Here is a 72,089-nt window from a genome sequence, read left to right on the forward strand (position 1 = left end):
ATCATGAGCCTATGGGATTCCTAATATGGGCGACTTTGGGTTTTAAACATTTGAAGAGCTCTGCTTTACAAACCAGCCGTGAGTGTATATTGGTATCTGTTAATTTGGGATATGGATGGACCATTCTGAGCCCCCATGTTGACAGCAGTACTTATAACAGAACATAGTCCTGTATAGTACAGAATAACCTTCTGTGACAGAGAGAGCTGGCTTGTGGACGAGATGTACAACATGCTGTTGTATTGCAACATTGCACCTGGGAAAGTGCTGCTGTACGCATAAGCCGTACTACAGTACACACTTTGAGGCCTAAAAATATATTTTTTTAACAGATCCCTTGGAGATTTAAGGCCTTCAGCCTTGGGGTTTAATGGTATAAATTGGCATTGAATATCTATTTAACAATCACATATAAGAGCTAAAACAAGGGTTTTGTTTAAAATCAGAATAACAACGAATGCTACTGATACTCATGTCTTACTCACTACATACACAGATCGGGATATAAGGAAATGGGAGGGAGATTGACTCAGTACGCATAGACTTAAACACCATTATATCACAATGTGTTTATACATAAACAATATACAGAAGTAGAGAACATGTGCATGTAACGCAAAAAAAAAGTTAATTAAGTAGCTATAGTTTCAGAACAGCAGACAGGCCTGAGACGGTTTGTGTTAAAAGTTACATTTTGTCCAGAAGTTAAATAGTGGCAGTTCACCATCTGTAGTGGTTTAGCTGAGAAGGGATGAAGGAATGTCCATGGCAACAGTAGTGTCATTTGACTCCTCGGTGAGATGTCCCAAAAAAAATAAAAAATAAAAGTCTCCACTTTCTGTCTTGAGTCATGGAATTAAAACGATTCCTCGTCTTGAGCTCTGCATCAGTCTTTCAGAGATGGAACAACGGTGTTCATAGACATTGACACATATGCAGTTGTGTGCACACATTGTTCATCTATAGCTCCATCTCCACAGAGTCCAGTTCAATCTTCTGTGTGTGTGTGTGTGTGTGTGTGTGTGTGTGCATGCAAGACAAGTCAATTCATCACCGGTGTATATTTTTTTTAATATTAACTCAAACCAGGTAAACCATAGATAAAAAGGACAATATTTTCCAACGTGTGTGTAACATATATTCATATATAATATATATTTAAAAAAATCCAAAAATCAAATAAAACCGCAAACCCAGAATAAAACCATTTTGAAAACAAAAAAAAGGTGTGTGGTGGTAAAACCAGTTGTCCAGTTCTACACAGAGGTCTCCGACTGTAGCCGCAGGACAAACTTGTGCGACTTGGGGTCGATGAACTCCTCTGAAAGCTGGATGTAGGGGATCCTTTTGACCGTCACCACCAGGCTGAAGTCTATGCACTTGAGGAGGAAGATGGCGCCCTCCTTGAGGCCGCTGGTGACCGACGCCTCGCTGACCAGAGTCCACTGTCGGGCCAGCCAGCGCTCGCGGCCGTACTGCAGGGTGGGCCCGGGGGTCAGGTAACTCTCCAGGAAGGCCTATGAGGAGAGGAGTTAGCACTTTCCCGATAACAGAATTATTTGTTACTACTATACAAGTAAGGTGCCACTCAAAGGAGTTGGTCAAAACCAGTGGGTGATGTCACCTTAAGTTGGTGGAAGGGCTCATTGTAATGGCTGGAATGGAACACCAAACTATTCCATTCCAGCCAACACAATCCGCTCATCCTCCGATCTCTCCTCCCACCAGCCTCCACTGATCAGAACACTTGGTCACCTTGGGCGTCATGTTGTTGGTGATGCAGAAGGCCAGGTGCTGCTGGATGCTCTCCATGCTGTGGCAGTGCTGCTGCCTGGTGGTGCGGAGGTACTTCTGCAGGGAGCGGGCCATGGAGGGGAAGATGGCCTGGGCGGCCTCGCGCGGGTCCATCACGTCCCCGGGGGCTTTCTTCTGCTCCTCTTCCTGCATGCGCTTGATGTGTGTGAAGGCCTCCTCTACTGCCACCACCAGTCTAGGAGGGCACAATGTGGTTGTTCGGCACAATGTGGTTGTTCAGCACAATGTGGTTGTTCAGCACATATGATGGAGTGTATACTTCTACTACAGCGGCTTTGGAAACATCTAAAAAGGCTTTACATGGCATAGGAGTAATAAATAAAAAAATAATATAGAAATAAAACAAATACCTGGACTTGTCTTTTCCTACCAGCACTGAATTAGCTGATAACTATAGTACCGGTCAAAAGTTTGGACACACCTACTCATTGAAGGGTTTTTCTTAATTTTTACTATTTTCCACATTGTAGAATAATAGTGAAGACATCAAAACTATGAAATGACACACATGGAATAATGTAGTAATCAAAAAAGTGTTAAACAAATCAAAATATATTTTAGATTCTTCAAAGTAGCAACCCTTTGCCTTGATGACAGCTTTGCACACTCTTGGCATTCTCTCAACCAGCTTCATGAGGTAGTCACCTGGAATGCATTTCAATTAACAGGTGTGCCTTGTTAAAAGTTCCATTGTGGAATTTCTTTCCTTCTTAATGTGTTTGATCCAATCAGTTGTGTTGTGACAAGGTAGGGGTGATGTACAGAAGATAGCCCTATTTGGAAAAAGACAAGTCCATATTATGGCAAGAACAGCTCAAATAAACAAAGAGAAATGACAGTCCATCATTACTTTAAAACATGAAGGTCAGTCAATCCGGAAAATGTCAAGAACTTTGGAAGTTTCTTCAAGTGCAGTCGCAAAAACCATCAAGCGCTACAATAAAACTGGCTATCATGAGGACTGCCACAGGAAAGGAAGACCCAGAGTTACCTCTGCTGCAGAGGATAAGTTCATTAGATTTACCAGCCTCAGAAATTGCAGCCCAAATAAATGCTTCAGAGTTCAAGTAACAGATGCTTCTCAACATCAACTGTTCAGAGGAGACTGCGTGGATTAGGCCTTCGTGGTCAAATTGCTGCAAAGAGACCACTACTAAAGGACACCGATAAGAAGAAGAGACTTGCTTGGGCCAAGAAACACGAGCAATGGACATTAGACCGGTGGAAATCTGTCCTTTGGTCTGATGAGTCCAAATTTGAGATTTTTGGTTCAAACCGCTGTGTCTTTGTGAAACGCAGTATAGGTGAACTCCGCATGTGTGGTTCCGACCGTAAAGCATGGAGGTGGTGTTGTGATGATACTTTGCTGGTGACGCTGTCTGTGATTTATTTAGAATTCAAGGCACACTTAACCAGCATGGCTACCACAGCATTTTGCAGTGATATGCAATCCCATCTGGTTAGCGCTTAGTGTGACTATAATTTGTTTTCAACAGGACAATGATCCAACACACCTCCAGGCTGTGTAAGGCCTATTTGACCAATAAGGAGAGTGATGGAGTGCTGCATCAGATGACCTGGACTCCACAATCACCTGACCTCAACCTAATTGCGATGGTTTGGGATGAGTTGGACTGCCGAGTGCAGGAAAATCAGCCAACAAGTGCTCAGCATATGTGGGAACTCCTTCAAGACTGTTCGAAAAGCATTCCAGGTGAAGCTAGTTGAGAGAATGCCAAGAGCGCGCAAAGCTGTCATCAAGGCATAGGTTTCTACTTCGAAGAATATAGCATAAATGTTGATTTGTTTAACACTTCTTTGGTTACTACATTATTCCATATGTGTTATTTCATAGTTTAGATGTCTTCACTATTATTCTACAATGTAGAAAATAGTAAAAAAAAAAAAAAAATTGAATGAGTAGGTGTCCAAACTTTTTACTGACACTTTATTTAGGGAAAACGTTCTTACTACAACTGTCTCTCACCTAGCTATCTTAAGATTAATGCACTAATTACAAGTTGCTTTGGATAAGAGCGTCTGCTTAGTGATTCAAATGTAAATGTTATGTAATATCAAACCAAAGATATGAGAGATGAGACATACTTTAGTATCTGTTGGCTTGGTAAGTCCAAAAGGCTCCTTTACCACAAATACGTGCAAAAACAATCCCCATATGTCCTTTCATTCACTTATCAAACAGCCAAAAACCCCCCAAACCTGTCTCTCACCGGGCCTTGCGTTTGCGGACGCGCCTCTCGTGCTCCGCCTCCTCGTAGTACAGCTCGTTGTGATTGGTATCTCGGCGGCGGGCAGCAGCGGCAATCATAGCCCGAGACTGGGAGTGGGCCAATCCAGTCGCTGCGTTGTTCCCAGGGCCTAGGAAGGCAGACAACAGAGGGATGTTAGGTTAATATAGGTGTTCATTATATCCATTGATACAGAATCTTGCAACGTCAGAGTGTCAAGATATCTCCACACTAACAAACATGCTCTATACTCAGCGTAAGACAGACATATAGACACTTCTAAAAAAAATATATATATATATATATATATATATATATATATATATATATATATATATATATATAAAATTTTAAAAAAAAACACTTCTTCGCATCTTTGAATAGTAGTAAAATCTAAATCATAAAGGACGGAACACTGTAGTCCTCAACAAAAATCTGTATAGTTGAAAATGCATGTTCCAAGTTCAAACCACCACACCCACGCATCCACTGTTTAACATTCAGTTATTCCGGGTTCTCTGCTACTCTGTGTCTTTGGGCGGTGCCGAGTGTCCGTCTTAATAAACTTCCCAGGCCAACTTCAAAAGTTGAATGTCAGGCGCATGTCATTATGAGAGTGTTAATATGCAAGAGAGCGATGGCTCATGTTAATAGGGGCTAAGAGAGGGCTGGAGCTGCTGCAGTATTAATGTAGGGTAGGGTGGGGGTTCGGGACAGGAGAATTCCATTATATATCCATGCCCTATTTCTCCAGTCTGAGAAACGGCAGCCATGTTTGCACTGCCAGTCAGGTCATGAACCCGTCAACTTACCAACCCAAAAGATAGATTTTCTGTTGGGGGGTTAATACCACGAAGAAGAATTACCTGGTGAGCAAAACAACACAGCTTGCTTGATGGAAAGGCGAGAGCCCTGTGGGCCTGTACATGTGCATTTCAGTATAAAATATTGTACTGAAAAGCTAAACATTGGGAATTAAGGGTGGCTGTCTATGAGTATCATGATTCATTTCAGCAAAGCCATGTCTCCTGCCAACTCATCTGAAGTGTGTGTTCTAACAGCCTCTACCATGCTTAGTGGTTAGGTGACAGACCTTGGTCATGGATAATGGAGGGAGGATAGTCTCTCTCCCAGACTTCCCCATGTTACTGTCCCTGCTGCAGTTACTGTGATGACACTCCCCAGAGACCAGCTCCTCAATGAGGAGAACGAGGGGAGAGCGACAGAGTGGGCAGTATAGCTATTGATTTAACACTGCTGGCTGTCTCATCTCTGAGCGCTACTGGAGGGTGGAGGGAGGGATGGAGAGGAGGGAGGCAGAAGTAGAATAGAGGGAGGAAGAGAGCAAGAGCCACAGGGAGGAAGAGAGCAAGAGCCAGAGAGAGAGAGAGAGAGAGAGGCAATGAGCGAGAGAAGCAGAGCGAGAACGAGGGGGGATGGAGGTGGAGGTGCGGTACACTTATGGGGAACACAGAGAAGAAGGAGATTGCTTGTGAGTACTCATGAAGTAGTCATGATCCATCTTCACTTCAAAACTTAAACATGTTCAAACAAATGCATTTATTTAATTTCCCTCTCTCCAGATATCCTATTAGATTTCGCTCTTGCCCAGAGCTGATTTTACAAATTCAACCAATTATTATTCCATATCAGAAACAGTCAAAGCAAATGTTCAGCTAAAAGTGAAAATGTGTAACACTAGTAAATAGAAGCAGCGATAAATAGTCACTAGGTCAACGTCGATAGTGACATCACATGCTTTGGGTGTGGCCTACACAAATGAGTTAAATCATTTCACAGCTGTGTCTCTAAACCAATGAGGCATGCCGATTACAGTGGAGTGCAAGGGGATTGGTTTGGTGTGCAGCTCCAGTGAGAGAGAGAGGCGGGTTAGTCAGTGAGTCCAGACAGTGCTCAGAGATGCAGGGTTTTAGTGAGAGAGTTATTCTATAGAACTACTGAACTTACTGTCCAAAAGGTAAGCTTTCATTTTAGCTTTAAAGACATCTGGGTGTTAGAGAGCAGCCGAGGAGAGGAGAGAGTCAAACATCAAGCCCAAAGGACAGACAAGAGAAACAGATATAGAGGAAACGTATAGATAAACTCTCCATGCACTCACCAGTTGTGGGGGTTGCCGGGAACTCACCATCCACATTATAGACCTTGAGGCCGGCCAGGTGCTTGGCGGCCCGGGACTTAGAGGCGGTGAGCAGGGCCGGGTTGTGGACAGAGAAGTCCCTGTAGTAGTTCTCCATGATGGCCAATGCTGCCCGCTGAATACTGTGCACATAAAACAGACGAAGAATAAGGAGAAACTGAGATTTACTTGGAACCTGGGACAGATATTTTTTAATTAAGCTAAAAATCAGCTAATAAAATAAACAACTATAAAATTTTTTTATCAATAACTTAAATTAATAATGCATGTCTCAGAGAAATAAACAGTGGAAAAAAATAGATATACACAATAGATAAAAACAGGAAAACCAGACACTGAAAGGTGTCAAAAAAAGAAACGTCCTCTCACTGTCAACTGCGTTTATTTTCAGCAAACTTAACATGTGTAAATATTTGTATGAACATAAGATTCAACAACTGAGACAAACTGAACAAGTTCCACACACGTGACTAACATAAATGGAATAATGTGTCCCTGAACAAAGGGGGGGGGGGTTCAAAATTTAAAGTAACAGTCAGTATCTGCTGTGGCCACCAGCTGCATTAAGTACTGCAGTGCATCTCCTCCTCATGGACTGCACCAGATTTGGCAGTTCTTTCTGTGAGATGTTACTCCACTCTTCCACCAAGGCACCTGCAAGTTCCCGGACATTTCTGGGTGGAATGGCCCTAGCCCTCACCCTCCGATACAACAAGTCCCAGACGTGCTCAATGGGATTGAGATCCGGTCTCTTCGCTGGCCATGGCAGAACACTTATATTCATGTCTTGCAGGAAATCACGCACAGAACGAGCAGTATGGCTGGTGGCATTGTCATGTTGGAGGGTCATGTCAGGATGAGCCTGCAGGAAGGGTACCACATGAGGGAGGAGGATGTCTTCCCTGTAACGCACAGCGTTGAGATTGCCTGCAATGACAACAAGCTCAGTCCAATGATGCTGTGACACACCGCCCCAGACCATGACAGACCCTCCACCTCCAAATCGATCCCGCTCCAGAGTACAGGCCTCGGTGTAACGCTCATTCCTTCGACGATAAACGCGAATCCGACCATCACCCCTGGTGAGACAAAACTGCAACTCGTCAGTGAAGAGCACTTTTTGCCAGTCCTGTCTGGTCCAGCGATGGTGGGTTTGTGCCCATAGGCGACGTTGTGGCTGGTGATGTCTGGTGAAGACTTGCCTTCCAACAGGCCTACAAGCCCTCAGTCCAGCCTCTCTCAGCCTATTGTGGACAGTCTGAGCACTGATGGAGGGATTGTGTGTTCCTGGTGTAACTCGGGCAGTTGTTGTTGCCATCCTGTACCTGTCCAGCAGGTGTGATGTTCGGCTGTACTGATCCTGTGCAGGTGTTGTTACACGTGGTCTGCGACTGCGAGGACGATCAGCTGTCCGTCCTGTCTCCCTGTAGCACCGTCTTAGTCGTCTCACAGTACGGACATTGCAATTTATTGCCTTGGCCACATCCGCAGTCCTCATGCCTCCTTGCAGCATGCCTAAGGCACGTTCACGCAGATGAGCAGGGACCCTGGGCATCTTTCTTTTGGTTAGCGCCCCGCTCTTCTTAACAAATGACACGAGCCCCGGGGAGGAGGAGAGGGGAAGGGAGAGGAGGGGAAGGGAGGGGAGAAAGATGTAAAGGGAGAGAGAGAGCCCTTTGAATTGAATAGCATTGAGACAGGATTCAGTGTCAAATAAGAGGGGGGGAATAGTTTTTTCTAGAGCGAGGGAACTGTAGACTAGTCAGTTGAGCCTTGAGGAATGACCCTGTACTGCTGTACGCCTGTGAAAAGCTGCTAGCATCTGCTGCTGCTCTCAGTGGGCCGAATGCAGTTACAAGGCATAGGAACTGGGGTATGACTGTCTCAGCAGCGTACTAACAGGGCTAGATTGGATCAGTAGGCTACAATAAGCTACAGCACAAAATCATCCCTGGCATTTCTAGATCAAAACCACAACGGTCAACCTGGACCTGTGTAAAGGCACGTAAACAAAATGGATACACATGCTTAATGAATTGGTATTGTGTAGCTGGCTAATCAGCACTGTTGCAGACAGAGTCAAGGAGGGAGGAAGTACCACGTGCTTCCTATTTCCCCCCGGGGCAGCCAGGAAGCACACTGAGGCTACTGTCCCCCTCTGTAGGCAGACACAGTCCTCTCTACAAACCTCTCCTACTCCTTATTCCCCTATTGATACTACACCATGAGAAAGGTTTACTGCTGTGTACCGTTCCACATGTAAGAGTAAGTAGGAGAGAGAGAGAGAGAGTGAGGAGACGGAGAGAGAAATAGTCATCACATGGGACGTCCTAACAGCAGTGACACGGAGGGGGAGGTGAGAGAGGTATGCAACTTTACACACCTAGTGCTGACGCAGGGGAAATGTCACGCTAAGTGACAGGACATTATGGATATATACTCTCCCTCATCGCAGTGCAGTATAATATATATATATATATATATGGTGGCAAAACCCGTGGATGGGTATTCCAGCATGACAATGACCCAAAACACATGGCCAAGGCAACAAAGGAGTAGCTCAAGAAGAAGCACATTAAGGTCCTGGAGTGGCCTAGCCAGTCTGCAGACCTTAATCCCATAGAAAATCTGTGGAGGGAGCTAAAGGTTCGAGTTGCCAAACGTCAGCCTCGAAACCTTAATGACTTGGAGAAGATCTGCAAAGAGGAGTCGGACAAAATCCCTCCTGAGATGTGTGCAAACCTGGTGGCCAACTACAAGAAACGTCTGACCTCTGTGATTGACAAGGGTTTTGCCACCAAGTAGTAAGTCATGTTTTGCAGAGGGGTCAAATACTTATTTCCCTCAATAAAATGCTAATCATTTTATAACATTTTTGAAATGCGTTTTTCTGGTTTTTTGTTGTTGTTATTCTGTCTCTCACTCTCTCAATAAACCTACCATTAAAATTAGACTGATCATTTCTTTGTCAGTGGGCAAACGTACAAAATCAGCAGGGGATCAAAATACGCGTGCGCGCACACACACACACACACACACACACACACACACACACACACAGTGCATTCAGAAAGTGTTCACATGCCTTGACATTTTCCACTTTTATTTTGGTTACAATTGTGATAGTCTTTTTTTTGTCTATACAAAATACTCATGTCAAAGTGGATTAAAAATGTACACTTTTTTTTAAAGATGAATGAAAAATCAAACATTAACTTGATTATGTAAGTATTCACCTCCCTGAGTCAATACCTTTGGCAGTGATTACAGCTGTGAGTCTCTAAGAGCTTTCCACACCTGGATTGTACAATATTTTATCATGTTTCTTATTTTTGAAACTCTTCAAGCTCTGTCAAGTTGGTTGATGATCATTGCTAGACAGCCATTTTCAAGTCTTGCCATAGATTTTCAAGTAGATTTAAGTCAACTCAGGAACATTCAATGCAACTTAAGTGTATAGTAGGCCTTGAGTTTTAGGTTATTGTCCTGCTGAAAGGTGAATTTGTCTCTGAGTGTCTGTTAGAAAGCAGACTGAACCAGGTTTTCCTCTAGGACTTTGTCTGTGTTTAGCTCTATTCTGTTTCTTTTTATCCTGAAAAAGACTCCCTAGTCCTTGCTGATGACAAGCATATCCATAACATGATGCAGCCATCACCATGTTTGAAAATATGACGTGGTAATCAGTGAGTAATGTTTTCTGTTGGATTTGCCCCTAACATAACATTTTGTATTCAGGACAAAAAGTACATTTCTTTGCCACGTTTCTTGCAGTAGTACTTTAGTGCCTTATTGGAAACCGGATGCATGTTTTGGAATATTTTTTATTCTGTACAGACTTCCTTCTTTTCACTCTGTCATTTAGGTTAGTATTGTGGAGTAACTACAATGTTGTTGATCCATCCCCAGTTTTCTCGTATCACAGCCATTAAACTCAGTAACTGTTTTAAAAATCACCATTGGCCGCATGGTAAAATCCCTGAGCAGTTTCTTTCATCTACAGCAACTGATTTAGGAAGGACGCCTGTATCATTGCAGTGACAGGGTGTATTGATACACCACCCAAGCATAATTAATAACTTCACCATGCTCAAAGGGATATTTTTGTATTGTAGGGACCTTACAGATAATTGTATGTGTGGTACAGATATGGGGTAATCGTTAAAAAAATCTGTAATTTTGTAAACATTTACTAAAAACAAAATTCCAATTTGACATTGTGGGGTGTTGTGTGTAGATCAGTGGCACACAATGGAAATTGTATCCATTTTAAATTCAGGCTGTGACACAGCAAAATGTGGAAAAGTCAAGGGTTCTAAATACTTTGAGGCAACTGTGTGTGTGTGTGTGTATATATACAGTTGAAGTCGGAAGTTTACATACACCTAGGTTGGAGTCATTAAAACTCGTTTTTCAACCACTCCACAAATCTCTTGTTAACAAACTATAGTTTTGGCAAGTCGGTTAGAACATCTACTGTGTGCATGACACAAGTCATTTTTCCAACAATTGTTTAGACATATTATTTCACTTATAATTCACTGTATCACAATTCCAGTGGGTCAGAAGTTTACATACACTAAGTTGACTGTGCCTTTAAACAGCTTGGAAAATTCCAGAAAATTATGTCATGGCTTAAGAAGCTTCTGATAAGCTAATTGACATAATTTGAGTCAATTGAGGGTGTACCCGTGGATGTATTTCTAGGCATACCTTTAAACTCAGTGCCTCTTTGCTTGACATCATGGGAAAATGCAAAGAAATCAGCCAAGACCTCCGAAAAAAAATTGTAGGCCTCCACAAGTCTGGTTCATCCTTGGGAGCAATTTCCAAACGCCTGAAGGTACCACGTTCATCTGTACAAACGATAGTACGCAAGTATAAACACCATGGGATCACGCAGCCGTCATACCGCTCAGGAAGGAGAAGCATTCTGTCTCCTAGAGATGAACGTACTTTTGTGCAAAAAGTGCAAATCAATCCCAGAATAACAGCAAAGAACCTTGTGAAGATGCTGGAGGAAACGTATCTATATCCACCGCCATAAAAAAGCCAGACTACGGTTTGCAACTGCACATGGGGACAAAGATCGTACTTTTTGGAGAAATGTCCTCTGGTCTGATGAAACAAAAATAGAACTGTTTGGCCATAATGACCATCGTTATGTTTGGAGGAAAAAGGGGGAGGCTTGCAAGCCAAAGAACACCATCCCAACCGTGAAGCACGGGGGTGGCAGCATCATGTTGTGGGGGTGCTTTGCTGTAGGAGGGACTGGTGCACTTCACAAAATAGATGACATCATGAGGGAGGAAAATTATGTGGATTTATTGAAGCAACATCTCAAGACATCAGTCAGGAAGTTAAAGCTTGGTCACAAATGGGTCTTCCAAATGGACAATGACCCCAAGCATACTTCCAAAGTTGTGGCAAAATGGCTTAAGGACAACAAAGTCAAGGTATTGGAGTGGCCATCACAAAGCCCTGACCTCAATCCTATAGAAAATTTGTGGGCAAAACTGAAAAGCGTGTGCGAGCAAGGAGCCCTACAAACCTGGCTCAGTTACACCAGCTCTGTCAGGAGGAATGGGCCAAAATTCACCCAACTTATTGTGGGAAGCTTGTGGAAGGCTACCTGAAACATTTGACCCAAGTTAAACAATTTAAAGGCAATGCTACCAAATACCAATTGAGTGTATGTAAACTTCTGACCCACTGGGAATGTGATGAAAGAAATAAAAGCTGAAATAAATAATTCTCTACTATTATTCTGACATTTCACATTCTGAATGTGGTGATAGTGGTGATCCTAACTGACCCAAGACAGGGAATTTTTACTAGGATTAAATGTCAGGAATTGTGAAAAACTGAGTTAACTGTATTTGGCTAAGGTTTATGTAAACTGTATATGTTATAAACCAGCTTTACCACTGCAGGGTGTATTGTATAGGTTAGCAGCAGCTATGTGTCCCGTATAGAGGGATTAAAGCCTGGGATTCACCCCAGAGTGGTGCTGGATATCCCATATGACTGATACAGCGAAAACGACCATGGCAGGATGAAGAGTGTTAGTGGATGTGAACATATGACTGATACAGAGAAAACGACCATAACAGGATGAAGAGTGTTAGTGGATGTGAACATATGACTGATACAGAGAAAACAACCATAACAGGATGAAGAGTGTTAGTGGATGTGAACATATGGAGGAGGCAGGTGGGTTGACAAACCCACAACTACGATGTCAAATACATGGATGTATAAACATATTGCTGGTACGGTACACAGACACACCGCTGGTACGGTACACAGACACACCGCTGGTACGGTACACAGACACACCGCTGGTACGGTACACAGACACACCGCTGGTACGGTACACGGACACACCGCTGGTACGGTACACGGACAGACACATTCTGACATCTCCAAAGAAAGGCAATCTGTAAAACAACTTTGTCAAGTTTTAAATACACTTAAAAGCTATAATGCTCCTGGGTTGGCACACAGGAAAACCCAAACCACTTTGTACGCCACATTCATTTATACATACTGTATGAAGACGTTTCGTCAGACACACACAATTGTGCATTAGCACAAAACAAGTACAAACTACTAAACCAACTTCTAAAGTTAACAAAACTACATACACCCATTGTGATGAAGGCAGCACTTTGAGCAGTCAGAGTCTCCGGTGCTCGCTACTTTGATCAATTATTAAACTACAGCAGAGAGAGGAGACAAACAAATAAAGCCCAAACACTGGCCTAGATATGAGCCTGACTGTGCCTCGGTTGCCTGTGGCTCTTCTCTACCATAAGTAGCGACTTGTTATGTTAGGCCACACTGGAGATAGGGGACAGAATGAGGAGAATAGAAGGATTCTTGCCGAGGTGAATCTCTGGTAATGTTGGCGTTAGGATCTTGGGCACCTCCTCAGGCTTCTTCTGCCCTGAGATTGGCATCAAAGAATGGCCAGGTCAGAGCCAGACAGAAAAACAGGCCTCCAGACCAGACAGCCTGCCTGCCAGACACACAGAGGAATGTCCTCACCGGTTGCCTAGGAATGGAGGAGGACAGGCCTGGGAAAATGTCTGGAAACACACCCAGTCTTCCCTGGAACCTGAGAATCTGTGTGTGTGTGCACAAAAGTGTATGTGTGTATGGTATGAATCTTCTCTGACCAGATGCTCAGTGTGGCCTGTAGGGAGCACTAATTAGCTGTTTGTTTACAAGCACATACAGACAGAGAGAGTGCTGCTGCGTTGGCAAGCTGAGGAAAATAGCAAGGCGCTTTATGAGCGACAACAGCCCCAGGGCAGCCTCTAACAACTCTAGTGAAGCAGAGGCTAAAGCACTTTACATGTCCATCATCTGTCACTGTACTGAGGTAGACAAAGGTGAACCAGAGAGCCCCAGCATAATACGAACATATGCTTGAGGCCCTCACAAAAGGGGATATGAGAGAGCGAGAGAGAGCGCGCACACCATGGACTGTGAAATGACCATGTATACAATTAGGATGCCTTTTGACAGTCTTACTATATCTTTCAGCAACTCGTCATGAGGTAAAACGTCTTCCTGGTACAGTCAGACGGCACATCAAAAGGACAAAGTCACTACAGACCAGGTTCTTCTAGTCTGAGCTGTTCTCTCTGGCTTATTACTTTTATTACTCTCTCTCACACACACACACACACACACACACACACACACACACACACACACACACACACGCGCAAGATTCTTACTCACACTCTTCTTACTTGCTGGCTTTTCTCTGCTCTCTCTCTATTTCTCCTCAGCCTGCTCTACCCACTGAATTGTCCCGTCTTACTTTCAAGGACTTTTCTCCTCTCGCATCCTCCCCCTCTCCGGTCTCCCTCATCAGTCTCCCTTCCCCTGCCCCCTCTCAATCTCCCTCCGCATCTCACCTGAGCTGGCCCAGGTTGTATTGGCGTGTCTCTCCGTCGGTGGAGCGTGTGACAGAGACAGAGAAGGCGGGCTGCAGCTGCCTGAGCTCCAGCAGAACGATGGCCAGGTAGTGGATGAAGAGCAGAGCGTCTACTAGAGATACAGCGTACTGCACGATGCCCTGGTAGTTCTCATCCTGGGAACAACAAACAACCCAGCATGTGCTAGTGTCAACACACTACATAGGTACACACCAGTGGAGGCCGCTGAGGGGAGGACGGCTCATAATAATGGCTGGAAGGGAGCGAATGGAATGGCATCAAACACATGGAAACCATGTGTTATATAACATTCCATTTATTCCGTTCCAGCCATTACCACGAGCCCGTCCTGCCCAATTAAGGTGCCACCAACCTCCTGTGGTACACACACATTCATGACAAGAGAGTCACACAGATGAAAGCAATGACGTACAAACGGAATACTTGAAGAGGCAGATGTGGTGAACAGTAATTAGATGCGTTAAACACTGATTGTGAGTCTCGCTCTCTCCCTGCTGTACCTGTGAGTCCAGTATCCTCACGCCGTAGAACAGCCAGTAGGACACGACAAAGAGCAGCACCAGCACGGCCAGCAGCGCTCTGAACACAAACACCCGGGGCAGGCCGGCACGCGGAGCCCGGAAGAACAGCGCCCATACGGCCAACAGCAGTATCAACAACTTAAACGCCACGGAAATAAAGAGGCCCTCGCAGGCCGTGCCGCACACCAGGAGCTTGTCAGGCCAGAGGAGGTGGGGGAGAACCAGGAAGGCCAGGGGAGTGAGGAAGACCAGCAGGCCCAGAACCACAGCCAGGGTCAGGGTAAAGTAGCGCCGGCAGTCCAGGCCCACGCTGTCCTCCAGGTCCTTGGTGATCCGGACAATGTCCTCTTGGGACAGGCTGTGTTCCGACGTCCCCGTGACGGCCGTGGTGGTCTCGCCCCAGTTGTCATCCTGGGAGGAGGGAGGGAGGGGGAAGGAGGACGGGAGAAAGAGAGAAGTCAGTGTTAAATACTGTAGCATATAATGATTTTACTACTAGAGTCAAATTTATTAGTGACAGGAAAAGTTATAAATCTGGCAAGTCAGGATGGAATTTTCTACTCTAGGCTCATTTCCATAGACAGCTTAAAAGCTGTGCTCATTTCCGTTCAAAAGTCAACCAGGGAGGGGAGGACGAGCAAACAAAGAGTTACAGAACGAGAGAGAGAAAGACAGGAAATGGAAAAAGAAAACAGCGAATGGAGTGACTGCCAACTGGGATACACGAGGCAAGGCACTGTCTGTGTTTTCTGGCAACCACAGATAATAAAGGTCATTTGTGGCTGGCGAGAGCTACTAAAAACAACACAGATAAGAGCCTTTATAACACTGTACCAACACATGCCCACAGTGTACCCTGATAACTGAGCAGCCAGGGAGGGCTGCCCAATAGAAACCAACGGGGAGACTGGACAGACAGACCAGAGACCATCTAGATGCTCTTTCCCTCATTCCCCAACGACAACAGATGGAGCCTGATTTGATTTCCTCAGCAGAGGACTCCAATTTAAAATCAGCAGGCAGCTAAAAATAGCACGGAGGGGAGAAAAAGTGAATTCATGTAGGATGCATTTACCATCCATCTGAGATGGGGGATGGCGGGGGGGTCTCTTTGTCCCATGGCCCTAGTATTTAAAAACAGCACAGGACAGGCAGGAGGAGGCAGAACAATAGAAGGCCAAGCTTTAGTGACACTCTATCCTAGTCGGAAAGATGCAGCAGCCAAAGTTAATATCCCACTGTAATCAGGCCAGCTCAGTGTCCAGAGACAAACTACATTTAGTTAAATGTTGCTGTTGTGGGTTCAATAAATTAGAATTGTGTTTGATGTCCCTATCCCAAGCCACTTACAGACAACCCACCATGGTTATTACACTGTGTTCAACTTCAAAGGAGGTCAGATTTGAATGAAGTCAGAGAGAACCAAGTGAGGCATATAAAATCAATTTGTATTTGTCACATGCGCTGAATACAACAGGTGTTGACCTTACAGTGAAATGCTTACTTATAAGCCCATAACCAACCATGCAGTTGAGAAAAATACCAACAAAAAAATTTAATAAAAAGTAACAAATAATTAAAGAGCAGCAATAAAATAACAATAGCGAGGCTATATACAGGGGGTACCGGTACAGAGTCAATGTGTGGGGGCACCGGTTAGTTGAGGTCATATGTACAGTTGAAGTCAGAGTTTACATACACCTTTGCCAAATACATTTAAACTCAGTTAGGATCACCACTTTATTTTAAGAATGTGAAATGTCAGAATAATAGCACAGAATGATTTATTTCAGCTTTTATTTCTTTCATCACATTCCCAGTGGGTCAGAAGTTTACTATTGCGGTTTTGGAGCAGTGGCTTCTTCCTTGCTGAGCGGCCTTTCAGGTTATGTCGATATAGGACTCGTTTTACTGTGGATATAGATACTTTTGTACCTGTTTCCTCCAGCATCTTCACGAGGTCCTTTGCTGTTGTTCTGGGATTGATTTGCACTTTTCGCACCACAGTATGTTCATCTCTAGGAGACAGAATGCTTCTCCTTCCTGAGCGGTATGACAGCTGCGTGGTCCCATGGTGTTTACACTTGCGTACTATTGTTCATACAGATGAACGTGATACCTTCAGCGTTTGGAAATTGCTCCCAAGGATGAACCAGACCTGTGGAGGTCTACAATCTTTTTTCTGAGGTCTTGGCTGATTTCTTGTGATTTCCCCATGATGTCAAGCAAAGAGGCACTGAGTTTGAAGGTAGGCCTTGAAATACATCCACAGGTACACCTCCAATTGACTCAAATGATGTCAATTAGCCTATCAGAAGCTTCTAAAGCCATGACATCATTTTCTGGAATTTTCCAAGCTGTTTATAGGCACAGTCAACTTAGTGTATGTAAACTTCTGACCCACTGGAATTGTGATACAGTGAATTATAAGTGAAATTATCTGTCTGTAAACAATTGTTGGAAAAATGACTTGTGTCATGCACAAGTAGATGTCCTAACCGACTTGCCAAAACTATAGTTTGTTGACATGAAATTTGTGGAGTGGTTGAAAAACGCTTTTTAATGACTCCAACCTAAGTGTATGTAATCTTCGAACTTCAACTGTACATGTAGGTAGAGTTATTAAAGTGACTATGCATAGATAATTACAGAGTAGCAGCAGCGTAAAGGGGGGGGGGGGCAATGCGAATAGTCTGGGTAGCCATTTGATTAGCTGTTCAGGAGTTTTATGGCTTGGGGGTAGAAGATGTTTAGAAGCCTCTTGGACCTAGACTTGGCGCTCCAGTACTGCTTGCCGTGTGATAGCAGAGAGAACAGTCTATGACTAGGGTGGCTGGAGTCTTTGACAATTTTTTGTGGCTTCCTCTGACACCGCCTGGTATAGAGGTCCTGAAAGGCAGGAAGCTTAGCCCTAGTGATGTACTGGACCGTACGCACTACCCTCTGTAGTGCCTTGCGGTCGGAGGCCAAGCAGTTGCCATACCAGGCAGTGATGCAACCCGTCAGGATGCTCTCGAAGGTGCAGCTGTAAAAACTTTTGAGTATCTGAAGACCCACGCCAAATCTTTTCAGTCTCCTGGGGGGGACAAGGTTATGTCGTGCCCTCTTCACGACTGTCTTGGTGTGCTTGGACCATGTTAATTTGTTGGTGATGTGTACGCAATAGAGACTACACCTCTGTCGTCCTCCGTTCCTACAGGCTGAATTCCAAGCTGTGCATCCATCCTTTTAGTAATGAATCCTCTCATATCATTACTTTCTGCCAACTCAAGCAGTCCAAGGGAGGGGTTGACGACACACAGTCAAATGTCCAAGTTCTTATCTGAAACAGTAAAACTGACCCACCTGACAGATAACATTCCTGATACAATCCTGACCGATAACACAACCTAACGGTCGTAAATAGCCATTAGTCTAGTCAGTCTAGCCTCCAGAGACTAATCCTTATAATGGACCAATGGGAGGGCTGTAAATCACAGTGTGGAGCTGCTGTATGACCTTTGGGGTGAAGAGGTCACAGGGTCAAGACATTGGCGGTTGTTATGCAACTGCACATTTAGGTGGAAAACAAACATCCCCATCCGATTGAATGTTCAGGTCACATGGCTGGCTTGAATTGCACCATTCAACACTGGAACATATTTCAGTGCCATTTCAACAGTTCCATGCTGTGCTTTTGATATAGGAGTCAGCTGACCCCATTGTGTAGTTTCCAGGTGGTGTTGAGCATCAGCACCTTGACTATCACCACAGACCATAGCCAGAGCACTGAGATCCTCTACTCTCCACCTCCCCACTGAACCAGGAAGAGCAGTGTGTCCACAGAGAACACACCAGGGTCATTACCTGACCTACAAACCCAAACCTGCCACAGTAATGAGTGGGGAGAGGGGTGGAGGAGGAGAGGCAAGGGAATTGATGCAGCTCTCAACTATGTGTGTGTGTGTGTGTGTGAATGTGAGTGAGTGAGAGTAGGGGAGAGGGAGAGGAAAGAGGGGGGAGAGAGTGTGTGTGTGTGTGTGTAAGAGAGCCCTCATTAACACTAAAGGGTGTTGAAGAAGTCCTTTGCCACTCCATGCTGAGAGTATGAAACAATGGATTCTTCAAAACATAGAGAGTGAGAGAGAAAGGACTTGCATGAATAGAATGATTTCAAATAGAGAATGAGAAACCCATTTTAAATCAATCTCATTTTGATGAAGTGATCTAGAGAAACACTCCCTTAAGGGTTTTCCATTGGTTGGCCCGTACCAACCAGGACTGGTTTAAGATAGAGAGTTTGGCGATTTTGGATGGGGAAGTTTGGGCCCTTGCCTGCCTGGGGTTTCCCTGTGCCTGCCTGAGTATAACACTGACCTAAATCTCCTGATAGGACTAGAGAATCATCAGGACGCTGATCTAATAGCAGAGAGAGGTGCATGCACGTGGCTGGCACCACTACCATTCAACATCACAGACACACAGCTGAAGGAGAGGAGGAAAGGGGGCAGACAAAATAGCGAGAGAGGAGAGCCGAAGGGAGACAGGAGAGGAGGGAGGGATTGTGGAGAATTACACCTCTTCCCCCCCCTCACACACACACCTGTGGTGATTCACCAACACCTCTATGGTGGTGGGGGAGGGGTTATACAGTGAAAAGTCAGCTGAATAGCCATTGAAACATCCAATTTGACATGTTCTCTCCCACACGCTGCTACACATTCAGAAAGAGAGGGGAGAGGAGATGGGGGAGGGGTGTAGCCATTGAAAGGAGAGGACACAGGATAGAGGGGCGTGATCAAAACTGACATCCCAACGGAAATGAGAACTCCTGTGAAATCTGAACAGACCGAGGGATTCGGAGGGAGGGACCGACAGAGAAACAGACAGACAGACAGAGAAACAAAGAGAGAGAGAGAGGTGCATAAAAACTGTAATATTCTGAGTGCTGAGAAACTGGCCAAATCTATTCAGCAATAAGACATCTACACAATCTAACACACGCTAGGCAGCCTATCAGTTAAGAGCGTTGGGCCAATAACTAAAAGGTCGCTGGTTCGAATCCCCGAGCCGGTAAGGTGATATAAATCTGCCGTTCTACCCATGAGCAAGGCAGTTAACAACACCTGCTCCCCGGGCGCCGATGACATGGACGTCGATTAAGGAAGCCTCTCTGATTCAGAGGGGTTGGATTAAATGTGGAAGACATTTTGGTTGAATGCATTCAGTTATGCAACTGAGTAGGTATCCCCACTTCCCTTTCAAACATTGCCACTCAGGACACCTTTCACTCTATTATAAAAAATGAAGAGACAATCAGGAAGGAAATGATTGTCAAACCAAAGTGTAGAAATATTAATGTCGCCAACCATTCTGTGTGTGTGTGTGTGTGTGTGTGTGTGTGTGTGTGTGTGTGTGACTAACATGTCATCGGTGGGAATCTTTCTCCACGTACAAATTAAGTGAAATACAAGACCTTTTGCTCAGAGACGGAGCACAAGCACACAAACTCCTGGGAGACGAGCGGTGTGTCTTTGTGTAACTATAGCAACATACAGGGGTCATTCCTAGAAGCTGTTAACATCCAGCCCCAACCACAGCCATGACAAGCAACGCAAAGCAAACAAAGCTGCCAATTACATGTCAAGACAGAGAGACAGGGAAGGTGGGCAGTAGCAATGTTCTACACTAACGTGGAGGAAATAGGTGGAACAGCCAGGAACAAAGTTGGAGTTCAGACTGCCAGAAAGAGAGTCAGTAGGGATAAATAGGACTTCTCCAGGGGAAATGACTTCTATTTAAACTAAACACTTGTCCTCTAACCCTCCTATCACATCGTGAGATGGAGCTCATTTTGAACTTCATGTAAAATGACCATAAGATTCCAGCTTTGTCATCACAGAGCAGATTTCTCCCTCCAAAAAGAAACGGCCATTTTGAAATCACTTCTAAAACAGTGGTCTCACAGACCACAACAGCTACACCAAAACCACTGTCTCTCAGTGTATTTAACAAATGCACGCACACTACTTGAACACGAATGGCTTGCCAGTTGCATGCATGTCAACTCCTTGTATCCAGACCTCTAACATCCACTTAGATAGAAGGAAATGTTACAGCCCTTGGCCATCCAACACAGTCCGTGGTTACTGTGTCTTACCTGACCTGACTCTGTGCATGGCCCTGGGCTGAGAGCAGGAGTGTCCCCAGGTGGAGAGCTGGAGTCGTCCTCTTCCTTGGAGGTCTCCACCACCATCTCCTCCATCCCCATCATCACCTCCATAGTCTCCATCAAAGCAGAGAGCGGAGAGCTCATGTCGAAACAGCAAACTTTTACATGTAACAGCGTCGCCCAGCCAGGACAGGGAGAAGCTTGGCCATAAAGATCCAGCTAGTGCATCTCTCCACGCTGAGACAACCTCTCTGCCTCCACCACTACCGGGCTGCAGCCTCACCACTAGATCACCCCATCACGCCCCGAGAGAGATTGTACTGTATGGGCGGGTGTGTCTCTGGGTTTAATGTACAGGCTTTGAAAAGCAACACACACACACACACACACACACACACACACACACACACACAGAGAGAGAGAAAGACAGAGAGAGACATCCGATGGGATGTCCTAATAGCAGCAAGATGAGGGGGGAGGGGGGTGAAAGGGCCAGTGGTGGATGAAGGGGGGGGTAAATTAAACAAGCAGCTGTGCCCCTCAGAGAGACGGCAAACAAAATAATAAACCAATTAGGCTCAGAGGGCTCCTGCCTGCCACCCCTATTATACCCCCCCCACATCCCCCTCCTCCCCCCCACCCCATCTTTAAACGCTATTTTTTCTATTCCTTCACTTCCCTGGGGCAACTTCTCTCATTCTCTCCCGCTCCGTCTCTCTCCGCTCATCCTTGCCTGCTCCAGTGAAAACCACTCTCCGTCCATTCCTTCTAAGCCAGTGAGCATTACGGTGACGACGTCACGACTTGCAGCCAATAGCGAAGGGCCTGACGAGGGACCTGGGCGGTCCGGGCCAACCAATGAACACACAGGGACGACGACAGTCTTTGTACGGATTAACTGTTCATAGACATTGGATTGCAGGCTTATAACAGCCTCCATGGAGGATGGCAAAACAACCCCAGACGCCTTGCTACTAAAAGAAGGAATCATAGATACTCTTCAGATTCAGGTAAAATGCAGATCTCCAAAAAGGACTGGAGACAGTAACTCACTTCCTGTGTGAAGAAGCGCCTTCATCAACCACTTGTTTCCTGCATAGACGGCCTGGAACTCGCCTCAACCCGAGGAAAACCGTGGCAGAGCAAGGAACTTGCAAGAACAGCAAAAACACAGAATAATTTTGTTAGAGACCTCAACTAGTAGAGAAGCAGAGGCTTAACGGGAGAACAAGCCCTGCGCCACATCCAAGGTCCCGAAATCGCTACTACTGTACCACATACTTCCCCAACACAGAACTACCTGCACTCCGCTTAGAAATACAGTGTAGTCGTGTTGGTACCTCTTTACCTAACCATCTGAGAGGACATGCGGTGCTTTAATTGGACAGAATTAAGCTGGAGGGAGAGAGAGGGGGGGTAGACAGAGGTGGCGAGGTACAGTAGCGAGGTGCTTGTTATGGGGCTGGGGGATCAGAGTCTGGCAGAGTTTGGTTTGATGTCCCGTTGGCACTGCCTCCATTCTCAGGGACCCTGGCAGGAACTACATCTGCGCCCCCTTCGGCTTTCGCCTGCAGTAAATGACACGACGACGACCAATTGGCAGCCGAAAACAACAAAATGGCCCACTTCTTTAAGCCGATTCTCCTTCACTTCAATGCCGAGGTTAGGTAGTACACGATCATCACACAGACGTGAACATGTGCAGCAACCTGTGTAATATGCCTTTACAAACCAGAATTAGCCTACATGACACAAACAAGCTTTGAGGTGGAGGCCTGGAATGAGTCACACACACACACACACACACACACACACACACAGAATGTCTAATTGTTGGGTTCTAAGGCTTCTGATTTCATTGACATCCCGTGAACTATAAATAAAGTTAGATCCACTTTCTCTTTTCAAACAGCCGTCTGTCTGTGTCAGCAGGAGTGGTGGGAGGTGGAGGGCTGTTCATTCTCAAAGAATGCTTCCTGGCTTATATATATACACATCTCATGTTTCTCCTGGGTGCCACTTCACATAATGGTAGAGCAGTGACGACCTAGAGTGCATTCCTCAGCTGCACAACTCTGTTATGCCAGAGACGAGTACTTCAGAAGTCCCCATTCCACATCTATGGTCTACCGTTACAACACTGATATAATGTATCGTAAGTACACACGAGTAGTCGAGACGAATAGGGACCGCTACTGTTTTCTTGCCTGGAGAGTGTTGAGCATTAGCGCACTAGCGTAGCCTGGAGGCTGGAGCTTTGGAGTGGTTCCCTCAATGGCAGCAGTTCAATATTGTAGCAAACAGCTCTGTTCAAACATCACTGCAGAATCACCAACAACTGCACGCTCATAAAACTGTCAAGACAAAATGATGTGAAAAATTGAGCATATTGAGACCAACGACCTAATTCGCCAATTCAAATTCTGTACCCAAACGCACAATGACAAACATAAAGTATAGCTTACCGTATGAAGTATTTACTCAGTGTCACACAATAAGTTTTCCCTGACAAGCTCAACAGCAAACAACCCGAAACACACACACACACAGACACACACACACACACACACACACACCCAGACAAAAACAATTCATTCTGGAGGGCTGGTTATAGCAGAGTAAGAGAGGGCCACAGCTGCACTGAGATGTCACAGCTTGTTGAGGGCTGGCACCCTCCTGACAAACACAACCCCTCCTGACAAACACAACCCCTGCATCTGGGCTCACACACCGTGTCAAAGACACCACACAGTACACACACAGTGTCAAAACACAGAAAATACTCACACATACACAGCGCTACAGCCAACCCCCAGACACACACACACACACACTAACCAATTACACAAGGTGAAAAGCATGCGAGTATGTCTGGATACATATTTCCAGGAAATAAGCCTCCAAATTCAAAATGACGGTCCGAATCATTGTTTAAAAGTTGTGCAGCCGGCCACATGGGAATGTCTGTACTAGGGATGTGCACGGTTACTTGAATATTCGAAAATATCCGAACGGACGTTTGTAATCAAATACTTGTATGGGTATTCATTTTAGCGAGCAAAAAAATGATTATAGGCCTATTTAAACACTGAAAAAGCTCTCTAAATGAAATTAAAATATCCATGTGATGTGACATTGTTACATACAAGGATATACCATGACCTTTCAAATGACTAATTTAATAAAACAAACTTGTCAATGTAGTTTATGGCGCGACCCATAAAGAGACCGGTAGCCATCCGGTAGCCTTGACGTATGTAGCTTGTCGTTTATGCCTTTCACTAATGCAATGCCAGATGGAATAAAATTACAGAAGTAAAAGCGAGCTAAATGAGAAGTAGTAGGCTACAACGAACTATCAACACGTAGCCTGTTGTTTTATCTGAATGGGGTTGGGGAGAAAGCTCATGATGTGGCCTCAATTAGCTTAGCTAGCTTCTCTAGGCTACTCCAGTCAAGATAGATATGGGATGGCCGCTACAGGTTAGCTAGTATTGGCTGTAGCATAGTTGCACTGGCTACTGCTTCTCCCCCCTGTACTGTGGGACCGGCAGGGCATGTACGCCTGTTGAGGCGCTTAATATATTACACACGTGCGTAGATACATGAAAAGTACTAAAAACACACCCTGTGTAGTGCGCACAAGTCTTGTTCATCCGAGTAAGAGAGTTTGCCAAGTGGGTCAGTAAAGGTTAGTGTAATGGTAAGAGAAGGGCTGGTAGTGGTAGTGTTGCTCTGGGCTATACTCTACTGTAGTGAACATAGAATCTGCACGTGGATGGCAAAATCTCTTGTCCTCCAGTCTGTGTGTAAGCCATAACATCTGAATCTGTCCAACGGTCTGTCTTGCTGTTAACATCTAATTTTATATCCCTCTCTTTTTTCAAGGGCCAGGCAGACCTAGCACTCAAAGCCCACTTTCAGCAAGACTTTATCAGCCAAAGCATGAAACCCTTAAAGCCAGAATGCCCAGTGTTTCGCACCAGAGACTATGTGCACATTGATCAGCTAGCTGTACAACACAAAAGGGACATAAACACACTGTGTGTGATCTGAAAGCCTCAATCAGGCCGGTGAAGTCCTCAGCTCAACCAGAAAGGCACAGGGCTTATCAGGACCGGCTGGTGGATAGATTGACTTGCTCCCATGATTGGATTTATACACGTGCATTTGATGCATACATTTGTATTACAAAGAAGTTGTTTACCATAAATCCAACTACAAGCACTGATAAACAGTCATGTGAGCTGAGCTGTCCACCGACGCATACTGTATGTGCCCTTGCCTTTATGATTATCATCATAATGAGGCGTTGCACAATAAATACAAATCAGGGTAAAAAAACAACATAGGAATATAGAAATGGAAAAGTTGAGTTGTCATGTGAGAAAAAAAGGTCAAGTTCATATTTGGAGGGTTTCCAGAAATGTGGTTTCTTCCCTGTAGAGTAGTTGTGGAAATATGGTGGGGTAGTTGTGGAGAGATTGGCCTACCTGGACCTCCTCCCCCAGTACAGATGAGTCTCCCAGCAGCGGTTCTGCTGGCGGTGCGTTGATGGTGACAGACTTCTCCGAGCGGCTGCCATCCTTGCTGCGTGACTTGTGGTGGTCGCGGCTGCGCTCCCTGAGAAACAACGACAGGTACACCGGGTGAGTCGACGGGTACGGGGTTACCATGACAACCAGCAGACCAGAGGAGAGGATAGGAAGAGAGCATGTCGGCGTGGCGATAGCAACCGACTGCCACAGACGGGATTTCCAGTACGAGCCTCATGTTATTTCTCTCTCTTTGATTCTCATTCTCTCCCTCTTTCCTCCATAGCGTCAGCAACAACAGGGTTATAGGAGCCTTCATAATCCTGCTGGCTTTTACTTAGAATTTCTTTAGTCTTTTCTCACAGTGTCCGTATGCAGGGGCTTAGCTGAAAACTCAGACACACACGAAAATGCTAGAACAGGCAGACGCTGTTTGAGTCAGAAAAGAGGACCAGGGGACCAGGGGAATAGAGGACAAGGGGAATGGAGGATCATTCATTTAATTTAACCCTTATTTTACCAGGTAAATTGACTGAGAACACATTCTCATTTACAGCAACGACCTGGGGAATAGTTACATGGGAGGGGGGGGTGAAGGAGCAAATAGGAAGCTGGGGATGATTAGGTGGCCATGATGGTATGAGGGCCAGATTGGGAATTTAGCCAGGACACCGGGGTTAACACCCCTACTCTTACAATAAGAGCTATGGGACCTTTAGTAACCGCAGAGAGTCAGGACACCCGTTTAACGTCCCATCCGAAAGACAGCACCCTACACAGGGCAATGTCCACAATCCCTGCCATGGGTTATTGGGATTATACATTTTTTGACCAGAAAAAAAGAGTGCCTCTTACTGGCCCTCCAACACCACTTCCAGCAGCATCTGGTCTCCCATACAGGGATCGACCAGGACCAACCTTGCTTAGCTTCAGAGGCAAGCCAGCAGTGGGAGACTAGGGGACCAAGGGGAGTAGAGGACTAGGGGACCAGGCTTTTACCTGCTGATGCGTCTAAAGGTGGCAAAGCATTCTTTATTCCATTCCTTGCCTCCCACATGACCCAACTACCAACCAAACCGCTGTGAACTCGCCTCTACTTCACCTCACTTCCTCCCACGTAAAATCTCCCCGCGAGGGCTATTAGCGGATCCGACCCCAGCGCTGACCCTCTTCACCTCCCCGCTCCCCAGACCCTGTGTGGGAGTGAGTGACAGACAGGGCTTCTCCATCCAGCCATATACAGTACAACACATGGCACTGTGCCCACTGCAGCTCCATCATGGCTCTACTACCCCGGACACTGAGGAGGCTCATCGCCCTCACAGCCTCCACTAATCTGATCTCATGTCAATCCCATTCTATTTCCAATCGCCCTCAGCCATGGTACTGGACAGTAGCAAGATACTCATGGTCTGGTCTGTTAGAGGGATAGCCACGGTACTGTATTGTACAGTAGCTAGATACAGTACTTTCGGGTCTGTTACAGAGGGGCAGCGTGAGAATAGAAGAGAGATGAGGAGTGAGAGAGAGAAATAGGCTAGTGTGGAGATAACATGACAGGCTCAGTCTGATCTAATTTATCGCAGAGGGATTACGGGGGAAACAAACAAGTTACAGAATGAAAATGTGTTGTACAACTTTATTAAAAATTCCAGAAATTGCAAATGCTAGACAACAAGGGCTGAATTATAACCGGAGTGCCATCCAGGGACATCAACAAACAACTGGGAAAATCATGATTTAAAACACGCGCAAACCTCTAGCTATGATGAAGACCAAGCACAGTTCAAGATATTGCTGCCATTTTTCTTTTCGACCCTAAATGTTAATTTCTTGTCCTCTGAGCACATCTCCGCGTAAGGAGTCTTTTGTGAAGACCATAAAATAGTTGTATCAAGTGTAACGAATTACATTTCCTCTAAATGGGGTGGCTTTTCTTGTATCTTTCTTTCTCTGCAGGCAGTACCGTGGCCACCTCAGTCTCAGTTCTGGCAGAGGACCCTGGTGTGTTACAGTATGCCTTGTTTAGGGATGTTCAAATCCCTTAGAATACCTCACGTTGTCATATCAGATTCACTTTTTGGTGCGTAGCACTGTAGATATGTATTCCTTATGGATTAGGATAAATGCCACAAACAAAATGGTTCAATAGGTGTTACTGGCACATTTTACCCATCAGTTATGGAACATAGGCATGAATTTGGTTGTGAGAGCTCAACGCCAGAACATGAAAGTGCACTATGAAAGCTTAAGAAAAGTGTAATGTGGATATTCAATGACATAGACACTATTGATCTCATAGATCCATGATTGATTGACCTAAAGCGATCAAACAGCAATCAGTTTCAACTAAATAGATGAGTCACACTTCAGAGTGCCGCTGAAGCATTCAGCATAGGTAAAAGTGGTTGGAGGATCAACGCTGATAGGACAGCCCATCAGGATATCCTGACGTTAGGCTCATCAGGGAAGTGGTGTGATTGGCTGCTATGGAAGTAATAGACCTCTATAGAAGCCAATGTGTTGCGATAGAGAGGTGAACACATCGGTTTCCTGCCTCTGTTCTGGTTTTTCCCTTTTTGAACAGGACACAGTTTCCTGTTGAAAATGGCCGCAGCCAACCTCCCAACCACAAACTCAGATAAATACACAAAAAATTCATTGTTTAACAATTGCTAAAAATAAAATAAAAAAATTCAACACGCAAAGATAAATTGGAACAAAGTGGTGGAGGATTTTTAATAAACATATTTCCTCGCTGGGGCTGGGAAATCTGAAGAGTCAGTCATAGTGGATCGGTATTCTCCACCATTCATTTTCACTGGGGAGTCCCAGAGAGAACATTGACATTACATTATTTCCACACTGCATGGTACTCCACAGAAATAACAGGAGAGGCACCAAGAGCCATTCAGAACTAATACATTGAATCTAGAAGGAAGTGGAGATGGAAGTAATCCTTAAATAAATGATGGCTATCATTACTAGTGCTACAATTAGTCCAGCGAGGAGCATGATCATCATTCCCACTGACAGTGATGATGATTAGTAACTGGAGGAGCCCTATTGGGAGATGGGTGGTGAGGAGAGAGGGTGAGGGACTTATTACAGTACTCATACTTACAGTACTCATTAATATGGTACTGTACTGCTGCACAGGCCAGGGTAGAGGGTTATACTACAAAGCAGGATCAAGGAGTTAGCCTGCTAACTTGCTTAAATATTATGGAAATACATTTTTGGAAAGATAAGTAGACCATGCCCATTTCAAGCGTAACTCAACAACCAAGAACTCATATCTAAGTCTAGCTTTATGAACAAGAGAATAAGTAGTTATTTCTGGTTGTTTATCAAAGTTAGCTGGCTTCCTCATTGATGCTCCTTTGTAGTTTACCCCTCCAGCCAATAGGGGTTGTAAGTTACATCGGGGTAGGTTCAGTTAAGGCGTTTATATGGGAGTCCATGTAAAGATTGGATGACTCATACGCGGGTAGTCTGGAGGCAGCTGCTTATGACTGGTGTGATTGTTTAAAATCAATGTAGGATGGAAGATGAAGGAGAGAGTCTCAAGCACCCTTTTTATATCCCAGCCTGCCTTTCAGAAACAGACTTCAGGAAAGCAGAAAGTAGCTTGTGGGCAAATCAATGTGCATCTCTTCCTCCTCTCATCCTCCTGCATCATTAACACACAACGCCAGCCAGCCTCATTGCTATTCTACAGCCCCGCTCTGGTATCATTTGATTAAAAAGGAATTTGACTTCCAGCGTGGCTTCCTACAGCAGATACGGCTTTTAGATGGAGGATGGAAGCCTGGCAAGCTAGGGCAGAGCCAAACCTGGGAGTGATTTCCACCGCAACACCCGCAGCTAAGTCTGACACTGTCTGTGCACCCCCTCTCACTGTGGGAAACGGGGCCGATTTGCACCTCCTCCGCCAAGAGTCTGTCTGTGGATGAATTTGCTCGCTTTCCACATGGCTGGCCAACCAAACCACACACACACCTGTGTAAAACAGGCCCTGTGTCAAGGCAGAGCTCAGAGCCCGACAAGCTAGGTACTTACTGCCAGTGTCAGCTAACGGGAGGATGACGAGGAGCCAAATACATAACCACACTCAGAATAATCATATTACAGAGAGAGAAAGAGGCCGTTTTCACTTCACCTTGAGAGTGGCTGTGCTCAATGACACTGGCAGCTCTGCTCACTCTGTGTAAGTGTAACAAGGAAGGGGGGGGGGGTGACAAACAGGCAGAGGTGTGGCGGATAGAAAGACAACATTAAACTAACAAAGGCCATTTACTCAACCCTAAATCAATACAGCCAAGGTCTCTATAGCTTCAAGCCTGGACATAGCACGTTCATTTGCCCATCCCTCATATTGACTGGGAGAATCCATGGCGGCAGCATTGCTCAATGACATTTCTCCACACAGTGTTGAGCCAGAGAGAGAGGCCCAGGGAGCAGTGTGTGATAGGAGCCGTGGTGAGGCCAGACTGTTGGCTAGGATTAGCTCCATTATCAGGTGACAGGGTACACACTGTATGACATGTACCAGTGTTTCCACTATAGCATTAATCAGGCAAGGTGGGTCCCTCTCCTTGACCTGCTCTGTAGCCCCCTGACTAAAATAAATTAAGTTTCAGTTGGAAATTTAAAAAGCAGTATGTGGGTAAGGGGGTATTTTCACTCCACTTGGCTTTTTCCATTAGCATTAACTCTAATCAGAAAGTTCCAGAAATAGGGTGTCTCCCCAAAATGTGGCCTGCCTCAGAAAGGGGAACAGTTTGGGGAATCATAATACCCAAGCACCAAAGGGATTAAAAGTTTGGCATGAGATACTGTATTGAATAAATTACGTGTTAATCGAGTGTGCCGCCATATAATTGGAGTCCTACCAATCAAAAAGAGCCAATTTTCCACATGACTGACTACCAATGTGAGACTCACTAGTCAGTGATCATTGGCACGCTCCACAGCCACAGAAGAAGAGCCCCTCTGGAGAAGAGAAAGAAGCCTCAGAAGTTACTGCATCCACCATTACGGCAGATGCAGAAAGGCAGGTGTGATCTTGGTCTGGGAGAATCGTCAGTAGGTAGCAAACTGCTCTGATGTCCTTAAAAAGACCAAGCATCACTGTCTACAGAGGCACACTGGCTTACAATGGGGACTGACTGGGTTCGCGCTAGAGACAACACCGCAAAAACGGCAACATGAGGCAGCGATCCGGAGTCAGTGGGAGAGACGTTTGACACAGTATAGGATCACGGAGCTTGAGCCATGGTAATATCTTGGAAATCCGTCTCCTGCTGTGGACCATCCAAGTTCATTCTCTGGCATCTTTTTAGCTTTAGTTGTGTACCAAGGCCAGACACGGGATCTCAGAGAGGCACACAGCTTTTTACATGTCTGCTTGTGTGTGTGTGTTCCCGTCAACGTCTGGCACAGATGTAATTACACAATGGCAATCCAAAGCCTCTTCATGCATGGCACCCGTCGGAGTAAAAGATTATACTTCAGATGAGACAGGGGTTTTCAAAGCCAAGCGTTTCTCTTTTGTCTATTGAATTAGAGGCCAGCCAGTGGCCTTAGCATAGTGGGGGAGGAGAGAGAGGAGCGAGTGGAAAGGACTTTGGCAAGGAGGCCATGTACCGCCACTCACTTCCTGCATCCCAAACGGCACACTATTCCTTACATAGTGCTCTACTTTTGACCAGAGCCCTGCGGGCCCTGGCCAGAAACAGTGCACTATATAGGGAATAGGGTGATCTTTAGGACACAGTCACTCTTTCCAGAGGAAGAGAGGTGATTGGGTGGGAAAGTGAGTTCCCCTCCCCCACCTCCAACCCCACTTTCATTTACAAAAGTGTCCCCAGTTTTCGTTGCCTAGCTTCAGACTTCACGGTCAAATTTCCCCCCGGGAGAATGTGAGAGGAGAGCTGGGGCAGGGGAGCGGAGAGGCCTCTCCATCCAGTGATACGCCTGCCCACATCTATCCCATGAGAGTGGTGGTGACATCACTGGAGAGAGGGAGCGAGGGAGGAGGTCAAGTGGAGATTAACGAGGGAGGGCAGCTGCTGACTTTTCAACACGTCTGGGGCTTGCGAGCGAGGGATCGGTGACTGACTGGAGCCGAGTGGGGTCTGACGCGTGAGAGACGAGAGAGCATAGAGAGAAAGGAAAAGAGAGAGATAGAAAGCACACCAGAGGTTTCAGGGGGTCCCACCAGATTCAGCTGTAGAGGGATCCTTTCACCCTGGGTAACTGGTCCCAGAGAGAGAGAGAGAGAGAGAGAGAGGGATGTGCTGGCTGGATAAAGGAGGGGCTGTGTGGAACAGGAGCCCCTTGCTTGTGGCCCTCCGTATCCGCTGAACCATCAGTCAGGCCTCTTCAGCACCTGTCCCCCTCTCCCTTCCTGAGCCTGTCAGACACTGCTATTCCACTAATGACAGACAAATAACCCCACACTGCCCTGTGGTGGACAGATGGAGGGAGGGGAAAGAGGGGATAGAGACAGAGTGGAATGAGGGAGAGAAAGAGAGGAAACAGAGAGAACAGGGTAGAAAGGGAGGCGAGGAAGAGAGAGCAATTTATTCGAGGTGTCGTGACCGTCTATCCTTCAAAACTAGAGAGGGTATGAACGTGAATAACTTCCTCTTACCCATGTCTGTGGGATCCCCGGGAGCGACCAGAGTAGTACGAGTACCCTGAGTAGGTGGACTCCGTGTCCATGGCGACGAGGTCCTTCCTCCCAGGCGATTGGCCAAGGGCCTCGCGGAGGTTGCTGGGCTTTACCGCAGGCAGACGCAGCGGGAGCTTGTGGGCAGTCTTGTCCGGTGGGAGGCGGAGCTTGCTCAGGAGATTGACAGAGGCCGCAAGCTGTCGGGGGTCAATCTTGAAAGCAACCCTGGGGATTCCCGACTAGGAAACATCAACCTGGGGAGGAGACAGAGAGAGACAGCCAGGTCTGGTCAGAGGACAGACAGATGGACAGAGTTCTGGGTTGAAGTGGTGGTCTACTATAGCCCAGTTGATACTGAAAGGCATGGATGTGTGTTGCAGATTGCTCTGGATAGCTGGGATCTCTGCACATAGCTTCCACTTTGCCTTTTTCTCTGGAATTAACATTCCAGGAGATAAATACGAGAAAAACACAACAGCTTCACTGAAGCAGCATTTTCGACATTCCCATTAGGCAGGCTGGGGAAATCATTATTTTAATGAAGATTGTGTGGGAGGAATCGCACACACACACACACCAATTTAAGCTTGACACAGGAGAGACTTGAAACCATTGGACTATTTTCTGTTGATTCTAATATAAAAAGGTAAATTGTGAAAGGCTCTTCTAACCTCCTTGACAACTCAAACCTACAGTAGTTCACAGAGAGTGTAAGCACTAAGCACAGCCACAAACAACAGAACAGCAGCAGACCTAGCTATGAATCCCTCCCTCAACGAATAAACCTTTCCACAGACAGACTGGCCTATGAGAAGAGAGATTGAATTGGAATGTTGTGCAGAGCATGTAGGTCTACATCTAGAGCTTCAACGAAACAATGGTCGGATGCAGAGCAAAAAACCCACTTCCCTCGCTTACCCCGGTCTCACCCCCCCACTCAGCCCCAGCCTTATCAATGAGAGCCATCTCCAGAGGAAAACCTGGCAGTGACCAGCTCCAGCAGGGAGGCTGCCTCTCCTCTCTTCCAGAATTCCACTAGCGTGACATCATCACACAGACAAAGTGCTCCAGGTAAAACAGTGTTTGGTTATCACATTATTAAACCAAGAAGCTCTCAGAGGGGGAATTGAGACAACTAGCCAACAACACACAAACAGATACCGTAAAATATCTAATTTAGCTTTAGGCCTATATTCTGTGTTTTAGTCTCTAATCTTGGAAACATTCTTTCCCAAGAGGATCAATCTCCCAGAAAAAAATACTAAAGGCTGTGTGGATGCAGAGGAGGACCGAAACTTAAACATCAAGCGGATTTCAATATCAAAAGGCAGAATTTTTTTTGAAACTCCCCACTAATTCCATACCATTAGTTCTTCTCCTAGACCTGGCTAAAGACTTTACAGCATCCACTAGGAGACGCAGGTCGGATAACAGCGTTTATTGGGTGCCCTTGATTTGACTACATATACAGGAGGATATGATTTAACAGTTGTTCTTGAATGACCAAAGATAAAAGAAAGAACAGAGTGAAGAGAAAAGAGCAGAAACAGACGTAGTGAAATAACGTGATTACGATTAGGCACATGGCTGAGCAACAATGCATGGGGAAACAGAGAGAGCCATGTGAGCTGTGGCGTACGCGCCTTCGGGGCAGGGAGAGCTGGGGAAAGGCGCGCGCGCTTGCGCACACACACACACACACACACACACACACACACACACACACACACACACACACACACACACACACACACACACACACACACACACACACACACACACAAACCATCAAGGCTGAGGCATATAAGGAGGTGAGGGGGTCGGTTCTCTGTGGCATCAGAAATGGGGCCTCATCCAGACAGCGAGCCTCTAACAGCTGGAGGTAACAGGACCGGAAGGTGAATGGAGCATGTTACATAAACTCACACTCATCAATGCAATAATAAGGCAGAAGAACTGATAAACCAAGCTTGCAATGTACATTTCTCAACAACGCCAACGTCATTCATCGTATAACACTAAGGATTCGATTTTGACCTAGAACCATCCAATCACATTTAAAGAAGAATTCAATGAAAATGTAGCATTTCAGAAAGGAGCGTTGACAAAGTGATAACATATATTGTATTGTAACACAGGTGATAAATAATGTATACAGCACAGGAGGCTGGTGGCTCCTTAATTGGGGCGGACAGGCTGGTGGTAACGATTGGAGCGAAATCAGTGCAATCGTATCAAAAACATGGTTTCCAGGTGTTTGATGCCATTCTATTTGCTCCATTCCGGACATTATAATGAGCCGTCCTCCTCTCAGCAGCCTCCTGTGGTATACAGCTGCCTGTATTGGGCCAAAATCCCTAGTGAAATCTTCAATGTAAACAAGGAGCTGAAGGAGAGAGGTTAAAGTGAACATTGTTTAATTTACAAACATATCCCCGAAACGAGCACACTCACTAGGCTGTACACTTAAAGCATGCCAGCTCCCATGACCCCTTGCAGCAGAGGAAATCCACTCTAACTGACCCAGATCTGTTGTGAAATTAACCAGAGGGCTACAGTCACCACTCTCAGTCTCCTCCACAGTCACATCCTGCTGTCCTGATGTGTTTGGACAGCAGTTTCAAACACTTTTGGAATATCACAAGTGTAACAGTTTTGCTTACGTCCCTCTCCTCGCCCCTACCTGGGCTCGAACCAGGGAACCTCTGCACACATCAACAACTGCCTCCCAAGAAGCATCGTTACCTATGGCTCCACAAAAGCCACGGCCCTTGAAGAGCAAGGGAAACAACTACTTCAAGGTCTCAGAGCTAGTGACGTCACCGATTGAAACGCTATTACCGCGCACGCCGCTAACTAGCTAGCCGGTTACACAAGCAAAGCGCACTTCTGCACACATTAAACATGTTGATTAACTACCGCAACAGTCATAACGGAAGCCATGGGAAGTAGAGCGGGGCTCGAACTCTCCCTTGGGGCACTCCCTCTGTTTTCATCCTGCTGCTTTCATAACCACATTTGTTCCAGTCGTTTCACTGAAAATAATTGCTCATCCAAGATACTGCCCCGTGCCATCTTATCTGCCACTTAGAAGGGAAAACTAGAGAAATACTAGAAACTAGTTGGGGTGAATGTAAACAGTGACCCATATAGTGTGTGTGTGTGTGTGTGTGTGTGTGTGTGTGTCTGAATGTTTGCACATGGGGATTGAGAAAGCTAGTTCTATCAAACAAAGTCTGGATATTTTGACAGCACTCTTGCTGACACGCTTTTAAACGTCTGAATCATCGGAGGGAATACTGAACAACATGATGACAAACCTCTCTAAAGCCGTTTTTATTCTACTGAAGAGCCAGCTGCCAGCTCAGTCAATGTGCCAGGTAGGCAAGCAAAATAGCTCTGGTGTAAGACAGACAGAAAGGCTGCTTTTAGACAGGTAGCACAATTCTGATCTTTTTTTCACTAATTGACCAATCAGATCAGCACTGAAATATTTGATGTGATTGGTCAAAAGACCAGGCAGGACAATCCAGACTCTGGCCAGGATAATGCAAGGCTACAGACACTCTGGCCAGAGTAAGGTAGGGCTACAGACACTCTGGCCAGAGTAAGGTAGGGCTACAGACACTCTGGCCAGAGTAAGGTAGGGCTACAGACACTCTGGCCAGCGTAAGGTAGGGCTACAGACACTCTGGCCAGAGTAAGGCAGGGCTACAGACACTCTGGCCAGAGTAAGGCAGGGCTACAGACACTCTGGCCAGAGTAAGGCAGGGCTACAGACACTCTGGCCAGAGTAAGGCAGGGCTACAGACACTCTGGCCAGAGTAAGGCAGGGCTACAGACACTCTGGCCAGAGTAAGGCAGGGCTACAGACACTCTGGCCAGAGTAAGGCAGGGCTACAGACACTCTGGCCAGAGTAAGGCAGGGCTACAGACAGACAACAGACACTCTGGCCAGAGTATGGCAGGGCTACAGACAGACAAGAGACACTCTGGCCAGGATATTGCAAGGCTACAGACACTCTGGCCAGGGTAAGGCTAGGCTACAGACACTCTGGCCAGGGTAAGGCAAGGCTACAGACACTCTGGCCAGGGTAAGGCTAGGCTACAGACTCTCTGGCCAGGGTAAGGCTAGGCTACAGACACTCTGGCCAGGGTAAGGCTAGGCTACAGACACTCTGGCCAGGGTAAGGCTAGGCTACAGACACTCTGGCCAGGGTAAGGCTAGGCTACAGACTCTCTGGCCAGGGTAAGGCTAGGCTACAGACTCTCTGGCCAGGGTAAGGCTAGGCTACAGACACTCTGGCCAGGGTAAGGCTAGGCTACAGACTCTCTGGCCAGGGTAAGGCTAGGCTACAGACACTCTGGCCAGGGTAAGGCTAGGCTACAGACTCTCTGGCCAGGGTAAGGCTAGGCTACAGACTCTCTGGCCAGGGTAAGGCTAGGCTACAGACTCTGTGGCTAGGATAAGGCTAGGCTACAGACTGTGGCTAGGATAAGGCAGAGGGGGTCTGGGTTGAGGACTACAGACAGACTATAGACACTCCAGCCAGGGTAAAGGCAGGGTACTGCTACAGGAGCCCAGACAGAGGCCAGACAGAGGCCAGACAGAGGCCAGACAGAGCCCAGACAGAGGCCAGACAGAGGCCAGACAGAGGCCAGACAGAGGCCAGACAGAGGCCAGACAGAGGCCAGAGTAAATAAGGCTGGTTCTGCAGAGAGCATCACAGAGGCATTTCTATCTCCCGTGCTAATCCTTTTAAGAATGAGGGATGAAAGGGATTAACAGGGTTAAATAGATGGGGTTGAGGTCCCTGTCAGGATGGGGGTCAGAGAGAGAATACCACAAACACCTTGCCAGTCACCACCTGCCCAACAACCCAGCTAAGCTGCTTGATGTCAACGAATTTGGCCGAAATGGGTTTCAATTGAAGATGCTGGTGACTGAAGGCAGCTTTGAGGGCTGTCTTCAACAGATCTATGAGGGAAACACCAATCTGGTCCCTGGTCTTTACTTAGAGTGGTGCCAGTGGCCGTGCAGCACTAAAGCTGAAGCCGCTGTGCCCCCCCATACTACTTAGGGAAGCCGTCAGGTTATCCACAGCAGCCGAAGCCAGCAGCGTTTGCCTGCCTCTGATTTGGTCTATGGCGGGACAAGCTGGCGTTTGCCTGCCAATGAGAGCCTCCTTGTTAATCTTCCTCCATTCAGCCGCTCTCTTCCCCTTTACACTGAATAAACATCCTCTCACTATGAAGGACCACACCTTCAGAGAGCCGGAGAGAGAGGCATGGGGACTGATCTGCAGAGTAGAAACAAAACACACACACACACACGTGTGACTCTGGGATTCATGCTTGAGGAACTGCGGGAGTGTAAATACCCTCGAGTGAAACGCATAAGATGACAAATATGCGGCAGCACACCATCAAAGCAAAGAAACAAGAAAACCATCGAACAAGCAAGATCATTAACAAAGCCGCATCAAGAGCCTGCTAACCAAATCCAAACCCAGACAGACCCTCAAGACCCCCCACCCACCCCACAGCACATCCTTCCTCCTCCAGAGCAGGCTGTAGTAATGGTCTGGTGATAACAGAGCAAACAAAACGACAACAGACCAACGCAGGAACGATGAGGTCCTGTAGCTCATTCTTTGTGGAAAAAAACTAACATTTTTATTGCCTTTTTCATCCTTACGGTAAAAGGTAGTTTGTTCATTCATGGTTTCCACAGCGACAGTGAGTCCACTGATTGGTCTTGTAATTCCAACCAAGCTTCCGGCTCCAAAGACGGTAATCTAATCCCACTGTATATGATAGCCTAATTTACAGATCCTTCACTGCTCACAGCCTTTAATAGGAGATAGGACTCTCTCCCAGACTGGGGAAGAGAAACTAGGCTACTGTACTTTCCCAAAAAGATAGCTTAATTCTCTCTAGTGACCGTGTCTAAGCACAAGGCTCTGCCAACCGGGGCAGGTATTCAGGAACAAAGGGGAGCCCTGACTGAAGCCGTCTCCTGTGCTAGCCTGTGACCAGGAAGTACAGCTGTGCTGTGTGCCCGACAGAGCCCCTCCCATACCTCACCACAACATAAACAAAGGGCCTATTAAAAGCTCATCATCATTACCAGCCAATGATATGTCTGACCTTCATTAGCCAAAGATAGTCTCTAAACCATCTCCTCTGACAGAGTGAATTGAACAGTCGTTGCACTGGCCTGGTATTCCAGCTAGGCCATATGTATCAGAGGCAAACAGCTCTGTTGTGGTGGTGCGGATGTGAGGAACTAAGACCTTCAGCTGAGACAAAGAGAGGAGCGTTCAAATCACTGGAGGACAAAAGGGCAACACTGACATTTGTCCAAGCAGCTCCGAACGAGGGCAAGTCCCTTCCTGTCCTGTTTTTTTCACATGAAACAATATTGAGTATGCATGTACATATGCATACCCGTACATACACACATCCCCCATCATACTTCTCACTGTAAAAATCTACTTGGACTCTATTAACTACAAGCTAATACAAACGTAATGAAAGACAAGCTGAACAAGGAAGAGATGACAACTTATTCAGTTAAAAGGTAACATGATTCTTCTGAGACGCCGGAGGAGGGGAGTCGACCGAGGGAAGAAACACGAGTCTGCGACTAAATCACATGGTGATTGAGATGCTGTCCATGGAGCAAATGAACCCATTAATTATATCAACATTCCAGAATGTCACCCTCTCCCCCGGCCATTCATTAGTGTCAGAGATGCAGAGAAACAGAGGCCCAAATGGAACCCTACTCCCTTTATAGTGCACTACCTTTGACCAGGACACATACGGCTCTGGTCAAACGTAGTGGGCTGTATAGGGAATATAGCATCCTATGTGCTCTGGTCAAAAGTATTGCACTATAAAGGGAAGAGGGTGCCATTTGGGACTCACAAGCGAGGCAGTCACCACAGGTTATTAAGGCGGAGTTTAGACATGCTGCTCTATTCTGATCTTTTTTTTCACTAATTAGTCTTTCGACCAATCAGACCAGCTCTGAAAAAGATCTGATGTGAAACGAACTGATGCGATTGGTCAAAATACCAATTAGTCTCGAAAAAAATATCCTAATTGGGCTGCCTGTCTAAACACAGCCTTAGAGCCAAGAGAGACAGCTCTCATAGTGCATGAGGAGCATAATAATTAAGCTGTGATTTCCATATTTAAAATGATAAACTCGAAAACAGGGAGGAAGAACGTGTAATAAAATACCTAGCTTCCAAGGTGTAGCCTGTTACTGTAATGTTGCAGCACTTTGGCTTCCAAACATATTGGATTAATGGATTAAAATAAGACAAGATGATGAACCCCCTTCTTTCTGTTTTATGTACTTTGTATGTTGCACATTATCTAAGATTATGGCAAAAGATGTCCACAATACTGCACCTAAAGCTCTCACAGGGGCAGTATCCCTCCCCATTCATGTTGGCCATCACTCACACGAGGAGCTTATGACAGTTATCATGTCCTCAGCTTTCAAATATTCCCTTTGCCGACGTGAAGAGATGCCCAAACAGAAACCATTTAGCCAACCAGAACGGAGAGAGCTGCAGGAGGATGACACGTTCAAATCCCACAAGGAAACGACCTATAGATCACACTTCTCTGACGGTAGGCTCGGTGTACAGATGAAAGATACGATAATGGATAAGTGAATTATTCATGGTCAGACAGGAAGACATATCCATCTTCACAAGTGAGTGTATCCTCGTCTGAGACAAGTCAGTCACGTTTTACAACACAAAGGGAGTTTCATTGTTCAGCGTTTCCTAAGCACTACCACCAACCAACCATCCTGGTTCTTACTGCAACTAAGGGGTGGGGGAGTCGAGACTGCTGGTCTGTACAACGCTCATAGCCGTGCAGTTTCAATAGAGCTGTATATTGGAGTCAATTCCATCTGAACAGCTAGAGAATTTAGGTAGGTTAGCTACATCTTATTCACACAGTCTGCAAATTATTAAACACTAAGTAAATGTGTTGGTTTGGGTTTGTTTATTCAACACAGAGGTATACCATCTACTGTGGTCTGTCACGGTCTGTCCAGCTGAATTACCATACCGGTCTATTGTATGTTTGGGGATTTTCAGGTCTGGGTGACACTCAATGACACCACTACGCAACATATTCCAAGTTCCGCATAGTTTAGAACGCCCAAATGAAATGTTGGATTAGTATGAATCTATTCATTTGAACAACATTGTCTTGAACAACGTTTCAACAAAATCCTACCTCACTGGTGAGAAGTTCTTAAAATGGCCAGACTACATTCAGAATACAAAACACTGACAGTCCATAAGGTTCAGGTAGCACTTTACATTACATTGTTAAACCTATACTACAGCCTGGTTAACACCAAGCATGTGGTGAAGGCAAATCATGTGAATTCTACCAATTTATTCCGTACTCTAACAAATGCAAAGTGCTAGTTTTCGGATTGGACTGTCATTTTCATACAACAGCATAATCAGACTGTAGTAGAGCTATCCAGCTGTTTCTCTGCCCGATCCTACCTGTAACCCGAATGGCAGACTTCCATAGGAAACTCCCTGGTCTCTGCAAGGCCTCCTGAGCCCTGCCCAGACAGTTGGTTCAATAACCAAAATATTCACAAACACTTTAAAAGAGCAAGCTAATGTTTAAGGAGAACTGTTTATGAAATGAAACTGTCGGCACGAGCGTGAACGATATCAATGAACCATTGTGCCACATTGTTTCTGGAGGCGCACCGCTGTCGCTGATGGTAACAAGATAACCAGACGGAACTACAAACGAATTCGGTCAACCGTGTGCAGAAAGTGGTTCAAAGTTAAGTCTGAACATTTGTTTGAGACTTTTGAGTTATGTTATTATTGAAAAACACGCGATTGTTGTCATTCTGTGTGTAACGCTTTATAAAACATTAACTCCTGCTTTACATGACTTCCCAGGGTTAACTTTACACCTTACGTTGGCTGACTGCAGTCTTTTAGATTGAGGGAATTCTAAGTCACATTTTCTCTCCACATGTAGCCTACAGCTCGTGTAGCGTATTAGAAAACACACAAACGGTTACTCGTAGGTTGTACTGTTGTAATACAATGTAGGCCTGCCTACCTGTAAAAAAAAAAATATATATATATATATATACAAATTTCCACCGAAGAAAAATAATTAGTAGTGTAGCTTACATCAAGCAGGAACAAGCCAACCAAACTCCCAATTTACATCGGGATCAATCGCACTCATAAAATACAGCGAACGTGGGATGCAGACATTGGAATTCGGACTGTTTCGCGCACGGCTACTCACCTTCACTGGAGGTAAACCATTCCAAGAAGAGATCTCATCCAGAAATGGAAATGGCATATTTCTCCCTTCAATCACACCGTACAGTCAGGAACCAGCCCGGGTTCAAGCCGTTGTACAGGGGGCAGCACTTACATGATGAGAGAAAGGAAAATGTGTAGTGCGACAATGGTGCGCTAGGGGGGAATGGTGATGGCTGTGAACTGTCAAGTGATTATAGAAAGCTGTACAATGCAAATATAGTCAAATAGGATAAAACCGCAGCACCAAATGACTTAGCAAAATCTTCTTTCCTTGTCTGACAAGTGGGCTACAGGTGTTTGCAATTCATTTCTGAGTCAGAGTCCAGTTCACATCCACATTTCAAACCTTCAGTGAGTGTCAGGAACACCCACAGCTCGGCTCTGTTAGGTGGACATGTCACAAATGGCTGAAGTGGGACAAGCGACAGGAGAGTGCAAATAGCTTAGGGTTTGGTGCCATGAAAACCAGGCAAAGTAAAACAACATTCTGCCTCCGGTGGATGTTTTGCACATTAAATGCAACGTATTCTTATAAGCAGTGGCGGATGTAGGCATTGGCGGCATCTTTCCGGGCATGGGGCGGCCGCACAAAAATAATAAATAAATATTCCGAATGGTGACATTTTCGCGATCGGTTTTCTATCGCTCATTTGCACGTCCCGTCAATGATTTCATGTCACGGCTTGGGACTGTGGGTCAATTAACCTTGTCGGAGTGGGCGTCCTGATTGTAGTTTGTGAGCTAGACAGGCTACTGCCTGGGAAGCTCTCCCACTCAGGAGTATGAGATGGGGTGGGGGCATGTTGACCTCAGGTCTCCCCACTGGAGCCTGAGGTAGGGGGAGCGGGGGAATCTAGCAAATAGCGCACCTCTAACTTTGTACAGTACTAATGCAATTAGTAATACAATTAGTTGTGCAATTTAGTTTGTGTTTCTTGTTTAAAGTGCAATAGTGTAATAATCAGGTTCTCTTCTTTATAAGTGTGTTATTCTATTTGTGTATTTGTGTGATATACGATTTGTGCAATTTAGTTTTATTTGTGTTTTTTTGTTAGCAATAGGGTAATAGTGTAATAATTAAATTCTCTTTTTTATTTGTATTTATATACTGCAATATGCTTCTATTTGTCTTTGTTACTTTTTGATATTTATGAGTCTTATTTTTGTATATATATATTTATATTTATATAGTTTTAAATGGTATGATTATTTGTGTTGTTCCAAATGTCTGAATAAAAATTACAGTTAGTGCAGAATGGTTCTTTTTTTGTGGGGGGCGCTGAAGGGGGGGGGGGGGGGGGGGGGTTAGCCCAGGGAGTCATACAAGCTAGAACCGCCACTGCATATAAGTCACATATGCACTTAGTCTAACTGTAATTTATTCATCTGAATATGAACATTCAAATCAAGTCAAATTTTATTGGTCACATACACATGGTTAGCAGATATTAATTGCGAGTGTAGCGAAATGCTTGTGCTTCTAGTTCCGACAGTGCAGCAATATCTAACAAGTAATATCTAACAATTCCACAACAGATACGCACAAATCTAAGTAAAGGAATGGAATAAGAATATATAAATATATGGATGAGCAATGACAGAGCGGCTTAGTTGTGCAATTTAGTTTGTAGATAGTATAGAATACAGTATATACATATGAGATGAGTAATGCAAGATATGTAAACATTAAAGTGTCATTATTAAAGTGGCTAGTGTTCCATTTATTAAAGTGGCCAATGATTTCAAGTCTAAGTAGTCAGCAGCCACTCTGTGCTAGTGATGGCTGTTTCACAGTCTGATGGCCTTGAGATTAGAAGCTATTTTTCAGTCTCTCAGTCCCCGCTTTGATGCACCTCTACTGACCTTGCCTTCTGGATGATAGCGGGGTGAACAGGCAGTGGCTCGGGTGGATGTTGTCCTTAATGATCTTTTTGGCCTTCCTGGGACATAGGGTGCTGTAGGTGTCCTGTAGGGCAGGTAGTTTGCCCTCGGTGTTGTGTTGTCCAGACCGCACCACCCTCTGGAAAGCCCTGTGGTTGTGGGCAGTGCATTTCTTCGCGGTGGAGGCTCTGGAGCGGGACGCTCAACCCACTTAAATGGCTCCCCTAGAGCGTGATCTCCTGCCGCCGACCACGGACTGGGGACCCTCGCAGCGGGCCCCGGACTGGAGGGCGACTCTGGCTGCGCCCGGCTGGCGGGCGACTCTGGCTGCGCCGGACTGGCGGGCGGCTCTGGCGGCTCCGGACTAGCGGGCGGCTCTGGTGGCTCCGGACTGGCTCTGGGCGCAGGCACAGGATTCACCAGGCTGGGGAGACATGCAGGAGGCCTGGCTCTGGGCGCAGGCACAGGACTCACCAGGCTGGGGAGACATGCAGGAGGCCTGGCTCTGGGAGCAGGCACAGGCTTCACCAGGCTGGGGAGACATGCAGGAAGCCTGGCTCTGGGCGCAGGCACAGGACTCACTAGGCTGGGGAGACATGCAGGAAGCCTGGCTCTGGGCACAGGCACAGGACTCACCAGGCTGGGGAGACATGCAGGAGGCCTGGTTCTGGGCGCAGGCACAGGATAGACCGGGTCCTGGAGACGCACTGGAGGTCTGGAGCGCACGGCCTGCACAACCCATCCTGGCTCGATCCCCACTCTCGCCCGGCAGATGTTAAGAGTTGGGATGTAGCGCACCGGGCGCTCAACGCGTACTGGGGACACCGTGCGCTCTGCCGCATAACTCGGTGCCTGACCAGTACCACGCTGCCTCCTGTAAGCACGGGAAGTTGGCTCAGAATTCCTTCCTGACTCAGGCCAACTTCTCGTGTGCCCCCTCCCCAAAATATTTTGGGGCTACCTCTCGTGCCTGCTGCGCCCCCTTGCCTCATACCACCGCCTCTCAGCTTTCGCTGCCTCCAGTTCCTCTTTCGGGCAGCGATATTCCCCAGCTTGTCTCCATGGTCCCTTTCCGTCCAGAATTTCCTCCCAAGTCCACGAATCCTGAACCCTCTGCTCCTTGTTCCCACGCTGTTTGGTCCTCATATGGTGGGTAGATCTGTAACGGTCGTCGTGAACACAGGACCAAAACGCAGCAGGAATATGAATGCTCATCTTTTTAATATTTAAGAAAAGTGAACACTTACAAAATAAACAAAACAACGACTACACAGTTCCATAAGGCAAAGTAGCTATACAGAAAACATCTACCCACAAAACCCAAAGGAAAAACAGGCTGCCTAAGTATGACTCCCAATCAGCAACAACGATATACAGCTGTTCCTGATTGAGAGCCATACCCGCCCGAAACAAAGAAATCCCAAACATAGAAACACGGACATAGAATGCCCACCCAAATCACACCCTGACCAAACCTAAATAGAGACATAAAAAGGCTCTGTCAGGTCAGGGCGTGACAAGATGAGTGATTAGCAGTGCAGTCCATTGGACCTTAGAGAGATATAGCAGGGTGTAATGAATACTCAGGGAGAAAAAGTTGTAGATTCACGCGCAGAGCGCAACGTGTTTATTTTGCCTTCACAGAAGGCAGGAATCATGGTCACAGGCAGGCAATGGTCATACACAGGTTCTCACAAACAAGCTAGGAAAAGGCTAGAGTCAAAATGAACAATACCTCACAAAGGCACAAACAGAATGAACTGAATTAAATAAGGAGCTGATGAGACCAGGTGAGTAACTAACACAGGTGAAATCAATGAACAAAAATGAAAGACAGGGCTACGTTCAAGAACACAAAGAAACAGAACACAAGGTTGACTAAGAAAATAAATACAGAACCTTACACAGGGTGCTTGGTTCCAGTCAGTGAAAGACAACAATGAGCTCAGTGAAGCCTTAGCTCTGGCTCTTAAAGGTGGAATGTAAACAATGTGGGGGGGGTTTTCCCCTCAGACCTCCAGAGCTTCTATGCCAGTCGAGGTCAGATGATGTAAATGATGTGTCAGTCTGCTAAATACCCTCAGAGCACCTCATTGGCAAGGAGTCTGCTCTGAAGACCAATCGATTCTGAATTATTTCACCTCTCCCCCAACCAGATGCGTGGAACAGGAAATACTAGGAACTGTTCCAAACGGGTTTAGTGTATTATTCATTTATAATACAAATATAAATAAAATCTAACGCAACAAAGCTGCTGAGCAGGGAGATAACATCATGTGATGACAGCATGTGTATTTTGGCCTCTTCAGCTCCCCACCTCCTTAGCAGAGAATAAATGTCATGACCAGGACATGACCCCCTGACCCTTCCTTTCTGTCCCTCCTCACTGAGGGCCATGCAAACACAGAGGCTGGGGAAAGGAGGTTAAACTGACCAAATAAATATCAGTTACTAGCAAGTACATAATGTTATTCTAAGGTTCAATGAATGGCGAGGTTGATAAAAGTGGATCATCGAGGTTATTTATCTGTATATTGATAGAAACACGAGGTGAAAACAAAAAGGCATAAGACGACCAATATGCTCCTACAACTCACTCATCACACAGTTACATCATTTAGCAGACAGTCTTATGCAGAGCAATTTACAGGAGAAATTAGGGTTAAGTGCCTTGCTCAAGAGTACAGACAGATTTTTCACCTAGTTGGTTCTGGGATTTAAACCAGCGACCTTTCAGTTATTGGACCAAAGCTCTTAACCCCAAGGCTACCTGCCGCACATTAGTCAAGGTCGATCCCTGATACTATATGACATGTTTGGTCAATAGCCTGGACACCTCATTATAACAGAACATTAAGTTGTGCATTTGGTTTTCTCAGATTTTAAGGTTAGTGCGCCCCGCTCTGGCCATGTAAGAGTAGTACAGTTTCATTACGGTATTATGTGCAGCACTGCACAAGCGGTTGTGCTTTTGTGAATTGCCATTGGGATACTGAGACCACCTTATGTTCTTGTTTTTAAAATATATTGGGGTTTGAGATAATGTTTTTGTTTTATGTTGGCAAGGATAGATAAATAACACAACCTTTACAATTGAATAGTTTATGTTTTTACTTCAGTTTTATACTTTGATAATCAACACGTGAACCATTTTGTGTCATATCTTGCAATTAAAAAAAAAATATCCTACAGACCATCTTCAACTAATTCGAAACACTGGCTAACAGCAACAATAACACGCTATATTGGCTATTTATTATCATTGCAAGTTTGCAAACAACGTTTTCTTGATGTTCTCAAGTAACCATTACTTCATTAAATAGGACAGCATAAGTTGACAAAGAGACCCGTCCCCTCACCAATCAATCATTTTGAGTGAAAGCAGTGAATCTGATTAGACAGTTCTATGGATGTGCGAGACAAGCTCTCGCATTTAACTAGGCACGCGTGTGGTGAGTCACAGCATCCACTATCAGGTTTTGCTTTTATTCATGAAGGTAAGCGTCGCGTGCAGATGGTCTCTATTGAGCATGCAAGGTGGGCCCATGAGATCATTAAATTTAGTGTCCGGAAGATGGATGGATCCCTCCCCGAAGACACACAGTTTATGAGTTTAGGGATTTTGGTAAAAAGAAAAAAAGAGAAATTAAAGCATGTAAAATGAAGACGAAGTGAAAAGAGATGCAGCTTATGAGACCACACACACACACACACACACACGAACACACATCAACAAGAATGTTATTTGGGCTGACTTGGATTCTCCAAATCGTCTTTTACCTAAATGAGATATTCTCACTGCAATTTCATTCAGTGTGTGTGACAAATTATTTGTATTTGTTTATTTTGAATTTAGTTTGCCTGCTGAACCATCGAAATGTGAAAAATGGTTGTGCTCCTTTTTTATTGGTCTGGGCATGTGTGCGGGCAAGAAAAATTATAATGAGATACGTCTATGCTTTTCGCGCAGAGTTTTTTTTCTCTCCAGTTTTTCTGTCCTCCATGTTATTTTAGATTGAACGTTTCACATTTCTATTTCGATGGCCTCAAATGCACCACCAGGACTAAAAAAGCATTATTTGTGGTCAGAAATAATCAAAGTATTGTTAATCCTTTTAAACCTGGAAACATCAAAGACACAACAATTGGAAAACAAATCGTAAACAAATTCAAAGCTCATGAACGTGGCATATTAACGTGCCAGATTGGGACGTGTAGTATTGGATAATGTATGCATTGCACACACACCTTATGACATGTCCACTGTACAGATGGTAGGAGCGTGAGTCTGAATGAGAGCGGGACCATCCAGGGCTGCTGACGCATTGTGAGGGCCGCGACGCCTTCAATACCCAGAGTTAATGAGAACAGACTGACTCGCTTTTTTTCACCCTCCCCGTTTCCATTCATCTCTTCCCGTGTCTCTCCTCCTCCTCTCCTCTTCGCCTCTCTGCCCGTTTCCATCTGTTTGGAGACAAAGGGCCACGAGCCAGCTCGAGCCCTGGGACCCTGCTGGTGAAGTGCGCAGGGATAATGCGTCCCATCCCGTGGGTCGCATTTCAACACATGGACCTGCCTTTGTCCTGCTGTGTGCTGCTCGCTGCTTAAAGGACCCACACACACACTTCACAACACACACCTCCGATGGGGAGGAGGAGAAGAGTAGAGGAGGAAGCAGGAGTGGAGGTGGAGGATGGGGGGGGGGGGTGCCTTGAACATTGATAATTATAATAATATCAAGAGTGGAGAGAAAAAAGGTAAAGGATAAAAAAACAGAGCGGTACAAACCCTCAAATGCTGTTCCTCTATCCCTCACACAGGGAACATATGGCTGTTTGTTGTCATATTTTTTGGTCCCTAGCAAATTCACACAAAGCTATCAAGCCCCTTAGAATGAAAGAATGTGTGTGTCGTCCCACTCCAGGCTTTAAGGGAGTCTACCTGAATGATGAACGGGAGAGGAAGGCCGAATGTTGATAATGGTCATAGTCATCCCAGGCCGTCTGCACACTTCCTGACATATGGTCACTTGTAGGCCTCCGCCATTACATAATCCACGGTGAAAAGGTGGAAGCAATATGGCTCTTTCTCACACACAAACACATATGCACCGGTCACACTCGCAGTCTGTTCACTGCCTACAGCAGTTTGGGCCGAGGCTGTCTGTTTGCCTGTCTGTCGGTTTCTCCCCTCTCATGAGTTTGTAAAGAATAAATTGAAGGGGGCCGATGGCGGTGCAACAGAACCTTTTGGGATGGGGAAGGGAACACAAATGGTCTTACAGTTAATGCCCGTACAGATGGACTGTCTACTTAGTAAGCTTGAACAGAAGTCTGAGGCTAAGGTTGGCCAGAGTGATGCTGGTTGGTTTACTATCTGGGGAGAAGAGAATATATTCACCATGTGAAATATCTCTGTTGGGAGACTATGGCAGGCAAAAACATGTATAGTATGAAATACTCTCCATTGTACAGGGCCATGCCAAATTGAACACAGTATGTTTAATTAAATCCCATTTAGAGAATGTTAATGTTGCTAAAGAAACAACAAGAGGGATTCATTCAAGTAACTGTTTAATAGTCTACCAGCAATTGAATTAGTAATTCCAAGGATGGCTGGTTTATATGAGGTCAAATGTAGGAGAAGGCAATTAGAGAAATGATAAAGGGCCAATGTATAAGAAGCTTTGACTGACTGACTGACAGACAGACATACTGTATTCGAAGGACATCTTTCTGCATGTATAGAGCCTTTCTGATGACAAGACTAGGAGAGACCTTGGACATGACAAAAACCCATTTCCCTCACTTCTCCCCAGATAAAGAGATACAAAGCAAGGCCCCACCACCCCTTATTACAGCAGCCACCTGAGGATAGTGACAAGGACGTGGATGAGGAGGAGGAGGAAGAGGAGGAGACGTTGGAGGAGGAAGTGAGGCATGATGGGAAGGGACCAAGCTGTTTTATTTCTGTGTCTCAAAGGTCCACGATCCCAGTATACAGCGTGGTGCTTTACATCACGTTGCCCGTGTAAAGGGCCTTTGGGAAGATTTCAATCGCATACTCCTGGCATCCTTTCTCTTTCCTCGTCTCCTTCTCAAAACCCATTGGAGGAGAAGGTCTTCCAGAAGGAGATGAGAGAGGACGTTAGGAGGTATGGAATTGAGATCTTCCCTTTGACTTTTCCCTTGGTTCCATAGATGCCCTGAGAGAGAGAGATCATAGGGTTTATGGGTCATCAGTACGCGTGACACACCTGCTCTAAACCAATTTGGAGATGCCTCCAACCATTCATGAATGAGCCTATGCAGGTTATAAATGAGTCTGCCATGGTGGTGTAGGAGCCATTTTGGCCTTCCTATGTGCTCATTTCATGTGTTGTGTATATGTTGTCTGTACAGGGATGTTTTTTTTTTACTTGTTTTGTACACTAGGGGCATGCTCACATTGGGGTTATGGGGTCACTGGTCACATGGTACAAATGTAACCAGGAAGTGTTACCCCAAGTGAGAGGAGAAAGGATAATGTTCTTACCATCTCACAAGAAAATGCTTATGGAATACACTTCATCTGTATTGGAACTCTGTAAAATATGCAATAAATGTGAACAATAAATCAGAACATGACCCAATCAAAGGGGGTATACCCATGAGTTCTCAATTGAATGTATGGACCACAGCTGGATCAGTGAACTCCAATCCCAACGCTCTGTTTTAACGTTGAGAAACAGTAATAATCCTCGCTTGCAATACATCACTTTCACATCGGGGAGAAAGAATATTTCAAACACCCAGTTTAGAAAGTTGCACAGCCCCCAGCCAAGGTAGGAAACTTCCGCCCCATTTATGCTCCATTGCAGACATTTGAAGCAGAAATCGGAGGGGTGGAAGTGTGGTCTAGGTTGGAGGCAGTGTTCTTGAAAATACAGCCGGGTGCAACTTTCCTAAACTGCATGCAGTAAGTGTATATTTTGTATTTGAAAATTATTTATCGCTCAATATAAAAGTTTTGTTCCAAATGTTTCCGAAACTTGTACAGCGTGCCAGTGGTATTCGCGTTTAGACAGAGCATTTGGGAAGCGTCTGGACATGTTCCTCACAAGGCTGAAGAGAACGTCCAGTGGTTGGTTTAATGTAATGTAATAGAACTGGGGTAATGAATAAGGGCTAGGCCTACATGTCATTTCTCTGCTTTAGTTTATTGTGAATGAATAATCTTCTGAAGGCAGAAAACATCTATAATCTTAAAGGTGTTCATAATGCAAGTAAATCATATAGCATCAAAATGATGTAGGGTGCCCACTGTCTTGCACAAAATTCTCCATTCGTTTTCCCCTCGTCACTGTTAATAATATTGACCGAAGAGATCCCCCCGCTCATCTCAACGAATTATTCTCGAACAAATCGCCTAGGGTTTGTTGACATACATATTTAATGTTCATATCACAGATATTTATTTACTTTTGTATATTCATTTATTCGTTTGTTTATTAAATATTATTCGATTTAAGCGCAAAAACACCATGTGCAAATGTTGCGCCTGATCTAACCTAAATCATGTAATTGCACTAGCTTAAGCTAATGCATTGGCCTACGTTATTAGACCACAAGCCTTAGCAGAATTGATGTCAGTACATCAGAAATAAATACAAAGATTTGGATATTTGCTCATATTTGGCAGTATTACATGGATGTGCTTGCTCGCTCATAAATTTCCATCTCTCCTCCATCCCCTCTCCCTCTCTCTTTCCCACGGGAGGTGCCAGACGGCCAGTAATTTGGTTGTCTTGGCTCGTCTGGAGTAACACCTGCCCCCTCTCTGGGGAGAGCGCCTTTCAGCCAGGAGCTAGCGAGGAGCAGCACAGAATACATGCACAGCGAGAAAAAAACACATATAGGCTATATGCTCTCTTTGCTTGCTTGACCAGTGCCTAAATCGTGTGTGTGTAAACAGTTTCAAAGCAGCGGGATATAGGCTCACACTGACGTCATTTAATAATACTGTATATGCCTATCATTCGAATTTGGGGGGGATGAAAGATATAGAGGCCTGTCAATCAAGATCATTTCGGAAGTGTAATAGGCCAGGCTACCATCGTGCTTTTCCTCCAGGACGACAGCTGCTGTTTAAATATTGAAATATTTTGTTATCAAGGCCATTGCACTGTCCATTTCATTCATATTACTCCAATCATTATGCAAGGGATTTTCTCCCCTGAGCAACTGGCCGACTAATTTCAACGTTGTGTGACTATTTTTGGAAAGGAGATTCCCAAGTAATTATTCTCAGTTTTAGTCTCAATAAAATTACAATTAAAACAGAAAAGCCTCAATACCATGTATTTCTTTCCCTTTTTTAATCAAAAAACACCACCGGAAAATATAAAAAATGCGTTCATTAAAAATCAGCTGTCACAATAACTCTACTACAAAATATCTGCATAAAGCAACAAGTACACAACCCTGAAGAGACAAAAAATCTTTGGATAGAAGATATGTTTTTCTTCGCTATAAAATTACTTATTATGTTTTTTGAGATACAAAGCAGAGACAGATATATAAATAAACACCTCTAGCTTTTAAGGAAATAAAAACAGTTAATAGAAATCAGACTATTTTGAAATGATTTTTTGGTCACAGCAAAAGAGGTTTGCCTCTGAATTGTAAGGTGATATCAACACAAACGATGTCATTCAATTATATTTTTGCTTTTTATATCCGGTTAGTCGAATTAAAATTGTGTGGATGTTTTTCTTTAGTAGGCTAATTCGTTTTCAGTGTATTGTTAAGTTTTGATTCACTTCCTTCCCCTTTACACTTAAGGGAACTAAACGAAGTTTGACGTTTTATGAGTTTACTTAACCCAACATGATTAAGTGCTTATCGTTGCCTGATAGACAATAGACATGACATGAATAAAAGTATATTACACTTAACGTACTAATTCAATAAAAAAAAAACGTATAATACAAAAACAGAAAGTGCCATTTGAAGAGCAACAACATCATTTTCGAAGTTCAACATCACAGCCTAAAATATACATGTATACAATGATACAAACAATGGACGTTTATATAAAATACGTTAGTCTATTATAAACATAAATAAATAAGAGAACCTTCAATATTAACACATTTAAATAATTCCACCAACTTAAATAACAATGATGAAGGTCACAATTGTACGCGTCATAAGTGGCACTAATGCATTAATGCATTTGAACTTGTTCTCCTTTATGGAAACATCAACTATGCTATGTCTATAAAGCAGCTATATCATTCCGTTTACATCCATTCTTTCGTTCATCTGGGTTACCCAGCCTCACCAAAACGCAATACCAAACAGGCATTTCTTCAAAATCATGGATAAGTAGGCTGTAGGCTGCAGACTCCTTCTCCCCCCCCCCCTCCCTTTTTTTGTACTTTCTGGCAACTTTCATGTATCCCCGATTTCACAAGTGACATATCACCCATATTTCTTTCTGGTCCCTCCATTCTCCTTGTCCAATTCTCCCATTTGAAAATGTATCTCACTAATTTCAACTAGACGTCCAGAACGTGATTGAGATAGGAGATATAGCATATTGCAAGTCTGAGGATCTCGATCTTGGAGAGTTTCTTGTCAGGGGGAAGGGTTGGCAGCAACTTTCTCAGTTCAGCGAAGGCCACATTGAACGCTTCCACGCGGATCCTCTCGCGCGTGGCGTGGGCCGAGCGGTACTTGGCCGTCGCACGTCTCCTCCGTCTCTTCTCCTCCCTGCTGAGGGTCGGTTGGGCCAGCGACCTCGTCTTCCCCTCCCCCTCCATCGGTTCGTCGGACAGGCACCCGACCTTGAGGTCGTTGAGCACCGACTCTGCGTCGGATTGTCCCCATCCGAGGTCGGAATCAGCTTGGTCTGGACTCAGCATCATTTTCAGTCTTTTCATATGTTTTTCAGTTCGTATCCAAAAAGAGCTGGAGAGAGAGAGATATTATTGATTCATTTAGTATTATGTTGTGAACACAATAATACTTTTTCCTTCAATATAATGATTGGGAGTAGTTTTTGCATCGCTGTCTTGATATGACCTGTCACAGAGGGTAGATGATAGGCAGACCATAATCATAAAATAGATCATTTAAGATCAAGTGCCAAAGACTTAGAAATGTGATAGTCTTAATGGAAATTGCAAAAGCAACAGACAGTGATCGGAATACTGTAAATTGTAATAGGTTTTTGCACTTCTATTTTTTCCAATGCATAATTTATTATACAATGATTTTTGTTATAGAGCATTAAATATTAAATATAGGCCATTTTCTTTTCACTTATGTGTCAGTTCTTATGATTTGTTTTGCCGCAAACATTGCGTTTTTCAGAATATTAAAGCAAATTATGGTAAATATTGAGAGAAATCATGCAATTCAAATTAACATATTCCATATTCAAAGTCGTCCATCTGTCACAGTGAGATGAACACATCTGCTTGGCTCGAGCGGTATGACTTGACAGCATGGAACAACATTGAAAGAAGGCTAAAATTGTTGACATCTGCCGGACATTGAATTCGGCCACACAAAATGTTGTTGTATCAACAATGCAGTGGAAAAATACGAGCTGTGTACTTTGTTGTAAATATGTAATACAGACCTAATAAAGAAACGGTCAATACCTCGTATACATTTTTTCTTATTTCTTAGGCCTACTCGTTAATTGGACACTTACCTTGACAAACAGTTGAGAGACACAACTGTCTGATGATTCTTGATAGCTGTTGGAGTAAACTCCAACTCCAAATTAACTCTGTGCTTCCCTTCGTTTTTTTTCACAAACCATCTTATTTAGTCCAATTCATTACAGGAATTATAGGCTACTGTTGACAGCCTTATAACATTAATCGCTGTTTACTTTTGGAGATTTTGAACAGTCGAATCAAACATACAATGTTGTTTATCTCAGAACCATCTAATTTCAAGTTGTGGTATATCACTTCGTTGGGAAGATGATAGTATAGTTGATAGTATAGTTAACGACTATGTGATAAATATTTCTGAAGATAAAAATCTTGTGCCTTGTGAACACCCAGCTGGGAAACAATAGATTGTTGTGTCGATAAGATCTCGCTGAAAGTGCAGATATTTGTCCGTTCTTCTTGATGGAGATGACGGTGATAAGAAAGGCCCTTGTGCACCGTGTGCCAATAGTCAGTGCATTGAAAAGCCGAAAGATAATCCCTTCCTTTCCACTTCTGTGTTTTCCGAACGTTCTCGGGTCCAGCGCGCGGCTTCTATGAGAGATAAGATCCAAACGATCCCAACTAATAAAGGCTTACTTGAGAAACGTAGGGATGGAATATATTTGAGGAATGGTATTGTCTAACACCGCCCCCTCCCTCTCACCTCCCTCTCTCTACTCACGCCTCTCAGCCCTCCAGTAGTCCCTCTGGGGTTAGTGGGCAAAGAGGAACCAGAGATGAGTACGATAATGGATAATAAGGACTTTAAACATTTAGATTTTTTTCTCCAGATTAATTCAAATTCTGACCTATACAATAAAAAAATAAAAATCTGCATATTTTTAATTAAATGAATATATAAGCAAATCAACGAAAAAAATTACTATTTTATTGAAACAACAAGTAAGGTTGGTTTACATTATAAAAGGTGATTTAATTGGCAAGTTATTTCACTTCGAGACTGAAACTACGTATTAGGCTATTAGGCCTTAAATAATTATATTACATTGAGGTTGAAACAGGTTAAGGAAACGTGACGTTCAGAGCAAGAGGTTCTACATTACAAGTCTAACATGAATTCATCAAATCAAATACATTCACTGTATTTTGCTGATTTGTTGCTATTTGGTCCATATCTCCTACTCGGTTTTTATTTCGACAACTCTAGTCCGATTTCTGACCATTAGATTGTTCTATTATAAAAGACAGGGCCACCACTATTCCAACCATAGACATAGAATCCAGATTCTAACGTCGCCCCTCTGTTGTCAGCAGATGGAACGGTCTACAGTTTCTCTTCAACATCAGACGGCAGCATGTAGACATACCAGATCTACAGCGTACCTTCTCTTTTTCTTTTCTTTTTGGGTTTTGGTTAAATGTATTTCCACATGATTATTATAGAAAAGAAAACTATCAATAGTTAAACACAGTTGTCAAACAATCAATGTTATAAGGATGACTGCCTGCCAGAAAACCCCCCACCGATGACCACCTACAAAATCAAAAAGACGTGATCAATACACTGTCACCGTGAAGATGACCTCACATCATCTCTTGTGTCAATAGGATCCGAAGGAAGGAAGAGCTGATACAACAGATAACAGTTATCAGTGAGTGGACATCATACAGGACGGAGGGGCTGATACAACAGATAACAGTTATCAGTGGGTGGACATCATACAGGATGGAGGGGCTGATACAACAGATAACAGTTATCAGTGGGTGGACATCATACAGGATGGAGGGGCTGATACAACAGATAACAGTTATCAGTGAGTGGACATCATACAGGACGGAGGGGCTGATACAACAGATAACAGTTATCAGTGAGTGGACATCATACAGGACGGAGGGGCTGATACAACAGATAACAGTTATCAGTGAGTGGACATCATACAGGACGGAGGGGCTGATACAACAGATAACAGTTATCAGTGAGTGGACATCATACAGGACGGAGGGGCTGATACAACAGATAACAGTTTTCAGTGAGTGGACATCATACAGGATGGAGGGGCTGATACAACAGATAACAGTTATCAGTGGGTGGACATCATACAGAACGGAGGGGCTGATACAACAGATAACAGTTATCAGTGGGTGGACATCATACAGGACGGAGGGGCTGATACAACAGATAACAGTTATCAGTGAGTGGACATCATACAGGACGGAGGGGCTGATACAACAGATAACAGTTATCAGTGAGTGGACATCATACAGGATGGAGGGGCTGATACAACAGATAACAGTTATCAGTGGGTGGACATCATACAGAACAGAGGGGCTGATACAACAGATAACAGTTATCAGTGGGTGGACATCATACAGGACGGAGGGGCTGATACAACAGATAACAGTTATCAGTGAGTGGACATCATACAGGACGGAGGGGCTGATACAACAGATAACAGTTATCAGTGAGTGGACATCATACAGGACGGAGGGGCTGATACAACAGATAACAGTTATCAGTGGGTGGACATCATACAGGATGGAGGGGCTGATACAACAGATAACAGTTATCAGTGAGTGGACATCATACAGGACGGAGGGGCTGATACAACAGATAACAGTTATCAGTGGGTGGACATCATACAGGACGGAGGGGCTGATACAACAGATAACAGTTATCAGTGGGTGGACATCATACAGGACGGAGGGGCTGATACAACAGATAACAGTTATCACTGAGTGGACATCATACAGGACGGAGGGACTGATACAACAGATAACAGTTATCAGTGAGTGGACATCATACAGGACGGAGGGGCTGATACAACAGATAACAGTTATCAGTGAGTGGACATCATACAGGACGGAGGGGCTGATACAACAAATAACAGTTATCAGTGAGTGGACATCATACAGGATGGAGGGGCTGATAGAACAGATAACAGTTATCAGTGAGTGGACATCATACAGGACGGAGGGGCTGATACAACAGATAACAGTTATCAGTGAGTGGACATCATACAGGACGGAGGGGCTGATACAACAGATAACAGTTATCAGTGAGTGGACATCATACAGGACGGAGGGGCTGATACAACAGATAACAGTTATCAGTGAGTGGACATCATACAGGACGGAGGGACTGATACAACAGATAACAGTTATCAGTGAGTGGACATCATACAGAACAGAGGGGCTGATACAACAGATAACAGTTATCAGTGAGTGGACATCATACAGGACGGAGGGGCTGATACAACAGATAACAGTTATCAGTGAGTGGACATCATACAGGACGGGGGGACTGATACAACAGATAACAGTTATCAGTGGGTGGACATCATACAGGACGGAGGGGCTGATACAACAGATAACAGTTATCAGTGAGTGGACATCATACAGAACAGAGGGGCTGATACAACAGATAACAGTTATCAGTGGGTGGACATCATACAGGACGGAGGGGCTGATACAACAGATAACAGTTATCAGTGAGTGGACATCATACAGGACGGAGGGGCTGATACAACAGATAACAGTTATCAGTGAGTGGACATCATACAGGACGGAGGGGCTGATACAACAGATAACAGTTATCAGTGAGTGGACATCATACAGAACAGAGGGGCTGATACAACAGATAACAGTTATCAGTGGGTGGACATCATACAGGACGGAGGGGCTGATACAACAGATAACAGTTATCAGTGAGTGGACATCATACAGGACGGAGGGGCTGATACAACAGATAACAGTTATCAGTGAGTGGACATCATACAGGACGGAGGGGCTGATACAACAGATAACAGTTATCAGTGAGTGGACATCATACAGGACGGAGGGGCTGATACAACAGATAACAGTTATCAGTGAGTGGACATCATACAGGACGGAGGGGCTGATACAACAGATAACAGTTATCAGTGGGTGGACATCATACAGGACGGAGGGGCTGATACAACAGATAACAGTTATCAGTGAGTGGACATCATACAGGACGGAGGGGCTGATACAACAGATAACAGTTATCAGTGAGTGGACATCATACAGGACGGAGGGGCTGATACAACAGATAACAGTTATCAGTGAGTGGACATCATACAGGACGGAGGGGCTGATACAACAGATAACAGTTATCAGTGAGTGGACATCATACAGGATGGAGGGGCTGATACAACAGATAACAGTTATCAGTGGGTGGACATCATACAGGACGGAGGGGCTGATACAACAGATAACAGTTATCAGTGGGTGGACATCATACAGGACGGAGGGGCTGATACAACAGATAACAGTTATCAGTGAGTGGACATCATACAGGACGGAGGGGCTGATACAACAGATAACAGTTATCAGTGAGTGGACATCATACAGGACGGAGGGACTGATACAACAGATAACAGTTATCAGTGGGTGGACATCATACAGGACGGAGGGGCTGATACAACAGATAACAGTTATCAGTGAGTGGACATCATACAGGACGGAGGGGCTGATACAACAGATAACAGTTATCAGTGAGTGGACATCATACAGGACGGAGGGGCTGATACAACAGATAACAGTTATCAGTGAGTGGACATCATACAGAACAGAGGGGCTGATACAACAGATAACAGTTATCAGTGGGTGGACATCATACAGGACGGAGGGGCTGATACAACAGATAACAGTTATCAGTGAGTGGACATCATACAGGACGGAGGGGCTGATACAACAGATAACAGTTATCAGTGAGTGGACATCATACAGGACGGAGGGGCTGATACAACAGATAACAGTTATCAGTGAGTGGACATCATACAGGACGGAGGGGCTGATACAACAGATAACAGTTATCAGTGAGTGGACATCATACAGAACAATCATGCATAGAGCTGCAGGGCCAGGCAAGGCCCCAGTTATTGGTTTAAGGGGGCCTGTGGGCATTGTGGGCCTGCCAGTCTGACCAGACTCTCTCTGTGTTGCTGGTTGAAGATGACAGATCCTGTCTCACACTCCTCCTCATCTTCTCTTTTCTTCTCTTCTCCTCCTCCCCTCTCCTACTCTCCTCCCCTCTTCTCCTCTCCTCCAGTGGTACCACCAGGACTGGGTCAGAAGGCCAGGGGTCCTGAAGAGAGCCGGTGACCAGAGAGTGTTGTGACTGACTGCGCCTAACGAGGTGATTAAAAGGATGAGGGGACCATGGCTGACTTGCTGTGGCCCGGAGCCACTACACACACACACACACACACACACACACACACACACACACACACACACACACACACACACACACACACACACACACACACACACACACACACACACACACACACACACACACACACACACACACACACACACACACACACACACACACACACAGGGGCATTGGCTACAGTGCCAGGAGGAACAGATCTATGTAAAAAGGGCCGGTATAGTGTGTGTGTGTGACTGTGTATGTGTGTGTGTGTGTGGAGGAGATGATAGACAGGAGATGTGACACAGAGAGAGAGGCAGCGGGGGGTATGTATGGAGAGGGGTTATGGGGGTATAGGAGACATGTCAGGGGCAGGGGACAGAGGCAGTCTGACAGCGGCAGTGCAGCGAGCCGCTGTAATTGCTCCAAAGACCAGCGTGGCGGTCTGTGGTCCCCGGACCCCTTGGACCCCCCAGGCCCCTGTCCAAGCCACAGATACAGGCTGCCCCAAGGATGTGGCAATTAATGCACAGATGATGTACTGACTTGGGAAGATGACTGGTTCATCCCCCAAATAATCTTCAGTGATGTATTCTTCAGCTTTTAGAACATTACAGAAAGAAAGGTAATATACTGTAATGTAGAAAGGTAATATACTGTAATATAGAAAGGTAATATACTGTAATGTAGAAAGGTAATATACTGTAATGTAGAAAGGTAATATACTGTAATGTAGAAAGGTAATATACTGTAATGTAGAAAGGTAATATACTGTAATGTAGAAAGGTAATATACTGTAATGTAGAAAAGTAATATACTGTAATGTAGAAAGCTGATGTCTGTTGTACACAATACTGTACATTTCCATCAGAACGTTCTGTGACGATAGAAATATAAACCCTGTTCTCAGCCCTCTCTCAATCTCTTCTGACACCCATTCTCCTGTCCAAACCTGTCGGAACAAACACACACGCACACACACACACACACACACACACACACACACACACACACACACACACACACACACACACACACACACACACACACACACACACACACACACACACACACACACACACACACACACACACACACACACACACACAGACCCTTCCCGGCGATGTTCCTGGGCCCAGTGAGACGGAGCGAGCGGGGAAATGGGAGGGATTAGTCACTTTGTCAGGAGGTTTATGGTGTTGTGTTGTCTCAGGAGATGTGGTGCCACAGGGGGCTGTTTGGGAGGACTCTCTCTGCAGATAGAGACAGAGGACATTGTGACCAACCCTCAGCTCAGTCCAGTCTGTCTGGGCCAGTTGGCCATCAGTCAGTGTGTCACTCAACTTCAAGACCTGTCTAGACAGAAGCTGTTTTGTGTTTAGATTGATGTCAACTTTCTGTTATTTTGTTGATTGTTACATGTTAAAGGTCAAATCTTTTGATGTTTTTTTCATTAGTCCACTGTTGATACAGTCCCTAAATGTTTTGCATGTCAGCAGTCAAGTTATCAAGATATTGGACTTTCAAGAAGCAAAGTGTCGCAGGCCACATCACCACGATGATGCAAAATGCAAAACAATACCAAAATATCATTTTTGAGTGGATTTTCCCTTTAATGCAAGTCGGCAAAACTATCCTCTAATCACAAAAATATTTGTGTTGCTCCCAACGAGGACCTCCAAGGTGGATTGAAAAGAAAAAGTGTAATCTCCATCATTTCCAGGGAATAACTTAACGCCACTATATTTGCATCTACCCACACAAACACCAAAGCACACATGTCAGATGGGAACGGAGGGAACCGTTGGCACAGTGAGCCCATTAAGGAGCTGTCCTTGTGTTGCTGTGTGTCATGCTCTTGGTGCTGTGTAGCGTAGCTGTGTAGCGTCGGCGGGGTGGACTCTGGCTGTGGGGAGGTCTGTTGGGGGGGGATGGGGGCGAACTGTGTTGAACAGGAGGTGTGGGAGCCGGAGCCAGGGCTCCCATGTGAGAATGTGGCCATCGCCACGGCAGACCTCTGCACCATCTGGTGTTCCCAGCAGGACGCCGGCGCGCCGTACACAGGCATGGAGACACATATGGACACAAAGGTCTTCTCATGGATACACACACACATATACACACATACAGTGTCTTCAGAAAGTTTTCACACCCCTTTACATTTTCCCACTTTTTGTTGTGTTACAGCCTGAATTTAAAATAGGGTGAGATTTTGTTCCACTGATCTACACACAATACCCCATAATATCAAAGTGCTATTTTTTTGTGAAACGTTTTTGAAATGAATAAAACATTTAAAGCTGAAATGTTTTGAGTCAATAAGCATTCAACTCCTTTGTTATGGCAAGCTTAGTTAAGTTCAGGAGTTAAAAATGTGCTTTACAAATCGCATAATAAGTTGCATGGACTTATTCCGTGTTCAATGATAGTGTTTAACATGATTTTTGAATGACTACCTCATCTCTGTACCCCACACATACAATTATCTGATAGGTCCTTCAATCGAGTAGTGAACTTCAAGCACATATTCAACCTCAAAGACCAGGGAGGTTTTTCAATGCCTTGCAAAGAAGGGCACTGAGTGGTAGATGTGTAAAAAAAAAGCAGACACAGAATAGCTCTTTGAGCATGGTGACGTTAATAATTAGGCTATGGATGGTCTATCAATACACCCAGTCACCACAAAGATACAGGCGTCCTTACTAACTCAGTTGCCGGAGAGGAAGGAAACAGCTCAGGGATTTCACTATCAGGCCAATGGGGATTTTAAAACAGTTACAGAGTTTAATGGATGTGATGGGAGAAAACTGAGGATGGATCAAGAACATTGTAGTTACTCCACAATACTAATCTAAATGACAGAGTGAAAAGAAGGAAACCTGTACAGAATAAAAATATTCCAAGGCATGCATCCTTTACAACTAAAGTAATACTGCAAAAAATAATTGGCAAAGCAATTTACTTTTTGCAAAAACTCTTCATATTTTCAAGCATGGTGGTGGCTGCATCATGTTACGGGTATGCTTGTCATTGGCAGGGACTAGGTCGTAATTAAAAAAAAAAAAAAACGTAATAAAAATTTAAATAAACGGAATGTAAGCACAGGCTAAATCCTAGAGGAAAACCTTTTTCAGAGTCACAACTTCCACCGAAGGTGGCTGCTTGTTGCACCACGGGGTTTGTTCTTTGCTCACGGTATGTTACCGTTTTGATTTATTTCATTCGAGAAGTAGAAGTTTGTCCTCCGTGTGTTGCGTTTCTTCCCTATGTGTGGCGACTTCGTTTTTTGCGTGTTTCCCACATGTTGTGTTTTGTTTGGGACAGCTTTAAAATAAACGATTGTGCCACTGGGACTTCCTTGCTCTTCTGCTCCTGATTCCATGCACTTCCCTCCTACTAGGAGGCGCCTAACATTCAGTCTGCTTTCCAACAGACACTGGGAGATTAATTGACCTTTCAGCAGGACAATAACCTAAAACACATGGCCAAATATACACTGGAGTTGCTTATCAGGACGACATTGAATGCTTCTGAGTGGCCAAGTTACAGTTTAGACTTAAATCATCTTGAAAATCTATGGCGAGACCTGAAAATGGCTGTCTAGCAATGACCAACAATCAAATTGTCATAGTTAGATTTTTTATCATGAGCTAATACTGTACATCCAGGTGTACAAAGCTCTTAGATACTTACACAGAAAGACACCTAGCTATAATAGCCGCCAAAGGTGCTTCTACAAGGTATTGACTCCGGGGTGTGGATACTTGTGTAAATGAGATATTTCTGTATTTCATTATCAATACAAGATTTCTAAAAACATGTTTTCACATTGTCATTATGGGGTATTGTGTGTAGATGGGTGAGAAAAATATAGATTTAATCCATTTTGAATTCAGGCTGTAACAACAAAATGTAAAATAATTCAAGGGGTATGAATACTTTCTGAAGGCACTGTATGCACAGATACGTTCACAGGGGAAATATGGATATTTAAGTTTTATTAGAGAATTAAGACTGACAAGGAAAAGAAAGAGTGTTTTTACGTTGAATATGTGTATATAACCTGTTGGATAAACTGAAGAGAAGAGATGGGTTGTTTTCAGCTTTCGTAACTAGGCATGATGCCATAAGAGTAGAGACTTGAGAAAGCACCATTAATCACCAATGGCCCAGCATGCTTCCCCACTTACAATTTTCAATACTTCTTGTCAGATTTCTCAGAAAGCCAGAGCCCGTGTTTACATCTTCTTCTCCTCTCTTCTTCTTATCTAGTCTCCTCATTCTCCATTTGACCCTCTCTCTCTCTCTCTCTCTCTCTCTCTCTCTCTCTCTCTCTCTCTCTCTCTCTCTCTCTCTCTCTCTCTCTCTCTCTCTCTCTCTCTCTCTCTCTCTCTCTCTCGCTCTCTCTCTCTCTCGCTCTCTCACTCTTTAACTCTTTCTCTGGTTCTCTTTGTATAATTCCTCTCTCCTTTTTCCACCTCGCTCCTCTACATCTGCAGTAGACACATATGTACTCCCTCCATCTCCGTCCATCCTTTCCTCCCATCTTCCCAACTTTCACTTCTCCAATGTGCCTTCTTCTTTTCCATTCCATCCTTCCATCTCCATCCCTCGTTCTTGGCCTGTCATCTCTTGTGGTTGTGGCACACAGCACCCAGGCCTGCCCATGTGCTCCTCTCTAAACCTTCCCCTTCCAAGTCCCTCCTGTGCTCCTCTCTAAACCTTCCCCTTCCAAGTCCCTCCTGTGCTCCTCTCTAAACCGTCCCCTTCTAAGTCCCTCCTGTGCTCCTCTCTAAACCTTCCCCTTCCAAGTCCCTCCTGTGCTCCTCTCTAAACCGTCCCCTTCTAAGTCCCTCCTGTGCTCCTCTCTAAACCTTCCCCTTCTAAGTCCCTCCTGTGCTCCTCTCTAAACCTTCCCCTTCTAAGTCCCTCCTGTGCTCCTCTCTAAACCTTCCACTTCTAAGTCCCTCCTGTGCTCCTCTCTAAACCTTCCACTTCTAAGTCCCTCCTGTGCTCCTCTCTAAACCTTCCCCTTCCAAGTCCCTCCTGTGCTCCTCTCTAAACCTTCCCCTTCCAAGTCCCTCCTGTGCTCCTCTCTAAACCGTCCCCTTCTAAGTCCCTCCTGTGCTCCTCTCTAAACCTTCCACTTCTAAGTCCCTCCTGTGCTCCTCTCTAAACCTTCCCCTTCTAAGTCCCTCCTGTGCTCCTCTCTAAACCTTCCACTTCCAAGTCCCTCCTGTGCTCCTCTCTAAACCTTCCCCTTCTAAGTCCCTCCTGTGCTCCTCTCTAAACCTTCCACTTCCAAGTCCCTCCTGTGCTCCTCTCTAAACCTTCCACTTCTAAGTCCCTCCTGTGCTCCTCTCTAAACCTTCCCCTTCCAAGTCCCTCCTGTGCTCCTCTCTAAACCTTCCACTTCTAAGTCCCTCCTGTGCTCCTCTCTAAACCTTCCACTTCCAAGTCCCTCCTGTGCTCCTCTCTAAACCGTCCCCTTCTAAGTCCCTCCTGTGCTCCTCTCTAAACCTTCCACTTCTAAGTCCCTCCTGTGCTCCTCTCTAAACCTTCCCCTTCTAAGTCCCTCCTGTGCTCCTCTCTAAACCTTCCACTTCTAAGTCCCTCCTGTGCTCCTCTCTAAACCGTCCCCTTCTAAGTCCCTCCTGTGCTCCTCTCTAAACCTTCCCCTTCCAAGTCCCTCCTGTGCTCCTCTCTAAACCGTCCCCTTCTAAGTAACTCCTGTGCTCCTCTCTAAACCTTCCACTTCTAAGTCCCTCCTGTGCTCCTCTCTAAACCTTCCCCTTCCAAGTCCCTCCTGTGCTCCTCTCTAAACCTTCCCCTTCCAAGTCCCTCCTGTGCTCCTCTCTAAACCTTCCCCTTCTAAGTCCCTCCTGTGCTCCTCTCTAAACCTTCCACTTCTAAGTCCCTCCTGTGCTCCTCTCTAAACCTTCCCCTTCCAAGTCCCTCCTGTGCTCCTCTCTAAACCTTCCACTTCTAAGTAACTCCTGTGCTCCTCTCTAAACCTTCCCCTTCCAAGTCCCTCTTGTGCTACTCTCTAAACCGTCCCCTTCCAAATCCCTCCTGTGCTCCTCTCTAAACCTTCCCCTTCTAAGTCCCTCCTGTGCTCCTCTCTAAACCTTCCCCTTCCAAGTCCCTCTTGTGCTACTCTCTAAACCGTCCCCTTCCAAGTCCCTCCTCTGCTCCTCTCTAAACCTTCCCCCTCCAAGCCCATCCAAGCCCCTCCAGCTGGCTGATGAGTTCATTAGGCTCTGAGTCCTGCCAAAGTGCACAATGCTTTTGGCACAACCAGGAAGATTGCAGGGCCCCAAGTGACCCCTGGGCATCCATGATGGTCATTGGAGACCAGACAGAATGTACCACATGGTGATATTCGGGGTGTGTAGATGAAGTTCATTTTTGGAAGAAGACCATGATTCTCTACATTAGCAATCAGTTTTCTCTGTTTTTGCTGAAACTTCTTGAGTGTCACAGTCAAAGATGTGTCCACATCTGAGCGTTCCTTGAACTGGTCCACATAAATGATCTGGGAAACAGATTTCTAATAATCCCCGCAGGTCACAGTGACATCTGGACCAACACTTGAACGCCAGCGCAATTAATTCAAAAATACAAAACAAAAAGTGCCTTGGGCAAAGATCTGGGGGCATACAGGCCGCTGTGTGTGTGTGTGTGTGTGTGTGTGTGTGTGTGTGTGTGTGTGTGTGTGTGTGTGTGTGTGTGTGTGTGTGTGTGTTGAATGGCGAGCCCAATAATAAGCGACACTGAGCTAATCAACCGCCAAGCGGGAATGACCATAAATATAACAACGTAATGTGAAAACCATTAACCATTACAGTGTCATGATTACAATGGCCTCACTCCCTCTATCCTGCTCTCTCTCTCCCTCTTTCCCCCTCTCCCTCTCCTCTTTCTCTTTCCTTTCTCTCTTCTTTCTCTTGCACTCTGTCTCTCCTTCCCTCTCCTCTCTCTCTTTCTCCTCTCTCTCCTTTTCCAGTTCTCACCTTTCTTCGTTCCTCCTCTCAAAGCCAGGTCAGTCAGGGTCGGAGCCCTTCGTGGCTGAGCTCAGGTGCAGACCCAGCTGGAAGATGGGGGGGACGGGGGGGACGGGGGGGACGGCTGGAGTGTAGAGGCAGAGAGAGGAGGAGGACAGAACATAGCAGAGGAGAGGGCTGTGGTGGTCGTTGCAGTGGTGTGTATGCCAGAGCATGGAGCCAGGGACAAATGCCTGGGTGCACTGTCCCATACACTAACCCAGAGAACAGAGAGAAGCACAGAGAGAGAAAAATAAATAGATGTGTGCATTAAAGAGAGAGAGAGCAGCTTTGTCCCTCACCCCTCTTCACATAACCCCCCCACCCACCTCTCCTCCCCATATCCTCCCTTCTCTCCTGGGTGTACCCCTGGGAGAGGCCTGGCCGGGCTCGGCCTGGACGCCATCTGCTGCATAATGTAACGGGATTGAACTCCAAATCCTTCATTTCCACTCGCTGCCTGTCATCTGTGTGTGAGTGTGTGTGTGTGTGTGTGTGTGTGTGTGTGTGTGTGTGTGTGTGTGTGTGTGTGTGTGTGTGTGTGTGTGTGTGTGTGTGTGTGTGTGTGTGTGTGTGTGTGTGTGTGTGTGTGTGTGTGTGTGTGTGTGTGTGTGTGTTTCTGCGCGTGTGTGCGCGTTCATATGGCTGCACATGCACACATTATCTGTGTGTGAAAGTGTGATGTGTCTGAGTGTATCTTGAAAGCTAATTTTATAGCTCTTACCCCATTAGCACATCCAGCCATGATGTCATGATGTCAAAAGCAGCATTTTTACAAATGGGTGAGGTTTTGTTAAGAGACACTGAACTACAGTATTTAATTATATTATACGTCGAATAACATCAAATGACAAACCTCTGTGAGTATATGACAACCATAGTAGTTATTACAAACCTCTGTGAGTATATGACAACCATAGTAGTTATTACAAACCTCTTACAGTATTGCTTTGAAGCAGTAGTTTTACACACACACACACACACACACACACACACACACACACACACACACACACACACACACACACACACACACACACACACACACACACACACACACACACACACACACACACACACATTTTAAGTACCCCACCCAGCTCGTAAGCCTGAGGTGTGGAGAGTTGTTCCTCTGTGTCCCTAAGGACCACTGTGATTGGGAGCCATCTGTTTTCCTCTAATAATCTTTCTCTCCATTCATCCTTTCTTTCTCTCCTTCCTCTTTCTGTCCACTCCTTTTCCACTTTACGTGTTCTGTGGTGTGTGTTTGTGTGTCATCAAGTCCCGCACAAACAAATACACAAACCGTGTTATTGTAACTCATTGCAAATAACAAGAGAACCAAACATTCTTAGTTGAAATACAGAAACATGGTAAAATGTCGCAGCCTGAATCTTGAACACAGACTAGGGAGAGATATACAAGTTCTTGTCTGCTTGACTAAAGTAGAAGTGACATATCCCCTTTCTCAGGCCCAATCCCCACAGGCCCTGTGACTGAGAATCTGTGTGTGTGTGTGTGTGTGTGTGTGTGTGTGTGTGTGTGTGTGTGTGTGTGTGTGTGTGTGTGTGTGTGTCTGTGTGTGTGTCTGTGTCTGTGTGTGTGTGTGTGTGTGTGTGTGTGTGTGTGTGTGTGTGTGTGTGTGTGTGTGTGTGTGTGTGTGTGTGTGTGTGTGTGTGTGTGAGGGTGTGCATGTGTGTGTCTCTGAAGGAGCCAGAGTGAGTCTCTCTCCAGTAACATGTTTCACAGGCATGCTGTTGGTTATTTTCTCCAGTTCATGTTATCCATGTTTGTCTCCTGGTTATTTTCTCCAGTTCATGTTATCCATGTTTGTCTCCTGGTTATTTTCTCCAGTTCATGTTATCCATGTTTGTCTCCTGGTTATTTTCTCCAGTTCATGTTATCCATGTTTGTCTCCTGGTTATTTTCTCCAGTTCATGTTATCCATGTTTGTCTCCTGGTTATTTTCTCCAGTTCATGTTATCCATGTTTGTCTCCTGGTTATTTTCTCCAGTTCATGTTATCCATGTTTGTCTCCTGGTTATTTTCTCCAGTTCATGTTATCCATGTTTGTCTCCTGGTTATTTTCTCCAGTTCATGTTATCCATGTTTGTCTCCTGGTTATTTTCTCCAGTTCATGTTATCCATGTTTGTCTCCTGGTTATTTTCTCCAGTTCATGTTATCCATGTTTGTCTCCTGGTTATTTTCTCCAGTTCATGTTATCCATGTTTGTCTCCTGGTTATTTTCTCCAGTTCATGTTATCCATGTTTGTCTCCTGGTTATTTTCTCCAGTTCATGTTATCCATGTTTGTCTCCTGGTTATTTTCTCCAGTTCATGTTATCCATGTTTGTCTCCTGGTTATTTTCTCCAGTTCATGTTATCCATGTTTGTCTCCTGGTTATTTTCTCCAGTTCATGTTATCCATGTTTGTCTCCTGGTTATTTTCTCCATTGTCAACAATGGAAATCAAGTCACTCCCGGTGACTAAATGAACAAAATTCTACTCCACTAACAGCACTTCTTTCAGCTACCACTATCTCTTATTTCTCTGCCATTTATATTTATAGGGAGACATTGCACATCAGTCACCGACATCTACAATTATTTGTCTTTTAAATTTGAAAGGTTTGGCATCAAATGGCGTTGGATCAATCGTTATAGTTGCCATGGCTACGAGGGTTATGGTTGGGAGAGAGAGGGAATGTGCAAGGAGCCCACACAAACACTCCAAGACACACACACACACACACACACACACACACACACACACACACACACACACACACACACACACACACACACACACACACACACACACACACACACACACACACACACACACACACTGAGGCAGGGACAATGTGGGCAGTCAAAGTCATCGCTGACTGAGGGGGCTCTTGAATGAGAACAGGCAGGGTGCTGTCCAAGGTCCTGGTACTGAAGAACAGAGAACATAGCTGTATGGTAAAGAACAGAATGTGCGTGTGTCAGTGTAACACATAACATATTGAGAACAATGACTACTGACCATTCCTTCTGCTCCACATCACCAGCGTAAATGTGCCAAAAAGGACATAAAGCCTTTATGTATTGAATATCCGCGGGCTGTGGACAGCGTCAATACAACATGATATGAAAACAGTCACACAATAAAGCCAATCATGAGGTTAGCATCAGATTTATACCATGATACAGAGATCAGCTATTGAGCAGAGAAGCAGGACATTATATCATGATTATGGCTGGTCTGGCTCAGCCGGGAGGACGCTGTCTGCATCTCGTTCTCCCGCAATGAAGAGGATCAATAAACCAGAGGGGTGTATCAGATGGGCCGTGCTGAGCTGGGAAGACCGTGCATATGTCAGGCACTGGCTATACTGGTGATGGCCGTAGGAGACTTGTGTGCGTGCACCACTGCTTGGGGGTATACACACACACACACACACACACACACACACACACACACACACACACACACACACACACACACACACACACACACACACACACACACACACACACACACACACACACACAAATACAAACAAACGGTACCCCCCTCCCCCAACACACACACACATAACTAATGTGCATCCCACCTATTCATAACTCCACACCATCTGGATGTGCAGACAAAATAATAACGTAGTATATCACAAACATCTCGCTCCATCCCCATCGCCTCCTGCCTCTCTCCCCCCTTCCATCAACTAACTTCACGAGCCTGTCTCTTCTCCAGCGACACGCCAGTCCCAGGTCGGCACCACTATATCGCGCTCATTTGGGACAGGAGATTTACAAGCTGTTCAGGATACAACATCAGCACACTTTGTTCAGATCTGTTTTCTTCATTTGTCCCAAAGGGAAAGATGGAATCTACTGTATCCTACTGTGCCACCAAAAAACAACGTTCATGTGCCGCTATCCAACTTTTATTACATCTAAACCTATTGCCATGCTGGTGAATGGTGGGTTGTAGCTGCTCTGTGTTGATGTTCGGAAACAGCAACCGCTATATGATGTAGGGGGTATGGAGCACTGTGTGTCTATTAAAACAATGATTATAATAATTCTGGTGATTCTGGATGAGAGACCCATACACAAATTCACAAGTGAGCACACACACACACACACGCACACACAGACACAGACACACACACACGCACGCACGCACGCACGCACGCACGCACGCACGCACACACACACACACACACACACACACACACACACACACACACACACACACACACAGTTACATTACACTCATTTAATGCCCCATTCCCTCTTATTAATCTTGAGTTCTGTCCACATTTCCACTCTCTTTTAACATTAGGGGGCCGCCACATGCTGCACCCCAAACAAAAGGGTTCAGTTTATTCTTCATTGGGGGTTCACACATGGACATTACCCAACCCCTAAAGGAAGGCCTCACTGCCAGCTGCCACCCATAATTAACTGGCCTTGCCTTGCCTATCAGTGATTATGTCTGACCTGGCTAATAAGGCGAGGGTGGGCCCCGTGCGTGTGGCATGAGCCAGTGGTTTCTGTTGGATCCACTTGTCACATCCACTGTTGTCTGCGCTGAGACGAGGCAATTCCATGTGCTACTGGTGACATTCGGGACCTTCTCAAATGAATCTTGATAAGTTCATGATTGATCAAGAATATGATTTATCTCGAATATAATTGATCTATACTGATGAGTATGTGTATGATGCGATTGTTTATGATGGATAAAAATCGCATGAAATAATCATTTGACGAATGGATAGGAACTGTTTACCAGTGCTTGGCTTGGAATGAAACAGGTGCCAATACTGATTTTGGGTGCCGGTACTGTTTATATTTAGGTGCAGGAGCTCCACAATACTTTTGAGCTAATATTCTATAAGAGGAAGAGGAGCTGAAGCAGTAGAAAGTTTCAGGTGCCGGTGCTCAGCTCCGGTGAGCTCCTGTCCAAGTCAAGCACTGCTGTTAACAGTAAATGATCATACTGTAGAAACGTGCCAGTCCCCAAGTCAGTAATCTATGAGCAAATATAATTTCATTGCCATGTAAGTCAACATTGTAAATCTGAATGAATTAATAATAAGTCAATCAAAGTGGTGAAATGAATGGATGTCATGAAAGATTAATGCTTGACATTCTCCAGGTTGGTTTGCCTGAGCTGTAGCTGAATAACTCCAGGTTAATGCGAACCAGACAGAGATTATATGGTTTATGCCATTGAGTAAGTTGTTTCCTTGTAATACTGTCTATGCAGTACGGTTAAGTGTATTCCAACATTTGTGGTATGTACAGCTTTTAGTATGTTCCATTCCATTTCACAGTTTGCATTGAGCATGACAGTGTGTGGGTCTTTCTATACCAGGGTATATTCAGAGGGTGTGACCACTCTATTTCTGTTTCTCTCTCTCTCTCTCTCCCTCTCTCTCTCTCTCTCTCCCCCTCTCTCTCGCTCTCTCTCTTTCTACCCCTCTTTCTCTCTCTCTCTCTCTCTCTCTCTCTCTCTCTCTCTCTCCCTCTCTCTCTCTCTCTCTCTCCCCTCTCTCTCTCTACCCCTCTTTCCCTCTCTCTACCCCTCTTTCTCTCTCTCTCTCTCTACCCCTCTTTCCCTCTCTCTCTCTCTCTCTCTCTCTCTCTCTCTCTCTCTCTCTCTCTCTCTCTCTCCCCTCTCTCTCTCTCTCTCTCTCTCTCTCCCCTCTCTCTCTCTACCCCTCTTTCCCTCTCTCTACCCCTCTTTCTCTCTCTCTCTCTCTCTCTCTCTCTACCCCTCTTTCCTCTCTCTCTCTCTCTCTCTCTCTCTCTCTCTCTCTCTCTCTCTCTCTCTATTTCTACTTCGTCTTGTTCTAGAGGCGAGAGATCAGTTCGCAGCAGTGG

The 72,089-nt window shown here is 45.1% G+C and overlaps 2 protein-coding genes across 7 annotated transcripts; both read right to left on the bottom strand.

Moving 5' to 3' along the window:
• Window positions 1-549: 549 nt before the first annotated feature.
• On the bottom strand, window positions 550-41,826 carry LOC106574540 (vang-like protein 1). 6 transcript variants are annotated; one of them, XM_014150494.2, is made up of 9 exons: window positions 41,409-41,826; window positions 32,058-32,332; window positions 25,358-25,487; window positions 14,693-15,124; window positions 14,151-14,326; window positions 6,211-6,344; window positions 4,047-4,194; window positions 1,756-1,990; window positions 550-1,517 (listed from the first exon to the last, which is right to left on the bottom strand). In XM_014150494.2, the coding sequence occupies exons 2-9, from the start codon at window positions 32,126-32,128 to the stop codon at window positions 1,257-1,259; spliced, it is 1,587 nt and encodes a 528-aa protein (XP_014005969.2). In that variant the 5' UTR covers window positions 32,129-32,332; window positions 41,409-41,826; the 3' UTR covers window positions 550-1,256. The 6 variants fall into 6 exon arrangements, with proteins under 6 accessions (XP_014005969.2, XP_014005967.2, XP_045553627.1 ...); XM_014150492.2 differs by having other exon boundaries at window positions 6,184-6,344; window positions 41,409-41,822; XM_045697671.1 differs by lacking the exon at window positions 41,409-41,826 and adding an exon at window positions 41,288-41,306 and having other exon boundaries at window positions 6,184-6,344.
• Window positions 41,827-51,648: 9,822 nt separating this feature from the next.
• Window positions 51,649-54,636, bottom strand: LOC106574539 (helix-loop-helix protein 2-like). Its single transcript, XM_014150491.2, has 2 exons — window positions 54,014-54,636; window positions 51,649-53,262 (listed from the first exon to the last, which is right to left on the bottom strand). Exon 2 carries the CDS (start codon window positions 53,232-53,234, stop codon window positions 52,851-52,853), a length of 384 nt encoding a protein of 127 aa, XP_014005966.1. The 5' UTR covers window positions 53,235-53,262; window positions 54,014-54,636; the 3' UTR covers window positions 51,649-52,850.
• Between the last annotated feature and the right edge of the window lie 17,453 nt (window positions 54,637-72,089).

The sequence above is a fragment of the Salmo salar genome, chromosome ssa16 (genome assembly GCF_905237065.1).
Source record: "Salmo salar chromosome ssa16, Ssal_v3.1, whole genome shotgun sequence".
NCBI lineage: Eukaryota > Metazoa > Chordata > Actinopteri > Salmoniformes > Salmonidae > Salmo > Salmo salar.

Excerpts from the sequence above, each read along its gene's own strand:
- LOC106574539 (XM_014150491.2), bottom strand. The coding sequence starts at position 53,234 with ATGAAAAGACTGAAAATGATGCTGAGTCCAGACCAAGCTGATTCCGAC.
- LOC106574540 (XM_014150492.2), bottom strand. The coding sequence starts at position 32,128 with ATGGACACGGAGTCCACCTACTCAGGGTACTCGTACTACTCTGGTCGC. Across the intron at positions 15,125-25,357 it reads TACTGGGGGAGGAGGTCCAG|GATGACAACTGGGGCGAGAC; the intron begins GTAGGCCAATCT and ends CCCTCCTCCCAG. Across the intron at positions 14,327-14,692 it reads TGAGGATACTGGACTCACAG|GATGAGAACTACCAGGGCAT; the intron begins GTACAGCAGGGA and ends TGTTGTTCCCAG.